The sequence below is a fragment of the Haemaphysalis longicornis genome, unplaced genomic scaffold (genome assembly GCF_048455015.1).
Source record: "Haemaphysalis longicornis isolate Haplotype H1 unplaced genomic scaffold, Haemaphysalis longicornis Haplotype H1 scaffold_3, whole genome shotgun sequence".
Classification (NCBI taxonomy): domain Eukaryota; kingdom Metazoa; phylum Arthropoda; class Arachnida; order Ixodida; family Ixodidae; genus Haemaphysalis; species Haemaphysalis longicornis.
The window spans coordinates 65,368,499-65,440,022 of record NW_027526335.1 but is presented as its reverse complement, the minus strand read 5'-3'; the positions used below and the strand labels follow the sequence as shown (position 1 = coordinate 65,440,022).

The window sequence follows — 71,524 nt, the reverse complement described above, 5'->3', positions numbered from 1 at the left end:
GTGTTTTGTCAGTTCAAAAAGGCAACAGCCAGAAACTTTAAAAAGCCTTAACAATGCTATAAAGTTATGGTGGTTCTATAAAACAGGTCGTCTGCCCGCACAGTTATTATGAACCGCCTGAATACCGGAAAGGAATTTCTTGTCCGTATGCAGTTACCGGCTTCTAATGTCCACGCACGGAGGCCGCGTTGGCCGTGCAAATCACCGCAATACCAGCGTCGCGACTCCCCATTTCTTGCCCAAAAATGGCGTGTCTATATGGTTTTCCCCGGCTGTATATGAGTTTTTACTAGTTTATAAAACTCTTATAACTCTAAACACGTTTCTGTCTGTGGAAGCTATTGTTTTTCGAGTGAAAACAGCTGTAACAGAAGAATACCAGTGACACACACAACCTAAGTGAGGTCTCACGTTTCCCAAAGCTTCATGGGGAACGTTCATTCATGGCGAACGCACCGTTCCTCTTCGCCATGAATGAACGCGTCTCCGGTCAAAAGGCCATTTGCGCATCCTCCGCGAAATCGCTGGACGAAAGTAGTAAAGCTTCGCTTTAAAAGGCGAAATGGCGAATGTAAGCCATGTGTAGGGTCAAACAGCATGGGGTACACCTTTTGAAAAAAAAGGACTAGCTGCCCGGAACTAAATATGCGCAAACCTACTGTCTCGTCCAGTGAGCGAAGTCAGTGAGGCCGAAAGCGCAACATACCTTTTTTTTCTGGCTTCGCCCCATGTAGGTAGCGCTGATTCAGACGCTGTTCGGGGTTACCTAAATGTTCCAGAGCGCGTACCAGTCCGTTGTATCGGGTTCACTCTGACCGGGAACCCGAACCCAACCACCTCACTGGGGTGAACGCGGAATACTTACGCCATTACTAAAGCCGGAAAAGCGAATCTATTAAGCAGCGTTATGCAGTCTTTAAGCAGTAGGTGTAAGCAAAGGAGCCGAAAGGATTTCAGGTGGACGCGTGTTTGCCTTGCTATGACTTACTGACTGCGCGGATAAGCTTAACTGAAACGGCACAGAATTTCGGTTATTTTTGTATTATTGAATATTTGTTATCTAAAAAGAAACAAAAGGACATAAAAAAATTGACCACATCTTTCCGCGGGGGGAAACCATGGGGTGATGCGACGCATCTGGGCGGTGCTTGTTACGGTTGCGCCGACCATCGCGGTAGCAGACCTGTTAGTCTCCATTCAAATCATCGGTGGTCATCGGATGTCATTGGAGCGGCGGCGGTGGAGCGACTGAGCGGAGCGGCGCAGTTATCACGTTTATATGTACCGCGCGTTAACGGTGAGGGGAATGAGAGAGAGCAGCGCATGCGCATGTGTTAACCGAGCGCTAACGCGCGCTGACGCACAGCTGGCACGGCGACGGGAGCGAGTGCTAACGCACAGATGGCGTTGCGGTGAGAGCGGCGGAGCGCGCAGCTGGCGCAGCGAGGAGAATGGGGGAGAGGCGTGCGGACTACGGACGGACGCCGGAGAGACAAGGCGAGTTAAAGAGATGCGTTGCATCTAATAAATTATTGGTGTGCCCTTGCTGCCATTGCTGAAAAGCCATTGCTGAAACTTGCTGATCACACGTTAACTGTGTCAAGAAGACGGCGACAGGTTGGATAAAGTTGAAAACAGTGCATATTGAAAAAAAAAATCATGAGTCATTCTCGCTTGGGAAGGTAGATGACCAGCGAATTTTTTTAGATCATGACACGAAGGTGACAAAGAATTTTGAACATTAGTATGAACACATTTTATGAGCTAATTTGGACAAATGAATGAAATACAGCGCATTAATCGACTCATCCGCCGCGGTGGCTCGCGGTGGCTCAGTGGCTAAGGCGTTGCGCTGCTGAGCACAAGGTCGCGGGTTCGATTCCCGGCCGCGGCGGCAGCTTTTCTGATGGAGGCGAAAAGCAAAAACGCCCGTGTGTACGAGATTTCGGCGCACGTTAAAGATCCCCAGGTGGTCAAAATTAATCCGGAGCCCTCCACTACGGCGCGCCTCATCGCCGCGTTGCGTCGGCGCGTTAAACCCTACAATCAATCAAATCAATCGCCGCGGTGGCTCAGTGGCTAAGGCGCTGGGCGCTGCTGAGCACGAGGTCGCGGGTTCGATTCCCGGCCGCGGCGGCCGCTTTTCTGATGGAGGCGAAAAGCAAAAACGCCCATGTGTACGAGATTTCGGCGCACGATAAAGATCCCCAGGTGGTCAAAATTAATCCGGAGCCCTCCACTACGGCGCGCCTCATCGCCTTTGTTGCGTCGGCGCGTTAAACCCTACAATCAATCAATCAATTAATCGACTCACATTAATGGTCAAGTTTCACAAATTTTTTTCAAGAGTTCCGGTAAAAAAATTGGATAACCTTGCAGTAGTGGTGTGAGGCTCCAGATTCAGGAGAGCAGGCGGCTTCTCTCTCTTCGTCGGAGACCCGGCTGTTGCACCTCACATAGATTTCCCGAATTGCCACTGGAAGTTATCCATGACAAGCAGGCCCAGATCGTTTTATCCACAGGATTCCACATCTCTTCCAAAGCGGACGACCGTAGCACGCGTAAGAACCCGCGGCAACCGGCTTCGGGGAGTCAGCGACTGTAGCAGAAACTCCGCCTCTGTGCTGCCCTCTTCAGGCGCGAAAGCACATGGACTGGCGGAGATTGGCTTAGTATTTTTTCATGGTAATTTTAACACTAAAGTGTTTTATTCCGGGGTCCACCAGGATCTCACTGACGTCACGTCTGTCACGGAAAGGACATCGCCAGAAAAACTTCGGTTGACGCGGCTGCGCCAGGATTCGAGCCACGAACTCTTTCGCCGCAACGGGAAGTATACGAAACGCGCTCCCAAGTGCGCTATGAACAGACGCGTGAATACGACGATGAACGTGCCTTATATCCTTTCCTTCAGTTGGTGCTGCCGTCTAGTATAGGCGATGCGAAGTAGTGCATCATGACGCTATTGAGCGCCGACAGTTGGCGCCTGGCCCATAAAATGTCCGGTGGACGCGCAGCGCAAGCTGCGGCTGTTGCGGAGGCAACGACGTCGGCTTGCGAAAGTCGCCCTCGTGGCACGGCCCGCTACTCCTTTCGCTGTAGCGGACCGTGTGTTCACCAAACGTTTCGCTGATAACCCGTTTGGTTTCGTTCGCACGGACGGTTTGCGAGCGCTTGTGGTTTCAGTCGGATTTACGCAATGCTCTGGCGCGTGCAATCCAGTGTCTAATGTTTATGCGTCTAATGGTGCCATACCGACGAAATATAAATAGCGGCGTGCAAGTTCGTATCGATGTACAATAAACATTGAACTGATCCTGTGAAGGCACATTTCGCTTTCGTGTTTTACCGGTTCCTATGGGAGCGGGATCAACCGCATTTTTTTTGTGAGCTCCTCGTCTGGCTCAAAGCCACGCGCAAGCCTGAACGACGCCGGGCGCTCCTCACGAGGCGCACGCTTACGGGCGCTCGGCTGGGCTGAATTTTCTGGCAACGCTCCTCGGCGGAACTAAAAGCTTAAGCACTTCTGCTGTTAAAAGAGAATTGACCTCTCGTATACGCTCATGCACTGACAGCAGACGGGAACGCTGTAACGTTTAGAACGTTACAGTGAACTATTTATGTAGCACAAGTAAATAAAACTAGGCGTGATAAAAGTCGTTTCAGCAGCCAACTGTCTTGTAACTTTTTTTCATAAAACTTCTGTTAAACGAAGAGTTACTGGCGTTTTATGCTAAACATTATTCATCCCTCATGGGATTGGCTGTATGAATAAATAAATAAATAAACAAATTCTCGATTAAGTTGGCTTTGCCGCAAAACTCTTTTCCTCTTATATATAGGAAACACGCCCGGAACCCTAACCGTGTGAAAGTTCTCCTACACGTAAAAATACGTTCAGTTTTCAAGTGTTATCATTTTCTCGACTAGAATGGAGGAGTCACAAGCATAAAAAATTAAAGCCCTCCACTCAATGGGACAGCTGTCGGAAGTGCAGAGCAATGATTCGCCATAATTGGCTGTGGCGCCCTTATCTGCTCACTCTTACCGCCCATCACGCTCTTCGCCGCCTTGTCTCATTCCTCTCCCGATGAATTCAACGGAGGTTTGTCCAACGCATTTCAAATTTCCGGCCGTCGAAGTGCTCGCCCCGCCTTAAACAGTCTTAAACTGTTAAGCTCGAGTGATGTTCTTTTTGTGATTTCTTTTCCTCCCGCACGTGCCGGCATTGCACTGTCACTTTTTTTCGCTTACTATCGTAAAAACCAACCCAGCCAGCTTTCCTAACTAAATGAACACGGGCACTGGCGGTTAATTACATATATTTTGCCTCAAGTGTACCTGCAGTTTTCTTTGTGCTAAACAACGGGGAAAGGTATGATAAACGACAGTGGTTCACGACTTTCGAACGCTTATGACTATATAAACCGCTTGGCTTTCGAAGCTTCTGTGGGACGCAGCGACGACAGTACGCCGTGTGGCTCTACTTGGGTCCAGCGACCGAGCTACGACGACAAGCCGAGCTCCTAGAGTGATCTGCATTTAACAGAAATCATGCCCCTTTATTAAAAGAAAAATGGCTAATGGCTAAAACGAATTTTGGCCTGCCTGCCTGCCTGCCAGCCTGCCTGCAGGCTGCCTGCCTGAACAAGGACAAAACCTTACGCAAGTGTAAGGCAGAAAATCAATACATAAGTGGTATTTGCAGTGTTCCTTTATTTAAAAATGATGGATGCTTGGTTTTTGCGATAGCTAATGAAATACTACACCAACGGCACAAACCCGCCGTCTGCTGTTGCCCGCGATACTGTAGCTCCGGACGGCATTTAAGAAATCAAACGGCAAAAGCAACGAAAGGCTCCACTAGACAGGATCCGCGTTCCGCTTGGAACGCTCGTGGAGTAGGGCAACGTGGTTCTATAAACGTTGTAATAGTGTGCCTCAATTCACGCGCGTCTCCGCCGTACGGCAACGGTGGCATCGAGACACCCGGCTTGGAGCAGTGGAATGGGATAAATTTAAATTGTCTTGAGCAAACCTCTAGCGTGTTATCTTGGGAGGAACGAAACGGGAGTAGAATAGCATGAGAGGTGAGCGGGAAAGAGAAGGCAGGCATTTACTTGTCAGGGGCATCAACCGACTATCGTCTTTCGTCGACATTTGCAACGAAATGAGCAGATACGCGGTCATTTTTTTGTAGCGTGAGCTACACTGGCCGAGGTTGAGCAGTTTCGCGTTCCTCCTAGAGAGCCGTGCTGCGCATGCGCGATGAGTAGTGACGTCACACGTCGCACAGAACGTTTCTCGCTGCCGGGCGTCTCTCACACACCCCACGCGCCCAGCATCTTCGCCGACCTCCGTTCCGCACGTGGCGGCGCGGTCCACTTGATGATCATGGGGGAGGGGTGGCCGGGTGTGGAACCGATGGCTCGTGCGTCGCAGCAACACCGGAGTGCGTCTGTGGAACCAGCTTAGCTCTGGGGCGATTGGTGACGCTGCGCCGGGGCCCCTTGATAAATATACATGTATAACATAATGCGTATACCGTGTGTGTGACATTGAAGCAGCAGTAAGAATGATAATCAAGCTAATCCTAGACAACCAGGAAAGCTGAGAATAACCACCTGAACCTTAGCTCACGCTACGTATGTCCTGGCATAGCCGAGCTGAGCCACTGCTAATTTTTTTTTGTCTTGAGGCGCTTGATGTGCCTCCGATTATCAATACCATCGCTTTGTGAAACCCCCTGTTGGCTTTCCTACAGTGCGTTTTACTCAGACGAATAACGCTATCAGTAAGGCAAAAAGTTTATCTTTAATAAATTGGGCATCCCTTTAATAATTAGACTGTTTCATGCTATCATGCGTGGTGAGGGCAATTGAAACGTTCCTGAATCACGGGTGAACTCTTCCCTCTATTGAAGGAAGCACCAATTTTATAGGGACTCCCACGTGCTCTTACTGCATCACTAAATGGCATAAACGCGGTATTTTCGTCAATGTGCGATGAACTATGGAAACTTCCTCGTTCCCGCTGTCTGGGAAGTTTTTGTGCAAGGCCATTTGCTGTTAATTTGTTTCTCTAACCTTTAGATGTACCTACAGAGAAGGGAATGACCCTACCCTTAGTTTCAAAGAAGCAGATTCACCACTTCCGTAGTAGAACGGATAGTATGTTCGCTTGACGATCAAGTCAAAGTCAATCCAGTTCCGTTCAAGCTCATTATTTCGTAATCCTCAAACATGCAGCGCCCCGGAGCAACCGCTGCGTTCGCAGCAACGCCCGTTGCTCAAACATCGCCCAGCAATACTGGCAATCGCAATAGCCTTTACAAGTCGGCCACAAACCTCAATCATATTTTATTATTCGAAAACGGCCATTAGAAATTATGCCGCGGGTACCATGTCACCCCAGGCCCTAAAATGTCTCATTCAAACCCCACCTACAGCCCACGCTGGGCTGATTTTGACTCCTGCCCACACTGGGCTTGGGGGTAAGGATGTCGCACTCACGACAGCCCGAGCACCCACCTCTCGGGCGTGCCCAATCTCTCTAGCCTCTCACGGAGCCAGATCAGCCCGAGATAGCCTCTGAGCTACAATGAAATCACTGCACATTATCCCCTCTCTCGCCTCAAATACCCATCGGCCTACCCCTCACTGACTTACACGGAAGAGCGACTATGGAGGCTCGCACAGACCGAATCCCTTCCCAGTAGAACCCTCCTCCATTACATACATCCCCCAGTTTATCCCTGTCCCTTTGACCCACGATGCGGAGGCAAGGCCATGGTGCAACATCACATATGGGCCTGTCCATATGATCCCCTCCCTCGAATCGATTCCTCGGAGCTCTGGGAGGCAGCGTTGAGGTGCTTCGACCCAGAGAAATAGAGGAGCATCATAACCCGGGCTACGAAGGTTGCCGCACAGCTCCGGCTGCCGGCTACCTCCCTCGTTTAGAGGTCTTCTTTAATAAAGTGCTTCTCTCTCTCTCTCACCTAGCAACAACGGGCCCGCAGCAGCGCCACACCCATTTATTCGAAAAGATTTCAAATTAATGGCCCATGCACAAACAAGCCTGCGGGTCATCCTCAAAACCGTGGGGTACCCAGGAATGCGCGACACAAAACGTCACGTCCAACACTGAATGCAGAAAACATTCCAGTTATCATGACAGTCGTTCGGCTTTCGCTGCCGAACGACTAGCATGATAACTGGAAGATGAAGAAATTCATTGTTCCGAACCAGCCAGGCGAAAAAATATCCTTAAGCGAAGCTTTTTTTGCCCTTCTCTCGACTTTTCGGGGGTGCTGCTGCTGCTGCTGCTGCTGCTGCTGCTTTCTTGCAGGGTGCGCCAATGGGTTCTATCTTTCACGAGGTAACGCTGGCGCCCGCGTATGCGCCTAGGGAGCTCGGAAAGCGAGTCGCCCGGGGGGAGGGGGCAAGGGTGCTGCCGGGGAGGTTACTCCACGTACCTCACCGGAGGGTCCGGCCAAAGAAGCAACTTCCGGTGGGGCTCCTGTGGAAGCGCCACCTCATGCGTGTATCACGATCTCTGCGGTTCGAGCTGATGGCGCCTTCGTCCGGGACACTGACACGTTCAACGTTTCTCGTTACGTTTTTTTGTTTCCCATGCACTCGCAGCTGCTTGCCGTTCTGAAAAAATCTGCAGCTACGCCAAACAGGATAATACCCTAAAAAAATGCAACACGTAAGTTCATTCCAACCCAGGTATTCCCCGATGAAAGCTGGCGTTACATCGGTTCCTATTCATACGAAGAACCTATTTTTTGTCGCACTGTCGACCACCGGTACCCGGGCTACCGATTTTGTACTGCTCATGGCTGATTGCAAGCATCAAGACTAAATGCCTTTATAGACGATTTTCGACGCAATCGTTCAGGCGAATGTTACTGCAGTGCTCCCTTCTAGAGTGGGTTATAGCGATTTCTTTGGTACGAATGCAAAGGTGCGCGTACTCCCACTTTGTGTACGTGAGGCGCAAGTTTATGTCATTGTGCCACAACCAAACCAACGCTCGAAAAAAGTGGAATGGGGAGCACTTTGTAGATCAACTTCATACATGCACGGAGCAAGGTTAGCTTATTTTTTGCACCATATTCGCACTACTGAATTCCCTCTACGGGTTTGGGCAAATATGAGAGAAAAAAGAAAACGCAATGGACAATTCAGTACACTGCCGGTGACGGCTATTCCAATAAGATAATAGGTAGATAGTGCGTCAAGCAGGCGTCCACGCAAAAACCGGTTCCCAGGCCCACCGACAGACGGTGCAGTGGTCTTGCATGGGTGGATTCCCCTTCCTCTCGCCGTGGGAGGGCGTGAGGGCGGAGTCTCCCACCGCTGACGTTTACCGGCCCATTTTTTTGCGCGAGCCGAAGAATTTGCGGGGCAACGTCACTGCCGTTCTTGGGTGAGCAGCCGTTGACGTTTGAGTGGACACAAGAGAACTCCAGATACGCTGTTGCAGCAAATTTCTCACTGGGTGGAACTGGGTTAAATTTTTTCTACGCTGTAAATTAACCACTCTGCCACGCAGTTCCTGATCCAGGGCTATAACCAATGTTTTAAAGCGCACGTTTCCTATTTATATCCAATGAAATGGGGAATTCACAGATGCATACACTGCATGAACTATGAACAATCTTCAACTCTCGAACAGAGTAGAACCCGTTGCACACATCGAAATGTAGGTCTCACAGGCAGTAGAGGAAACTAAAGCGCGTATATATGCTTCTCTCCAAATATTTTACTTTTAAACCGCAGTAAGAACTTCTAGTTCGCGACTTTCTACGTGAACGAGTTTTACAAACAGTGACAAAAATTTAATTTTTACTATACACCTGGTTGAGCGGGCACAGAACTTGACTAGACATGCGTCCGCATAACTTTCCTGTCCCAGACACTTTCACTATAAGGGCTCACGCAAGCAGCAATCAATCTTTTTTGGAGGCACCCGGCTGAGAGCACTTCTCTTCTAAGTAATTTTGCACTTCAGACACCCGGACGGCGAAGATGGTGTCGGCACTCGGGTTTTGCTTCCGTTATTTTTTGCTATATTTTTTAACCTTGCCAGATTGTGCCTGCATGCAAATTTTTCAAGTGCAGCCACGAAAGAAAAATTCACCATAGAAGCCCACAAGTGGACGCATGAACGGACGTCAAGATTGCCGACACTAATTTGCTCAGCGAAAAAGCCCACCCTGTGCGCTTATTTATCTCAGTTTTCCATGCCAACTTCGCAAGGAAGGTAAAGGAGAAAAACCAGTTTGCAGAAATTCAGAGAATTTTCTACTAATGCCTAGCATTCTTATTCCACCTGTCAAGATTGTGATTTCGTTACAGCCAAATTTTTTGGTTTTCCAAAATTCTGTTTGCCCCCTTTTCTCCATCTACGCTATTATAACGATTAAAGGTGGAACAACTTCAAAATCAGCATTTTTTGTTTAAATGAAAGGAGAGATACGGTGCTGGCTGTGGCGTTACACACTACTCGGAAACAAATGCTACGCATTAAAAATAGTACAGAAAAGGTAGGAAGGTTACCTACAGTAGCGTGCGTATAGCCTACTCATGGAGGCGAGTAAAGGGCTACTGAAAGAGAACAAAGGGTAGCTAAAAGAGAACAAGGAGACAAAATAAGGGGGAAGTGTGAGTACTAAGAAAATCCACAAGCAAAAGAAAAAATTAAACAACGTCCAGGTAAATGGAAAAATGGATTAAAGAAAGACGCTGAACGCTGGTAATGTTCCTTCACGTGTTTATAGAAGCCTCTGTAACACACTAAGTAAACCGACAAAATGGGTTAATGAACGAGAGAGAGAGAGAGAGAGAGAGAGAGAGAGAGAGAGAGAGAGAGAGAGAGAGAGAGAGAGAGAGAGAGAGAGAGAGAGAGAGGATAAATATATTTTTTTTATTGAGCAGAGGCTGATGTATGGGCTTCGAACCGTGAAAGGCCTCTCTATTTCGGTATGCATTGGCTTGGGCTGGCTGTCCTTGTTCGGGTCACCAGTTTGAGCTGGGTATCCCGGGTCTGGGCTGGCCGGGGAAGCCCTCCACTGCTCGAAGGTGGGGTTGGGAAGTGGGGGCAAATGTTGAGTACGTTTGCTCTCCCATACTATATGGTAGAGGGTGCCAGGCTGGGACAGTAAGCCAAGAGGGGAGGTTGTTCGCTGGGGAAGATGAGGTGGAGGAAGGTGCGATGGGGTAATCGTCTGGAGGTGCCGCCAGGTTGTAGCTTCGTCTCGGGAGAGGTGCCAGTGGGGCAGCGGGAGGCTGCGGCGAGTTCGCCTGTAATGGGCGAGAATCTCTGTGTAGCCATTCAGTGGGTGGGATTGATCTTGAGGGGGTAGACATTGGTCACCGTCGGTAATGGCTCGATGTATCAGAGCGGGCGATTGTCCAGTTTGTTGAGTGTGGTTAAGAGGTGCTGGTTGAGCGTTGGACACCAGGCACAGTGGCACATGAGGGGTTCAGTAATCTCTTCGCTGGCACGCACGTCACAAGCAGAGCTGCTAGCCATAAAGAAGTAAGCGTTTGTGAACGCAACGCCTAACGAGAGATGATCCAGTAGCGTGACATCCGAGCGCAGCAGGTTTGCAGGCAGACGGCGCTGCAGGTCGGGATCGAGTTAGTACAGGCGACAGTCCAAGAATTCTGGTACCCACTTTCTTAAAGGCCAACTGCACTCGAATTTCACCTCGACCAAATTTATTTTTAATGTATAGTACGTACAACCAAATCAGCTGGAACACGGATGGTAGCCCCGTGAAACGCCTCGTTAATCAGTCAGAAGCGTTTAAAAAAATTGGCGCCAATCCACGCTGTCAAGGTAGTTGGACAACAAAGCTACCCACAACAATAGCCCATGTGACGTCACTTGAACCTACACATGTGGCTCTACAAAGAGTGAAACCAGAGATTCTGGCAGCCGTTACTTGGAATTCGCGGGGGCGGCGTCCCGAACGCAGCTGCAGCGTTGGCCATGGCCGGGCTAGAGCGGCGGACGCCACTGGTGAAGCCCGTCCGTGAGTCGGGAGATAGACAACGGAGAGGAGCGTCTTTCGAAGGGTGGGACAGCGGAACCTAGCCATTCTGATGTGCTAGCTTGGGGCTACACCGCCGCGCGACACAAGGGCAGACACCGAAACAATGCTGCATGTGAGCTTAGTGATTTCCATTTATACCGATTTAAACTAGTTAGCTAAGTAATTTTTGGAATTGCGACAGAGCTGCAGGAACTTTTATAATTCCTATTTATCAGAACCTGTTGCTACTTTCGCCTTTTGTAATACTCTTAAAACACAACCGAATTTGTAATCGCTAATGTAGAAAACATAGTACCATTCGTGGCAGGCAGTGCGCAAAAGGTAGCGTTTCTCTAGCAGCCAGATGTTTTTCGCTATGGAAACCAATACTTAACGTATGTTTGCCGTACGACCACTCAATCCCGTCGGGTGCGGGTTACCCTGGAGGTGCTGTCGAACAAGTTAATCAAGCCGTGCGAAGGCACCACGCCATGGACGCGAAGCTGCACCGAAACAGGGCCAAAACAACCGCCGCTGAAGCAGACAACAAAGTCGTACCGCGGGCTCCGCCGCCTGCGAGCAGGCACTCCCGCGCGGGGAACGCTAGGTAAATTCGCGGCGCCATCTCTAGTGTGCTCCGTAAGTGAAACCCTCCGCCGCCGCTCCCCCCTCCCCCCCTCCGCCCTCCATCCCCCCGGCACCGCCTCCGACGCTTAAAGAGTTTGTTGTACCGCACGCCACGAAAGAACCGTTGGCTGGTAGAGCTAGAAAGCTTTGCTTTAAAACTTCCGCCGCAGACCACGCTGCACCTGCCGGCGGATCGCGTAAACAGCCATGGCGTGTCTGTGACGCTCCGGCCGACCGGGGCTTCTTCCTCTGATGATGATGATGATGTTTGGAGTTTAATGGCGCAAGGCCGAGGCTTCTTCCTCTGGCCAGCCGCTCAGCTGGAAAACTGGTCGAGCTGTGCTGCGCACGTTTGACCCATCTGCTGCCCCGTACGTGCGTACAGCTTGTGCGCAGGCTTGCTCCCGAGCTGCTGGCCGTCCAGTTGCTCGCTGGACGGCTGCAACGTCACTTCAATGGCCGCGCTCTCCTCGATTTAGGTTTAAATATCGCCCGTTTTTGCTGATCGCTTGCGGCGTCCGAGTGCGTATTTCGGTTGTTGTATTTTGCATCGTGCTTTTTTTTTCAGCAGACAATACGGAAACAGCGTTTTCAACAGGTCCAAATTTAAAGTGCAGTTGGCCTTTAAGCCAGGTGTAAGAATCTCCGTGCTTATGCTGTAAGCGGAAAGGTAGATGAACTCCTTACATACAGAGTAAGATCACTGTGCTATGACCATAGCATTTCACATCGCTGTAACGCATGCAAGCAGCTGGGTATACAAGCTTCTCCAGGAATACTTTTATGGTATGAGGACGGGGATGCCATACGGGAATCGTACCCACACCTTAGCTGTCCATCAAAACAATTCCTGCACACCAGGTTGTCCTAAAAAAAGCGAAAAGTAGAAAAAATAGATGCAAGCTCCCCCACCCCCCTCCAAATACGACCAAGTGGTAGTTTGCGTCTTTAATGTATTCGTGCCTCTTTCACTAAGCTAATTGACCTAGTCTATATGATATCTCTTAGGCAGTTACTTACATGTGTGAATCTATTATGTGTGACAGGGCACTGCCGCTGCGTCGCAAATCCATTTTCGCATGACGATGAAGAAGTATACACTGCCATTTGTAGAGCAGGTTTTTTTTTGCGCTCCTTTCTTCCCGTTCAATGGGTGCAATAAACGTTTTTTTTCCTTCAACGGAGCCGACTGGGTCATTTGTGTCCCTTCATGCGATTGGGCTATGCCATTGAAAAGTAAATACAAAGACAAAATAAAATGCGGCGACAGTTCCTGCCTGAGACGGCTACGCTTGCACATTATTTGTCGGAGTATTCTTTTGATGCTGAAGTTAGCCCAAGAAGCTTTTTTCACTCTGTAAAGAGAATTCTACAATTTAGGAGAGGTTGGCGGAAGAACTAAAATAAGCAGCTTTTTTTTTTCTAGCCTGGGGCAAACTGTGAAGTGGATGTTTAAGATTGAGCGGTGCCTCTACCCACTGCAACAGCTCAGAAAGAACGCCAAGTTTCCACAAATAATGCAGAGGGTTAGGTCGAAGGGGTCAGAAAGACACTTTTTTTATTACTGCGATAAAACAAAGGCGGCTCTTACTCTGCGAAGGAGTAGGAGCCGCCCAATGGGAGTTTTCAATGGTGGTTCATCAGGATTACTTGACTACTTCTAACATTAACACCGGGTATTGCCAATTTGCCACCCTTATTATCAATTTGAGGCTTCCGACCTCTTCTCCTTTTTCAATAAACATTTACTCTCTCTCTCTCTCTCTCAAGTTGAAAGACTGAAATTCAAGGCATCAAATAGAGAGAGAGAGAGAGAGAGAGAGAGAGAGAGAGAGAGAGAGAGAGAGAGAGAGAGAGAGAGAGAGAGAGAGAGAGAGAATATTTTTATTTATCCAGCGAAGGTTGATGTGTGGGCCTCACCCCGTGGGAGGGATTTCTTGTCCGGGATGCCTTTACTTCGTCTGGCCGTCCGTGCTGGGGTCACGAGTTTGATATCCGGGTAAAAAAAATCTGCACAATATACTGTGTTGCCAAGCTTGTCACCAAGCGTACCGTTGCATTTTTTGCGGTGATATGCTGTCACTTATCAACACCACTTCTAGAAACGTTAGCTTTCGAGTGCAAGTTGAGCGGCCAGAATACAATATAAGTAGCGTTACATATTGTGTCTCATATAAGGACGTTTTGCTTTTACTTTAATTTAACCTGCTTTCCGTCGGTCATCAGCCCCCTATGATCAGCAGAAAGGTGTGGCATGCTGCTATCTTAGTTCATCTGTCAGCGACCCATAGTGTATTGCACGTCATCATTATTTGAGGCGTTTTTTCCCGAACTGAACCAGATCCAGAAACCGAAACTGACTCGGATAAAACTGCCTTGGCAAGAAAAACTCGCAATGTCCCCTAAAAAAGGGGTGGCTGGAAAATAGTTGAGATAACGCCCTAAAAAAATGTCCGCAGATCATAGTTCGTATCGAAAAAAATGAGCTAGATCCTGCTGTTTCAGAGACTAAAATGAGCCAAATACATTTGCCCAATGGGAGATTGCTTTTGGCTTGAGTGTTCAGACCATTTCGTGGGTGTTCTCGGAAGTTTTTTTTTTTTCCTTTCGGATGTGGCTTAATATGAATTTGGGCGGTAATTAGGAGATCGGCGAAAGATCTATCCCCAGATGTCAACGACGAAGTGAACGGAAGACGTGGACGAAAAGAAACCGAGATGTGAACCGATTTCATTTCGTCTCCTCCGTTCCCTACGAAATAAGTCTGATTATGTTTATTATTACTCCCATATTTACCATTTCAGTACTTCACTGGAACTATCCCGTTTTGGAACTAGCCCTGGAACTCTCCCGTTTTGAGACTACCAACACTTCATCAAAGTGAAGAATAAGATAGGAGTCGCCTTCTTGTGAAGCATTTTGGAAATGTATGGCAAAGAAATGAATAGCTTGCTTACTTCGTTAGTGCCTTGAGGCGTGCAAAAGATAATTATCCTAGGGAAGAATTCGAAAAGAGCCGCAAATGGTGCCAAGGGGAGTCACGTGCTCTCCGTGAATAGTTCTGCTGTTCTTGAGGCCCTGTTATTAATACCTTTTACACCAAAACTCAGTCGCACAATGCTTCAATTTAAACAAAGTTTTCATAAGGATGTAGCATCAACTTGAGTGTTTCCATACAATATGGGCCAAATCGAAACTTGGCACCCCAATATTGCTCAAATTCACGGCATAATTTTTAATTACTTATGGCCATAAACGTCCCTTCGTTCACGTGTAAAATTTATCATATAATAGTTTTGACGGCGCTGCATTTAGGTCCGGTAACAAACTTCCGCTCGTTTCTCAAATTCTCGTTAGGTGGATCTGACTCATTTCTAAAAAAAACGCCTTATTTGGAGGAGTTTGAAAAAGAAGCTTTGATGCTTTTTTTTTTCTCATACTCGTAAAGCTAAAAATGCACTTTCTTTCTCCAGTACTAAGAAAGGCCACCGAATGGTGTAACTGAGTTACTGTTGTGCATTCAGGTTCTCGCTCTCTCGCTGGGCCAAAGCAATAACGATGCTCTCCAATCTCACCATTGCTGGTCTTTTCTTTCATGTGTATAGTACACATCGATGGTGTTTTCTGGCAATAAAGAAATAAGAAACGAAGGATCTAAGTCGTGCCACAAGTCTCACTCAACTTGCTGCCTGCGGGTTTTCTCGCAAGACTCCTCTCAATTTTGCTGGTCATTGGAGTGCAAAGAAGGTAAACAATTCGGCCAGAAACCTCCGCTTTTCGCGACCCTCGGTCTTTATGCATCGTTAGTTCTTCCGCTTTGCGGGAAATATCCGACCAAGCGATTAATTTTAACGAGGAACACTCCTACATGGCGCTGGCAACACGCTCTTCGGCGCCTTACTGCTACCCGAAGCCTCTTGTGTTCTGGGTTATACTATAGGTAAACGTAATATTTGGGATTCATTTCCTTGCACGCCGAAAGTTCTTACACAAGTTTTTGATGTAAGAAGCGAAGCACTATCATTTGGCTCCATTACACACAGGTAATTCGCCCCAAACGGCGTGGCTTTGCCGTGAAAATGATATTTTTTTTTTTTTTGCAGCAGCGAAGTAGTACAAAGGTTTTGAATTTTTCCCAAGATGGCACCTAGACGTTTTGGTATACCAGAAGTATTTAAGAATGACACCTTAAACGTGAAATACCCGCGCTTTCTATGGTGTATTAGACGAGTACTTACTAACAGATGTGTGTTAACGTTTGCTTCCATGGCTCATGATATTCCTCAATACCCGCCGCGGTGGCTCAGTGGCTTAAGCGATCTGCCGCTGAGCCCACGGGCGCTGGCTCATTCTTGGCGGCCGCGGAAGTTTTGCTGATGGGGCCCCAAAATCGAAAGCACCCTTATGTCGCGATTCCAGCGCCCGCTACAGATCCCCAGGTGTCGCTAAAATTAATCCGGAGCTCTCCCTCACGGCGCGCCTCATAGCCCACATGTTCGGCGAATAAGGCTCCTTCCCGACTATTAAATCCTTCAGGCAGCTGATTTTTGTGGTTTTAGGACAGGGTTTTATAAACGGTTTACTACCCAATCTCTGCGACCAGTGCGACGTGATATTCTGTTCTCAGATGGGTACAAGCCCGGAACTCCCGGTTAGCATCAGAACACGAATTAGTGGTATAATATGCCGCGCACTATACACAAACTGACCAAAAAAATGCCAATCAGCCTTATTAAGAGGGAATTTTCGGGTCTTCGGAAACAAACTTGTAGTACTGGGGCTCGAACCCAGGCCGCTCGCCCTAAAACTCATGGTTTCCCCCGAGGCTACGTAGGCCGAAAACCAGAGTGGGTTTAGTGGTCACTCAAGAGAATTTATATGGGTATGCCTTTGGTTCATTTTTAAGTTAGCAAGCAGAGAGCGAGAAACTGGGACAATTTCTTTTATAAACCTTGCAAATCGCCTACTTTATCAGCCGCGGAAAGCGAGCTGAAAGATAAGCTCAGTAACCAAGTAGTATACAAAATAAACATGAATAAATAAAGGTTCGTGATTCATATCGCTGGTATTTCATCATCCATAGCGGGGCACCATGTGATTGTGCTTCATACACGCTTCATAAGGCGACGCCGCTCGCAAGCCGCTAGCCTCATCGTGTATAAACGATAAAGCAGAAAGAAAACACAAGAAATACGCGCAAGTGTTTATCAGGACGCGAGGAGCACTTGTGCCAAAGGCGGCGCAGTCGCCATATTAGGCCGCAAATGCGCAATGGGGATGAAAGGAATGCTACAAAGGCGTCGCACTGCGCCGCTTCCGTGACCGTCGTAGCACCGCTGCTGGAAGCGAAAAAAATCAGCGTGGCTGCGAGTAAAAAAGGACGCGCACGCACGCCGCGCTGGTCTCAACAACAGGCGCAAAGCCTCCAGAGTGCGCATCGGTGGCTTTTGCCAATATTAAGTACCCGCCTGTACAGTAAACTGAAATATTAAGACTTTCAATGAAGATCTGCAAATTAAGTAACAAGCTTCAGATAAAGGTTTTCAACATTGTTTCTCTTAATCGTCGCAATACGGGAAGGAAATTTGGGGTTGCGAACAGTGCGCCGTTTTTTAATAAAGGTTCCGTACTGTAGGTGCAAAATTAAAGGGATACCCGGGAGTCAATCGTCCGTGCCACCTGGACTACCGTTCCAGCTGTGTAATCCTTCGTTACGAATGTGTCGGGAGGGAAGGAGCTTATGCTGAACACGCGGCCAATTTCCGCCCAGGCGAGCCTATGGTGGCCTCTCCAGCTGACACGGAACCTTTCGTCGCCGCTTCCCCGGTAGGTAAATTTTCTTCATTGTCCGAGGGAGCTCTCCCTGTCAGGGACGAGATGGCGTTGCCACTGGACGAAGCGGGGGCCGTAGTCGCACTTTCATGAGGGGCGCCTGAAGTGGGTGCGTCTGGCTCTGGGTGCAGCCTGGTTGGAAATCGTACACCATCACCAAGGCTCGTGTGAACGGGGAGGGTCCACATCGCTGCATTGGTGCCGAACACCTGGTGGAAGTACAGAAAGGGGAAAGGAACACTGTTGAGCCCTTCCGCTACCGTGACGGTGCAAGAGCAGTGGTGCTGTATAATGGATAACCACGCTTACACATACAACTTACAAAATACATACGCATACATACAACTTACACTTACAACTTACACATGCACATAACATCCTTAGAAATATTTCTAAATAAATGAATCCCATAATTTTCTTCGTGGTACTTCTGATAAAATGAGAGTTAGAACCGCTTTCTGCAACCGTACTCCCTCCTTAGACGGTCGTATATTGACAGCAGATTGGAATTCTGTAGCGTTTACAACTTCACTGAGATAATTTATGACAAGTATACGCATATCACACTGGACGTAATGGTAGAGTCGTCTTCGTGGGCAAGTTCAGTGTGATTTTTCCAAAATACCTATGCTACGACAGGACACAAACAGCAGAGTTCGGGCATGACATCTGTTATGACACGGCTACTTAAATGATGACGCTCATAGTGAAGGCGCAGACACTATCCGAAAATTCAACAGCTATATAAGATTGAGAGTTGGAGAATATTTCACGCTAGCTGTGGAGTAAGCGAGCGCGATTCTTTGTCACCACGACCAGATAATCGCATGCTATGATGGTCATAATGCAGGACAAGGCAGCTTACGTCATCTTGATGACCGCGACATCTGGAGGTGTTTTATAACCAGTTGTGATCTGTCGTGGGAATAATGCATTCCTGAGCTCAGGTCGACCGAAGTAAAGCTGACGTGATTAGATTTGTTCTGATTACGTGAGGAGCGCAAATCGGGACAGGGGAGGACGTTTAACGCAAAACCAATTGAGCTGAAGTATTCATCATTATGTTCCGCACATTTTCCTGGCACAAACCAGACGATAATTTTAAACATGGCAAGTTTAAAATTATCATAATAGTAAAATCAACTTTTAATAGTAAATGGTAGAGTGCGCATTGTCTGCTTGTTTTGGGTTTATCACGCAAGAGTGCTTATAATTTAAAAGCTTTGAGAAACTAAACAGTTTAGCAATTTGGGTATACCGTTGTCCAGGGTATCAAAACCATGATTAGCGAAGCATATGGAAACACCTACGTGCTATCATTCTGGAGCCTGTGGGGTGGTTGCTGTGGTTATTTTAATTTATATACACAAAAAACTGCACTGAATATTACTATACTCCCGAATGCGAAATTTGTGCGCAGCGCGAACTGCAGTCTTCTCGGTCACGGAGCAGATCTGCTGCGTCTCAAGAAGTGATCGCGTTATCAGCGAACGCACGGCGGTGCGCGCTACTCTGCCGTTATGCCACAACGCGTCATCGCCGTCGGCGAGCATGTTTTTGCTTATCGTGTTTGAACCTCCCGCGCGATGTCACGTGGTTCAGATGAGTGGCGAACAAAGCAGCGTCTGGGGAAAATGCGAGGAGGAGGGAGTGAGAGATATGCCATAGCCGCGCGTGCGCCCTCTCCCTAAAAGTCTCGCCAGACGCTCCTCTTCGTTTTCTTTCTGCCTTCAGTGCTTCGTTCGCTCACTTGTTTCCGCGGGCGGCGACGGACGCCTACGTTTCCACCACCGCGAAACCCAGGTACCGGGCGCCAAAGGGCCGCGCCCTAAAGTATACTCATCGCTCCTCACGCGCCCACCTCAGAGAGGAGTGATGGCAAAATTCTATGGGGCTCCCCATCAAACAGAATGGCTGTGGGAGATAATTTCATGAGAGTTCACTTGCACGACCGCTTTGACGACTGTTTTTATATAAACCGTTACAAGTAACGCTGTTCTAAATGCCGAACGCAGTGACAACGTAGAAAAAAGTGCGCGACAATGGGTACGGATAGCTGCGGCGCGATCGTTTTCTGCGTTTTAGAAATAATGCTGCATCACTGCACGAAAACTTCCCAAATGATCGACACGCTGAACGGGTGGTTACACACAACACCATGCCTCCTATCATGTAATGGCAGACAAAACGCCATAGGGCCTTGTATTACACATCGCATATGGCCCATCTGCGGAGGCGTAGCCGGAAATATTTCTCACAGTGCGTTGTACAATGCCGGTAAAAAAAGAAAAAGAAAGGCAGCATATATACGCTCAAGCAATATCTTAGTAATTTTTCGCACTGTAATAAATACGAAGTGTGAGTTGTTTTTGCCTCTGCGATGTCAACGAAAACATTCGAGTGCACATAGTACCCCGAGGACTTCATTCGTAAACAACCTTTGTTGTCTTACAAAAAAAAAAAAACTCGTATAAAATAACGGTCGAAAGAAGCAAGAAAAAAAAACCCAAGCACAAAAAAAAAATCATGGGATATTCTGACACCGAAACATCCCCCTGGCTTCGCCCCTGCCCATCCGTACCTGTCGAGGCATGCGTTAGGCACGGGCGGACAGATTAATGGGGGTGTGGGAGGAAGGGGATGGAATGCATCAGAATGCTTGACGTTGAAACTCATTTCGCTGCACAAAGCTCTACTGATTAGCGCACCCTGGGGTGAGTCGGCGGCGACCCATTTGAACCCATCAAAATTGGCGCCTTATTTTTTGGCTTGCCTGCAAATGTGGTCGCTTTCCCCTCCGACACCTCCCACTGATTGCCTTCACTCCACCTCCCCCCGTCAAGAATACAAATAGAAGTTTGCTGAATTGAATTTGATTTTCCCGCGTTCGCCCTGCTCGCACACCCTCTGTTGAGGCCTTCGTTTAGTGTTTAGTGTCGCCTCTCTGTGACAGTGTTTTTAAGGCGTTTTTTATCCGATACCGCGAAAACCAGTTGCACGTCTATTTTCAAGTAAAAGATCGGTGCTACAGTGAGTTGTGTACTCTTATTTTTCTTAAAGTATGCATAATGTTGGCGTTCTGCCGAATAGTCTTGACATTGACAACGCATGGCAGCAGTTTTGGTGGTTTCGGAAGGCCTTGCCTATAGAAACTTCTGTGATCACGCGTTCTGTGAACGCTTAGTCGGGCAGTTGAATCAAGAGACAGACCGAGATTTTCGCCTCTACGTAGGTGTATGGCTGCTGACGTTTTTCGCCCCTCGGGCACTGGAGAGTTGCGAGCTGAAAGACGCCCGCGGACGGGGGCCACGACCCCCCCCTCTATTTACAGATATTGCCATATAATGACATTTCTTGGGGCACGGTTCCTCTCTTTGACGTCTCCCCAGTGCCCACCGATGCAAGAGTAACACAAAAGTTAAAGCAGTTCCACTCAATGTGAAAGCTGTCGCAAGGAAGTTCGGAGCGGTGATTCGCTAGTGTTATTCTTGTGAGTACCTTGAATGTGTGTTGTTTTTTGCAACACCGCCTGTAAAACGTTGCCTAGTGCAGGCGGCGTTGCTCCTACTCTCCCGCTAAGAGATGCTGTGGCGCTTGCATTGACTAGTTTTAGTATCAGCCTGGCATTATTACCTAAAGTAGTCATGAGAGGCCACGGCAGCCCCTGAAATGATCGATAAAGAGACACTAGATTGAGTTTTCATTATTTTTGTTGTAATTAATGCAGTGATTGAATATTTTTATTTTTATTACTGTGTGCTTATTTGCGGTCTAGCAACGGCAGCGTCAGTGACAACGGCGCAGCGCAAACATCCTACGGAGCCCTTTGCACATGAATAACGTGTGCCTCTGGCGCAGTGGGATAGATATTAGCTTCATAACGAGAGCGACCCAGGTTCGATTCTGGCCAGGTGAAACGGTATTTAACCCTGTGTTTGGTAAGTGACGCCGTGATGCCGGACGAGCTACGACGGCAAGCCGCGCGCCCAAGGTGCTCCACACTTAAAATAGACGGGGCTATTACATTGGGTCGTAGTTCGTGAGTCACCTTAATTCCCGCATACTTGAGACACCAACATCCTCACTGCGTTGCGTTGGCAGAGGGTACGACATTTGCGACAGAAATGGCGCCTGGGTCCTTCGCGGGCTGTGAAAAACATTCCCCGGCGGCGTGCTTCCTTTCTCGTTTGACCACTGAATATGATAGAGGAGGTAATCTTGGGGAAAGTGGTAGGGCAGCGCTTGATCCCGCCATTGGTTGATTTAAGAGGTCGGTTCTAGCTGACCAATCAAACCAGCAGCCCTGCACACAATAGGCACAAAAATTTGCGCGCAAGGCGGTAGGCGCCCGACTTGACTGCAGATGTTCCAACCAGCGAGCCTCCGCGCAAACTGCACGTTAATATTTATTTGTGTGTATAGGGCGTACCTGCGTGGTGGTCAATCGCCAAGAAAGAACATCTAAGGCGTGACTGAGTTCACGGGATCGCTAAGACAGAAATGTTCTATCCCTCATTTTGCAAATAGCATTCTGTATGTTGCTGAAAATACATTTTACTGTGGTATTTTATCCGTAGTCGCCATTTTCTGGTCTCCTGCTTCTTTATCATCACCACCGAGTTGTAAGAGAAAAGTGTTGCTTCACCGATAAACGAACCCCAAACCGCAGAGGAGGTCTTACTCTAGGCCAAGGTAGACTTTCGCTTTTAAAGGTAAATTGGAAGCATTCTACCTCCCCTCGTTTTTCGCTTTACTCTTCTGCATACAGGAAACCGCGCCGGTGAGCCACCCTTGACAGAAGCCGTCTTTAGGGCTCGGGGAGGAGATCAACGACTCCCGCTTGGCGTGTGAGTTACATTTGCAGGCATACTGACCTCCATGAAATTGCGGCGAATGCCGAGGTTGAACGAATCCCCGTTCTCCCTGAATTTTGGCCTTTGTATGTTCTCGATCGTGCTGCGGTTGCGGGCGACGAACACGAGGTGCATGCAGAGGAAGCCGCCCATCACGAAAACCACAGTGGCGCCAACGAGGACGAGGAAGCTGATGTGGATCGAGTGCTTCAGAAGGTGGCGACGGGGATTCGAGTGCCAGAAGTACAGGGACGTGCTGGCCGACGCATACGCGCCCAGAAGGATGATGTAGAACAGCGTCAACAGGAAGAACTTGTACGTGCTGAAGGAGACGCAGTTGTTGAACCACGGGCAGTGGTGATCCATCTTGGTGATGCACCTGCACGTGCGCGAGGAAGGCATTGCTTAAACGACTTACCGCGGAACTTCACTACAGTACTCATATTTTTAGACTAAGATTTTACTATCTCCGGTAGGGTTTCTGAGGGCTTTTCGGGTTGCAAACATTGCTCAGGATGACTCAAATTGCCACTGTGAGATTTGGTATGAGGCTGAAACCCATTGTTCTGTTAAAGCAACTTAAAAGTGGCGCCTGCTCTCTTTTTATCCTTCAATTGCCGGGTGTTGAAGTGACCAGGACTGGGATGCGAACTGAGGTGGCGCTTGGCGTAAGGAGAAAAGTACCAGGGATATTAGTTAAAGTATTTTAGTGCATGGTAATGTAAAGCACTAAGGGGCTCAGCAACTACACAGTGTCTGAGCGAGCAGTGATGGAATCCTCATTATTGACGTTGTCCTAACGTCACCACAGACGTCACCATTGGACACGCCAATATGTGTAACGTCAATGAAGCCCGAGTGACTACAGAACTAGTCGACTCTGTCTGACGCAGAAAAAAACCACCAGGGAACAGCCGTGAACGGCGCGCAGCCGGCACGCTAAAGAGAGTGGAAATGGATAGACATCATGGTTGCAGGGCTAGCTGCGAGCCTCGCGAAGCGCCTCATAAATCTATGTTACAGGGTCTATCCCTTGATCTTTTTACCTTTAATGGACCAGATTGATGAACAAAAGTTTGACGCATTTACGCGGCGAGTTCAAGGTAGAAAACCACGCTAAGCTTTATGCAGAAAGTAACAACTAGACCAGTTGAGAGGCTTCTCATTGGCAACAAGAAATTCGATATGCAGAATGAGATAAAAAAAAATTTAACTGAATAAGATCGAGGCTGATACAGCTGATATACGTACTATCTGATGGGCAATTTGTTGCAACACAATGTACCCCAACCGCCTTTTCTGAGAAACAGAAGACGGGCAAAGTAAACTCGATGTAACCGGGTTTGGAATAGTTGGTGGCACCATCTGGAGCAGTCAAATTTAAAACGCAGTAGAAAAGATACCGATCGTGAAATAATTTTAAACTTTTGCCCTGTCCTCATGGAACAATGATATTGCACTCATTTACTCTAACCTTGAACAAGTCGTTTACTTTGATTTGCATTATGAACACTGTGCTTCCCTAATCAGGGTTCAATCTTCCTAAGGCAGTGCCGCTAACCAAATGCCGCGAACCCTGCATTGGGTTTGTTTGTTTATGTTTTGTTTTTGCCGCCCGGCTGCGCCGGTCTGTGTAACCTGTGTTCCAAGTGAAGCACTTGTTCCATTCTTTATTTTTATTCCGCACGTGTTATCTGCTTTATTAGGGAGAGCGTTTTGAGGCAACGTCAACAGCCTAGAATAATCTTCTTTGATCTACAGTGTTCTGGATGTAATTAGACGGTTCGTGAAACACTCGTGCCCAAAAATAAATTCCCGCAGAGTAGACGCCGCGGTATTCGACTCGCCGACGCTCGCTCGCGCACGTCACTTTGTTGACTGCTGCTTCGCCGCCTGTGCATTTTTTGAGTTGTTAGGGGAGCACAAGTTCGCTCGAATAAACTTGTCTTCCTTGAAGACAACTGCGTCGTCTTTGGTTTCGTGACAATATTCGTTCCCTTTAAATAGCAAGAGGCCACTTTCGCTATCCGCTTCTCTCCATTTCTTAGGGAAGCTCACAACGCGTCCATCTCTTCCTGCTACGTAACACCAGGAACACACATCCTAAACTATTTCTTACCTTCCACAGTGGGAGCAGTGGTGGCAGCGGTCGGGCTTGATGCACTGGCAACGGTCGCAGTACTTAACAAAGCCGCGTGCAGAACGCGTGAGCACGCCGCGCTTGCCCGCCATGGCCTCGAGAACCGCTTTCTTACGAGTCGGGCTTTTGGCGCACGACTCCAGGTCCCGGAGCTCTTCCGGGCTGAAGTGGAAGCTCTCTGGCACTGGGGCTGGTGACGTGAAGGTGGTCAAGGCGTACGGCCAAAGGGAGAAGAAGAGAAGGAGGTGGTACATCATGGTGAAGACGAAACGTAGTGCCTGCTCCTTGACGTACTTGCCGCAGAAGCCGAACACGTACGCGTAATAGCTCCAGCCAAACGTGGCCATCGCGGCGACGGCTGGAATCCAGTATATTACCCGTAACAGGAAACTGCAGACCGCTTTGACGACGCCACACATCATTCTCTTCTCGTTGTCTTTTGCGTTGGCAGTTCGCGATCACGCACTGACTGCGATCTTCTTTGTCGTTTCCTTACGCTGGCTCCGGGAGACAAAATTTGCCTTGAAGCAGGGGTTGTGCAGAATTAAAGCTATTTCTTGGAAAAGGACTGAATTACTCTTAGGCCTTGGTGCCTAAAGGTGCAGAACAGTTCCCTAAAAATTATAGCGAGCCTCCGCTTTTTCCTTCTGCGAAAGCTATGGCGTTGTTACTTTCGCTGCAACGTTTTACCTAACCGCATTTTCTAATTACGCAGTTGCTTTGCAAAAAAAAAAAAAAAAAGAAGTCGGTAAACAATGATAAAGCAAGATATATTGTGAGTACCTGAGAATGCCTTCATGCACCCCGGCCTAAAGCGTCCCTGCGGTAAATCCCCTCGTAGTTTCCGACACGCGCTTCATAAGGAGCCGGTATACGGCTTGTGTGTTGTGGCAATGTTGTTGTTAATGATTTTAAGTGCGAATGCACTTCTTAAGCGAGCCTGAAGCGTCCGCCGCCGTCCGCATAGCAACAGCTGCGGGTGCGCGCTTCTCGTCTTCCTTGGCAACGGGGGGAGATGGGCGCGCGCTGCCTGGCCGCTGACATGGCACATACCCACGTGGGGGATTGGCCAGGAATCTCCTCGTCTTCCTTGGCAACGAGGGGAGATGGGCGCGCGCTGCCTGGCCGCTGACAAGACACATACCCACGCGGGGGATTGGCCAGGAATCGGGCGTGAGAAGGGCTAATGCACCCGCTTAAAGGAGTACTGACACGAAATTTCAAAGCTGAGATCCGCTCTAGCAATCAAGTACAACGACAACACAAATAGGTGTCTGTGAATAAATGCATCTTTCTTTCTTTGTAGTTGTGTGTGTGTGTGTGTGTCATCTCTCTTTCGCGAACATTACCGAACCGCGCAAATTCAACTCGTGCATTCGCACTTTCACATTCTTCCCCTCGGGGAAATGCGGGGAAATTTTTTTTATTTTGAGCCTGGCGATTCGGTCGTGATGCCTCATTCCAGGAGTCCATGAGGCGGCCGCACTGTCTGAGCCCCGGAGACCAGTAGTTACTGGTCATTCAATCCGGCGCTGGTCGTCAGGTTCTCACACAGTTAAGGGGATAAAGAGGATAGGATAAAGGTGGGAGGCTCGGTTGTGCGCGCACCCAGAGATCATATGAATGAGGGTGCATAGCTGAATCCAGAATTCACATATGGCAGGGTTTTGGGTGGGGTACATGCGATTTAGCCAAGTTGAGTGAGGAGAGGTGTTTGTTTGGAGCCTCCGGAGTATTACTTCCTGTCTTTTAGTAAACTGTGGGTAGAGAGTTGGCAAATGGTATCTTGAAGTTGGGTAATGTTGGGTGATATCTTGAATTGTGATCAGGAAAACGAGACTGGGTGCTTCCACAGAGTCCTGAAAGTTAGTAGGCTTGTCTATGGGCAAATGTATTGCCCGTTAGGGAAAAGTGTCGCAATCCTCGTAACCTGCACAATCAAAGATCTCAGCCGGGTATCTCGTAATCCCTGCTGTCAACTTTTCAGCAATTGGGGAATTTTTTCTTCATTAAAAAAACCCACAAAAAATCTGCGCATCTTATCAAAATATTTGAAGGGCCGGAGAAGACAAACGTCTCCCGCTAAAACTTGCGCTTACTCAAACATCAATTTTGTTTCAGCTGTTTCACTTTGGCACCGGCTATTCTTATCGCTCGTTTCCTTTTTCGGAGTGTGGCTCCCCTGTACACACAGAAGCGCGCGCGCCCACACAGTGAGGGAAAGAAGGATAGACGGAGAGAGAGTAAGTACCAACAAAATATAGATCATTGTATTAGTCCACACCGGCGCGACAGGGTACAAACCATAATTTGGATCCTCAATTGTGATGTTCGCTGTTAGACATTCTGCACCAGGGTCACTTGCTCTTTCTCCCATGCCCAAGCCCCAGTTCTGGTCGGTATATACGGGGGCCGCAATCCCTCCAGCTGTTTTACAGCTTCTCTAAAAATAGTCACATGCGTTCAGACGTTACTTTGCTGGATTTCCGAATGCACGCTTCCCTGCAATGACCCGACGAGTACCTACATGCCAGTCAGAATGAATATTTTATGAGAAATGATCGAGGTGTGCGTGAGTAAGGACCATAAATCACTTTTTTGCTCGGACGTGCACGCTTCAATGCACTGATAAAATTACCTAAGGAAATGTCGCGGTCATTAATTATTCTATTCTTTCTGCGCCACCGGAAGGGACGGAACGTTGCATCAAAAAGTTTTAGTTTAACGAGAGCGCTAACAACCCGTGGTGCATTTACGGGCCTTGTTCAGGGCAGTTTCCAAGCATAGCTTCATACTAACATTGGACATTATTATGAAACCATTTGTTTTAAAGCGAACACATAATGGCACCTTGCAGCAGTGGCGACACTTTCTACCACGGTGAAAATAAAAATGTACAGGTATGTCTTATTGTGCATTTCTTGTAAATCTGAAAATTCAGTGAAAAGGAAGCAATGGGTGTTTTATTAACGCTGTAAATATATTTTTGGAATCTGCCTCATTAAATATTTGAAGATGTTTGTAAATGTTGTACGTTTTCTAATAAAGGCCGATTGCCAAGATTATGGTCGCTGCTTACAACGCCGTACTAACAACGAACATACTACTTGACAAAATATAGCACAGGAGGATGGATGCAGTCGTGTATTTGAATCCTGCTTGGCTGGTGACGGCTGCGGTGAATACCGTTCATGCAATAGAATTACAGTAACGATTGTTGATCCTTTTTGTAGTTTGCAATATACTGAAGCCTTCCTAATAATAATATTACATCTCATTATGCAAGAAGCACATCACTACAGCTGTACAGGTGTTGGTATGTCGGCAATAAATGAATTAATGACTGAATGAACGTAGTTTTTAAGAAGCAACCGATAGTACTGTTAGGTCACCCGCCTGGTGGAGCGTGCCCTAAATGTGTCACTGTTTTCTATTTGGTGCTCGTAGAAGCAGTTTTTACACCATCTCATTCCCGATTTTATCAGCCCAAGAATATTCGTAAGTTCCCTATTTACATCGCACCATTCCTAAGTGGCTCTTCTTTCAAAAGTGATGGTGAATAACGCTTTATCAAGCGTGCAATCCTGGTACGTTGAGGCTCGAATGTTTTTGGCTGAAGGCTGTTTTCTTGATAGCACAATCTCGTGAGCGCTTGGGGTACCTGAATCCAGTGGTGAACTACGCATCTATTCATGTTGTTAGCCCATTGTTAAAGTGAGACGCTTTAGGGATAGTAGTGGGGCCCATCGTGGCCTCCAGTTGCTTGGTAAAACGTACGCTTTCATTGGGTAGTCAGGGAGCTCTACTTCATTTCTTGTCGTTAAAGTTTAGTTCTTTAAAGTCTTAGAATGGCGGAAGGTGGATGGGGTCTGTTATGAGGCGCTGGGAGACCAGTTCTTCAAGTGTGCACGAAGCTGTTGTTCCGAAAGTAGGGAGGATACAAAGACAAGGAAAACAACGTGAATGTTGACCTCATGGACGGACCCGTTCGTCAAACGTCAAGCTGCGACAGTTCAGGGGCAGTATAGGAGGGACATGTGTCACCGCCGGCCCCACTTGTGGAGTGGGCAATCAAGGAGCAGGTAAGCTGTATTGCCTGGTACCCTGAATAGACAACACAATGCCTAGCAAGGGAGTGTACCAGTGTGTACGCAGTTTGGGCGGACTAGGACAAGTCATGGGATGCCCGTTGCAGGCGTCTGTCAGTTTGCAAAATTGTTTGTTGGCGATATCAAAAGTTTATCGCTCGCTTCAATAGCTGAGTCAAGACTTGCAGAGAGAGAGAGAGAGAAAAAAAAGAGAGATAAAGAGAGAGAGAAACATTTATTGACAACACCGAGAGGGCATTTAAGCAGTAAGTTTCTCTGGCTAGCCCGTACGGCAATGAAAAATAGTGAATCACGGGAGCGCTTAGGTACACACAAAAGACGCTTGGGAGTATGATTATTTACAGAAGTTCATCCAAAGCGCAGCCATGTACAAAATACACAAAGCCTATTGTAATTTCGTGTGGCAGCGGCCACGAGCTGTCATGGCTTGCAGACATCACTCAGTTTGAGGCACGCGTGAAAGCACGGACGGAAGATCGTCCTCACGGGGTGCGATGGTGTAAGGGAAAAGAACACATGCGCGCAGTGCGTGTTCTGTCCTAATGAACCTTGCAAGTCGGATATAGAGGAGAGGGCCCTCGGGGCGCCTTGTACTGGTAGGCATTCACTTGTTCCCTTCGTTTACAATCACAATCCCAGCCGCTAATTTCGTGGCTTTCTGCGCCGTTCGTTATCGCTATAAGATGAGTCGTCATAATGATGTCACTGGGAAAGCATCGTTTAAGGTCCCGAGGAGACGCTAGTAGCAGCCGTTGAAGTTCTTAGTATTCGCGGTGCGGGCTCTTCGGCGATCACCCGTCCCTGCGATGGAAAAAGGGAGCTTCCTGCATGTCCCTATAGGGTTTGTTTTGCCTTCTCTATTGTTTTTCCGGAAGTGGCTTGTCTAGGTGGGTTAGATGGTTCACGGCTCCGGAAAGCTTGCGGTGATAAAAAGCTCCAGTGAGCACCTCAGTGTAGCTGAAAAGAAAGAGACGCGGCACACATTGTGCTTGCATGAACAGCGACAATGCCCACACTTGCTGGACACGTGTTGCCAACGGTTCCAACAGCATCCACGAGCGGAGTCGCCGGTGCTAAACGCCCCCCCCCCCCCCCCCCCCCGCCCTTCCCCCCATACCACTTTACTGAATATATAAAATGCAGTAGATAACGTAATAGCAGTATTATTTTTAATTTAGGTGGATAAATGTTTTATTTTCTTCCTCGGAATTCTCTTGATAATGCCGGAGTGCGCCGGATAAGGGAGGCGACCATGGATCGAAAACAGTGGCGGAGCGACGCCGACGATGCACCACACGCATGCGCCGGAGCATGTTTCTCAAGGTCACGCGTACGGCTAGTGACGGCAGCTGTAGTTAGGACCAATCGTGCATCGCATCAGACCGCTCCATGTAACCGCGAGACACATGAGCCGAAGCAGCACGCGACTGGCATACGATTGGTACTGACGACGGTCGCAAAGGAGGGGTTTTCGCGTCGTGAGCTACTTGTACACGCATCACGACGTACGAATGGCGAGCCAGTTACGCCATGGCAGCGCGTCGTGTTTCCCACGAAGCGAAATGCGTGCAAATTGCTGCACGGTAAAGTTGCGTCTGCAAAACAGACACCAAAGTGAATATTTTAGACAGCTCTTTCCAGTTCCACCATGCCTTTAATGTTATGCACTTACTTTCTATATTTCGGTATAGTCTACAAGTTTAATGTTTTCTCTACATGTGACGAGAAGTGAGGACACCAGGCGCATTTGTGGCTGCATTACGAACAGCTGCAATTATGATAGAGATACTTCCAATGCTGCTTAGGCTTTCATATTTTATTTTCACTTATTGCATGGTTACTATAAGGTGCATTGTTGTTGAAGGGAACATATAACACAAGTCCAAACAAGCGTTATTTATTTATATTATTTGACCTGACTGCCTTCTGTTGTCGAAACATTTAGTAGCTGTTTAATGTAAATTTTAAGGGCAGAACCATTCTCCAATTCCTCGGGGGCAGTCACCATCGAATCGCCGTCGCTGAAACTGGCATTGACATGTATGTGCAGGGTGCTTCCAGTTGTAGAAGCATTTCGTAAGTCGTGAACACGTGCTTCAAGGGCCGAATACGGAGCCAGTTCCTCGGTGCTATGGATCGCCAGCATCAAATCCCCGTCGTGGAAACTGGCATTGGCATGTATGTGCAGATCGCTTTCAGTTGTAGAAACATTTTGTAAATCGTGAATATTTGCTCCGAGGGCCGAATATGGCGCCAGTTCCTCGGTGCTATTGCTTGCCAGCATCAAATCCCCGTTGCTGAAACTGACATTGGCTGCTGACGAAATGGCCAGTGGCGCAGAGTCATGGCTGGGGATCTGATCCTCCTCATCTGGTTCGAACGCCTGCAAGTTCTCTTTGGGGACGTCATGGCCCCCTTTCTTCCAAACTAACGGCTGGAAAAGGTCGCGCGGGTCGCCGATCGATGCGTACCAAATGACAAAGGTGACCCCGGAGACGACCACGATGGCGCAGCTCATGCACGTAACGAACAGCAGCTTGTGGCAGGCGCTCCACTCTGCCCCAGCCTGCTCGGCGTCGGCTCTGGCCCTGTCCCAGACCACGGCGGCTTCGGGATCCCGGGGTGGCTGCAACGGTGTCGGTGGGCGAACTGCGTCCACATTGCGGGAAGTAGTCGAGTTATCGGGCTGGCTGCCTCCGCTAAGGTTTGCCTGGGAATCCATGAACCAACCCAGGGCTGGTTTGGTCTTTTTCGGGAGCAAAATGTTTCTGTGGCGTACAGTAGGTGTGGGTACTGATGATGATGGTGGTTCTTTGCGATTTGCACGGGCTATTACAATTGTTCTTCTTCCTTGTCCACATATCAAAGCATCCTCAAACGGGTAATTAGCCATGACAGCACTAGTTGTGACGGGGAGATTACCCACACTGCTACTTTTCCTTCCAAGAATAAGCGCGTGCACCCATGGAGAATATTCAGCTCCATGGAATGGGCACTTCAAGGTGGACCAGCTGGCAGACAGCGAAGCCGGAACTGTTAGTACTCTTCCCCTTCCCGGAAAACTGCAAACCACTACGCTGCCTATAGTCGAAGCTGGGAGATTCTCGTAGTCAGTCCTCGTTTCCGCTTGCCGTCAGTGTTACACTAAGCCCTGAAATTCACGAGCCGACAGCTTTGGTTACTGGTGAGGGACTTTTTCCCGCGAGCTAGCCTTCTTCTGGTATGTTTAAAACACTGTCAACAGACAAAAAGAACACTTTTCCTGGTATTACTACTTAAGAGTGAGGTATTGACAAAATTCGACAGGGCCCCCTATCAGATGAGCCGGTTCGACAATTTATCGATGATTTGGCCCTGATCAGACAAGGAGATGTTTTGTGGGTACCCTAAAGCGATGGGTTTAGGAAAAGGGCTTCGAGTCACGGCTATCCAAATGACGAGTGCAGCGCCAGACCATCAGTTAAAATGTCCTCGCGTTATTACTCTCTGCTGTCTTCCAACAAGGACACATCGCTACGCAATCCCTTTCCAAGCGAGTGGCGCGTTCGCGGGGTGTTTCAACAGCCCGACGCCTCTGCGTTAATTGGCTTGGTCACGACTTGAGTCCACTTGTGTAGTTGCAGCCTGTTGCCATGCACTTCCTAAGGGTTGCGCTCGCCGAGTTCTGCGGCGTCGTCAATTATTTGCCGCAGCCGTAACAGTGTGTGGATACTTTCCCGAAACTGCCGAAGCGTTTCAACTTCGAATTCAACTGCGCTCGTGCCACCTACGGTGCATGCGGAGCTCGTATCACAATTTCCCTTGTCCTCCTCGACCGCACTAGGCTGGGCAGACGAGGTATCACCAATAGACCAGATGTTTCAAGCCCTCTAATGGGGACACTCATAACGGCACCTCTAAAGTCAAGCCCTCTAACAGTGGCAAATTGGAGGTAGAATTTCAGAAACGCAGTGTCCAGAGTGCCGGTCCGACGTAGTTCCAGCTCAGAAGCGCTTCCATGACTAAAGTGACGTCCGGCCATATTCCAATATTTCAGGCTAGGCTGGCAAACGGCAGGTCGTCTGCCGTTGTGGTGTAGAGGTTCCGTCTCAGCAGACCATTTCTAAGGGCAGTGATTTGAATCCAGATTTTGCCTGTTATTGTTTTATTATTAGTCAAGTATAACTTTCGTGGCTTAGATTAGTTTTTGGAGTTCAAATGATTTCTTTTTGCTAGTTGTTGGGTTAAGTTAGGTTAGACTGGGTTATGCTAGGATTCGTTACGTTACATTATGGTGGGCGAAGTGTTTCCATACGCGGTATTTTTCGCGGATTTTTTACCAAACGCCGTTGTACATCACTTAAGTTGTGAGGTTATTTTGCCGTCGGACGGCACTTCAGGCACAGCCTCGGATAAAATATTGGTGTAAAGCTCATTATATATACCCTTAGAATAGGTGATCTTAACCTCAACATTTTTGCAGAGCCTGACTTCCATGTTTGCAGCAGGGCTTTGAGGTTGAATAAAGTCGAATTCCGTGACTTCAGCAGCCCATCCACGCTGTCAATGCTTTTCCCTCCGTCCCGCTTGCGGTCAATTTTTAAACCAAGGTATTCCTGGCAGTATGGGGAAAGGGATTTGTTTTGTACAAAATGATTTACACTACAGGCTGCCTCGCATCTGAGGAAAATCTTAATGTTTTTTTGTTTTTCTTCCACCATGCAGAAATCAAAGGACACGTTTTGATTTTATCGTTGATTTTGTTGGGAGGAAAAAAAAATTCAGGGGAGCTTGCACTCAAGCGCATGCCTTGAATGGCGAAGCTGTTGGAGGTGAGCATTGCCGGACACATAGTTAAGTTTCAGTCACATTGTTTATTTGCATAGTTGCGGTGCTAGTAGTCGTCGTCTTACGCATCGAAAAGGTCATCGTCTTCTTCGCGGCAAGCGATGGATGCAAAGTCATCTTCAAGATTGTAGACTTGCACTAGCTTATCGTCATCCACTTGAGGCAGCGGTGGCGGGATCTGGAAGGCGTCCCGGGAAGGATTGGCATACTCGTAGCCATGTCTCTCATTGAAATTTCAGCTTGAACAAAAAACGATAGGACTTAGGAAGGAAACACGGACACATCAGCACGTCCGTGTTTCCTTCCTAAGTCCTATGGTTTTTATTCAAGCTGAAATTTCAAGTCGATATGGAAAACCAACTCGCCCAAACCCAAGCAATTCTACTCTCATTACATATCCATAATGGCTTCTAGAGAATGCGGCGGCCGCGGTGACCTCTCTCAAGCAGGGAGTCTTTTAATATTTAGCATTAGCGCTCTTGTTTTATTTTATTTTATATGAGCGGTAGCGGTTGACGACAGCGCTGTAGTTTTTTTTTTTTGTTTGCCGAGCCACCGCGTCAACTGGGCACTCGACGGCCACCGCGAGGCACGCGTTCACCAGCGCTTGGCATTTTCTAGCTCCTCAAAGTTTTTTCCAAAATTTTTTTTTTGCTAAAGCCACTACGCGTTCCCGGGACGCTCAGCGGTCAGTATTTTCTTGGTATTTTTTCCTGCAACACTGAATTTACAGTTTGTACAACGGCTCCACTGTTAAAATCTGCGGCTTCAAAGACACTTTATTCCGACTTTTTCCATGTGCGTAGGTCAATGCAGCGACCTCGCATTTCAAAACTCTCAATCTTGAGAGTGCATGTAATATGCTCCTTTATATTTCAGTAGCCACCTTTTTTGAGCATACTATTCAGGATGTCGTAGATCCATGCCAAGAAGACGACTCAGGTCGTTTTTACGCGTTATGGAATTCCAAGAGGGCTTTTCAGATGGCGTTAAGTCCATCAACAAAAGAAAGAAACCGAGATTTTTTTCTTTATTTTGTCTGTTTTTTTTAGTGAGGTGAACATGATGATCATTTCTTACTTGGCAATTCCACTATTCTAATTTCTTTCTTTTTTATTTTTGTATTTTGCGGATTGAAATTTCGTTGTACCAATGATTGATTGTAGGGTTTAACGCGCCGACGCAACGCAGGCGATGAGGCACGCCGTAGTGGAGGGCTCCGGATTAATTTTGACCACCTGGGGATCTTTAACGTGCGCCGAAATCTCGCACACACGGGCGTTTTTGCTTTTCGCCACCATCAGAAAAGCGGCCACCGCGGCCGGGAATCGAACTCGCGACCTCGTGCTCAGCAGCGCAACGCCTTAGCCACTGAGCCACCGCGGCGGGTTGTTTGAGAAGAGAATTCACGGAACATGACTATAAGATGGAATGCGGTCTGAATTTTCTTGCACATCTCCGAATAATTGACAAGGGAATTGTATTCATAATATTTTAATGCAGCCATAGTTAATTAAGTGAACTTTTTGACGTCAATACAAGAACAGAAGTCACCGTCATGTCCGCTGTTTCTCAGCGTATTTGCAGGTGCAACATGTCAAAGCACTTAGAGATATTTACGAACCTACCAATTCGCTGTGCTACCTGAGACATTCATCTACGAAAAATGCTACCAAATCACCCTTTTTTCTCATTAACTATTTGTCTTTTCTTACGGGCTCCCACTTCTACTGTAACGATCTTTCCGCAAATTATTTATCATTATTTTTTTTTGAAATTCAAGTTTTTTACTCCTTTATACACAAGAAAAGACGAAGCTTGAATGTAGCAAGGAAAACGTAAATCAGTAACAGATGGTATTCTTTTTGCTTCAGGGTAAAAATAATATTGAGCGCAAGAAATCTTTTTCCATCGGTTGATGCAGACTTCTGCAATACGAGTGCGAATTATCACTAATGAATTATGATTTTGGGGCAGAAAAAGGAAAGAGCAGAAGGGGTTTTTAACTTGGTATCTTCTATCATTAACAAAAGAAGACAAAACAGATTTAATAACAACAGGAGACGATGCTCGTAACTGTCTCAGCAAAGAAAAACATATAAAATAGATGACTAGAAGGAGGGGATCAATCAATGAATCAATTAATCAATCAATCAAAAATACTTATTTCAGAAATGAGCTGGAAAAGCTTTTAGGACTAAAAGCTCGTTACGCATCTTGACGGGGCCCCAGAGGCCTCGTCCCCGAGGCCAGAGACCATTTACGTGTGGGCATGAGAAAGCATTACATTTTATTTCGAGCTATGTGATAATGCTTGTGATTGTTATCTTCTGATGCTATAATCCCTTCGTAATCAGCGGGAACTACGTCTGGCGTGAAGTATTAGGGTCGTGATCGCTGGAGTTTCAGTGCATCGAATGTTCGCTTTTTAGCATGCTTTGAGGCATTTTTGTGTACTCTTGCATCTCTTTCTGAGGCGCGCTTCCATGGATGTCCACGTTTTACAGCTGCAAATGAGGCAGGGTTCGCACAGGTCCTTGAAAACCTTGAAAACCCTTGAATTTAGAAGTGTCCATTTCAAGGCCTGGAAAGTCCTGGAATTTTTAAAGGGTCCTTGAAAACCCTTGATTTTTCCGGAGAGAATCAATGACCCTGTCTTTTCACAAGAATTTAAAGTGTTTCTCGTGGATTTTAGGTGCTAACAAATGTAAAGAAACATTTTAACAATCGAGTTTCAATGTATTGCGTGAGTTTGGTGGATTTTCATTATTACACGGCAACATTGGGAGTAGGCACTTGTCAATCCAATCCATGTCGCGATACAATCCAGTGAAAGCCAGCTTCTGTTCTCTATCTTGCATCTTCCATCTAGGCTGTGACCGCTCGCTCCTTGCATGTTTGCTGTGCCTCATACGCTCCATCGGCGTTTGCTTTTACGTGCAAATGGTGGACATATGCATTGTTCATCCTGCCTTGCAGCAACACTTGGGGATTTAATTTCAGCTGATACTCTTGCTGACAAAGCAGGAGATGCAGGCAACATTAACTAAGTTTTGAAATCAAACAGCGTCACCAAACACAAAGGAAAAAGAAAAACCTCTAAATACCAGTCATGAAATAAAAAATAAATCTGGGGGAGCATTTTACGAACCCGTTAGCACCTATCTAAATGTGCACTAATGTGCTTAGGTATTGTGCAATAAAAAACTTTTGCATTGTGTTGGAAAAGTTATAAATAATCCCAGATAAAATATTAGATGGGGACCTTGAAAATGTGTTTACTGGTCCTTGAAAGTCCTTGAAAACCCTTGAATTTTTGCTTCTCAATCCTGTACGAACCCTGTGAGGTAGACAATTTGGAGACGACCGCAGTAGACACAGCGCTAGCTAAGTATTTCCAAGCGCCTCGCTGTGCAGCGCCCCATGAGACATGCGAGCTCCCGTGATTCCGAACGTTAATTAAACGTGGTCATAGGCCGCGCCTCGAACCTAAAGCGACCTAAAACATACCAAATCTCTATATAAAACAGGAACACCATGCAAGAAGTGAGTTCTGTAGCTATGAAAAACGATTGAGGACAGATAGAAAATTTTGCAGTAAAATAACTAAAGTAAACATGCAGAAGCTCGAACCCAGGCCATCAGTGAGAGTACCGAGAACTCTACCTCGAGGCCACAGAGTCATGCCACGTGGGCCCCGGCGCAGCGAAGCGCTTGTAAACCCGCGCACCGGAAGCAGAAGCATGTCGAGCGGTGCGATCGTGACCTCTCATCACCATAGTTGACTTTTTTCTGCTTCATTACAGACTTCATTATAGACTTCCTTATAGACTTATCAACCTTATAGACTTCCTCATTATATCCCGAGACGTACCGAAAAGCTTAAAAGTGCGTCGTTACCTGTGTAAATTGACGCACTCAAATTACAAATACAGTGCTCATACAATGCCGACAGCACGCGTTAATAGATAGAAGACCGCAACGCGTTCACTAGGTCCACCTTTAGTTACTTGGAGCCAAGGAGCGGTCGGGTGCAGGGGTTGCGGGTTAGAGATAGATAGATAGAACTTTATTTGAGCCCTTGAGGTCACCGTTGAGGCGGCCTCCGACGGGGTGGTCCCTTATTCACAGGGCCCATAAACGGCCAGCACCTCCAGGCCCCGGGCCACAAGGGCCGCGTGGGTCGTTGCGGTGGGGCTGGACCGTAGGATCTCCCATCGCTCTTTGGGGGAAAGGGGTAGGGGGGTGGTGGTTGGGGATGGGATTTGTGGGATGGGGGCTTTGAGTGACGTACACTCTGCGATGACGTGTCGCAAGGTGCCTTTTTCTTGGCGACAGAAGGGGCATGTGTCTTCATATTGTTGTGGGAACATGGTGTGTAGTAATTTTGGGTGGGCCAGCGAGTCCGCTTGAATTCTTCTTAATATTGTCTGTTCTTTCCGTGTAAGTGTACAATGGTGTGCCGGCAGTGTGCGCCTGTCCTCCCTGTACATCTCTGTTATCTCTTTGAAGCTAGTGACGGGAGTCGGGTCGTCTTCTCCTCCACTCGCCTCCTCTTGTGCCCGGCGTGCCATCTCTCGGGCGTAGCAGTCGGCAATTGTGTTGCCGATTAATGAGGAGTGAGCGGGTGTCCATACGATCTCGACTACCCTGTCTGGTGGCTCTCTCTTATTCATAATGTGTGCTGCCAAGGAGGAGATCGTGCCCTTCCGGTAGCTGCTGTAGGCCTTCTTGCTGTCAGTGACAACGACCTCGACGCCGGGTTGAAGCAGCGCTAGTGCCATGGCCACTTCTTCCGCTGTGGTTGGGTCTCGTGTCCTCGTAGATGCCGTGTTAATTAGTCTGTTTCGAGACGTTACGGCCACTGCTGCTCTGTCGCTTCCCTGTAGTAGGGATGCGTCCGTGTACAAGACGTGAGGGTTGTCGCCGAATCTCCTCTCCAGAGCTGCTGTTCGCGCCTTTCTTCTTCCCTCGTCCTCTCCCGGCGTCATATTACGTGGAAGGGGCTTCGACGTGATTTTTGCTCGCCAGTGTTCTGGTATGAGGCCCGGTGTTGGCATCAGATCGATCTTCCATCCGATCTTCTGGAGGACCCTTCTGCCGTGTTCGGTGCAGCTGAGTCGCATCCTCCGGTTGGACAGGTGGGCTTCCACAAGCTCGCCCACGATCTACACGTCCACCAAACGGGTTGCGGGTTGGACACGCATTCATTAGGCCTAGGTTGGAACCGTACTCCTAATTTGCTCCTTTATACTTCCTTCCTCTTTATTATCTGTCTTCCGTCGGCCAATTTCGAAATTATCGCGGGGTCACATCCACGCCGGATTTTTCGGCCCCCACACAGACGCCGGGACCAGTGGTGTCGTAGCCAGAAATATATTTTGGGGATTTTATACTCCACAAAAAATAATAATAAAAATAGATACGGTGCCGCACGCCCAAGCAATATGTGTTATTTTTATGCATGTATACATTTCGGGGGTTGCTCTGACGCTAAAACACCCCTCTGACGCTCATGAGTGCGACAACCCAAATCGCCCCCGCATTAGCATTCGCTTGGTGTTTGCGCCCTTGCGCACCGCATGGCGGCACTGTATGCAATGTTGTCTCGTGTAGGGATGTGTTCCTTCTGATGATAGCGTCGACGCCGGGCAATAAAAAAAGAAGCACATTTGATATAGCACTGGGCTGCTACTGTCCAGAGTGGGGTTTAAATCCCCTTTGATCACACGTGTGTTTGCAAGATCGAAGCTCTTTAGCAAATCGTTATTTTTCGTGTCAGCAGTTACAAATACCAAGAAATTGCCGAGGGCGCGCACGTGAGCGCGTGCCTCTCTGCGACCACTCGGCAGTTAACAAAACCAAGAAAATGCCTAGCGCTAGTGTGTGCGCGACTCGCTGCGACCGCCGAGCGTCCCCTGCGCACGTTTGCCAAGCCAAGCATACCCAGTTAGGGGGATAGGCCAATAATGCGGCGAACGGCCGACAGTTAAAAAAACAAGAAAATGCCGAGCGCTCGTGTGTGCGTGCCTCGAGGCAACCGCCCAGCGCCACCGGTGGTGGTGGTGGTGGTAAACTTTATTCACAAAGGTAGGAGAGGAGGGGGTGGAGTCAAGGGTGGAATCCTATTTCCAGGACTCCAGTGGCGAAAGCCCCTAGCTTGGCTCTTTCCAGCAGTTCTCGCTGACTGGAGAGGTCCGAGCTGGACAGTGCCGCTTCCCAGGACTCTATTGATGTCCTGTAGTTGTTCTGTTGCCATATGGTCGGGCAGTTCCATATAGTGTGGAAGAGGTCTGCCTTCTGATGGCATTTCTGGCATTCTTCGTTATACTTATCCGGAAACATGAGCGCTAATCTAGACTTATGTGGGTAGGTATTTGTCTGAATTTTCCTAAGATTTCTGGCCTCCTCTGCGCCTAGTAGAAGATGAGGTGTCGGCATTGTTTTTCTACTTAGTCGGCATAACCGGAGTCGGTCGGTAGCCGCACTGTATGGAGGAAGGGCCACCGGCGCACTTTTGCAAGCCAAGCATACCCAGTTGGGAGATTGGCCAAGATGGCCAAGAATAAAAGAAAAAAACTCCAGCGTACGATGTTTTCGTGGCAACACTTGCTCGGAACGAGAAAACAGGTCGTAGCGTACGCCCCTCGAAAGTGCTGTTCAATGATTATCACGTCCAAAAAACAAAACAAAAAATGAAGCAAGCTCACACTTATAGCAACAATGATAGAGTAAAGGTCGTTGTGGCAGCTGCGAAGTACCAAATCGGCTGCAATCGTAGACTTAAAGCATCGTGATGGTCGTGAAGATTGCGTACATCCTCGCTACCTCCAAGTCTTGCGCGTTAATGTGAGCTTCCTTAATTTTTTATTCTTTATTTACAGAGGCGAAATTTTCTTGACAGTACAACTAAAACAAAAACAACCTCGAGGGTTAATTTACCGCAGAATGGGGCACTTAAGCCTTTCGGTTTAAATGCAGATTTTCAAAACCTAAATTGCGCTCATTCGCAAATGTGTGGTCAAGAAAAAGAAGAAAACTGTAGGCAGCTGTGCTCCGCCGTGGGCTGCAAACGAAGAATACAAAAATCCGGTATCGGAATATTTTCCCTTTCCCTTAACTGGTCCTTTTCGGTTCGTCTGCGTGATTTTATCCCCATATTCTTTGCGGAATTCCTGGCAATAGTCCTGGCGCTACGAAAGCTGGATGTGTCAATTACATCTCCAATGATAATTTCCGACTCTTTTTCTGTATGCCTAGCCCTTTCTTCCCCTAAAGACACTCCCCTTCTGCGGACGTTTCGGTCACTCCTGCCACCTCACTTCACTGAAATTCACCTTCTTTGGGTTCCTGGTCATGCAGGGATCACATTCAACGAGACTGCCGACTCTCTAGCAAGGGTAGCACTTTCTGGGCCTGTAGTAGACGTCGTAGAGCCGACACCTTTAATAACAGCAGCTAGGTACCGTAGGATGCTGAAACTCCAAGTACAGCAAGAATCGGTTTTATTATCATTAAGGGATTTTAATCATCTTAAATTTTCATGGAAACCTGAATGGTGCCCTTCACGCAACTTGGAGGTGATTATTACAGCCTTACGTTGTAGAGTACCCAAGTTAAATAGGTATTTGCACAGGTCTCGTCTGGCGCCAACAGCTCTGTGCAGCTATTGCAACGAAGACGAGTCAGTCGATCACTACCTTTTGACATGCCGACGTTTTTCCCGACTCAGACGTCAGTCCCTGGAGGTGCCGCTTAACAGTTTGGGGATATCCCTAACAGTGCCGGCTATTCTATCGTTCGGGGCATCCGAAACGGGGTTCTGCCGCCGGGATGTGCGCTCTGCCCTCCTGCGCTACATTGAAAATTCAAAACGATTCTCTTTATGATTGCGATTGGTCACCCTCGCTTTGATTTTTCAGGATATTTTTTTTCCTTTTTTCTCAAAAATTTTTCAAACCGGTCTAAATTATCTTTCCTAAACGTCACGTGATTAGAAAAGAATTCCATTCATTTTAACCATCCTCTGTTGATTGGCCGATCCCCTGATTGGGTATGTGCCATGCCTAAAGGCGCAACAACAACAACAACAACAACAACAACAAAGATAGCAGAATGCTGTGTTGCATCTCTGTGTTGGGCTCCTTCTTACGGATGCTTCACTGGATTCCAGCTGTGACCGCGATGGCTACGTTCGGCTGGAGCTACTACGCCTACGTGTTCGTGTTCTGCGGCAAGTACGTCAAAGAACAGGCACTGTATGTCGTCTTCATCATGGTGTACCACCTCCTCCTCTTTTTCTGCCTCTGGCCGTACGCCATGACCACCTTCACGTCACCTGCGCCAGTGCCACAGAGCTTCCACTTCAGCACGGACGAGCGCCGGGCCCTAGAGTCATGCGCCAATAGCCCGACTCGAAAGACAGCGGTACTTGAGGCTATGGCGGACAAGCGTGGTGTGCTCACGCGTTCATCGGGTGGCCTTGTTGCGCACTGCGACCGTTGCCAGTGCATCAAGCCGGACCGCTGCCACCACTGTTCCAAATGCCAAAGGTAGGAAGATTATAAGCGCTTTTCTTTGTTAACGCCACGCAAGCAGGAGAAGTTTCAGATGCTCCTCTTTGTAGTCCCTCTCCGATGAGGGCACTGAGATTTTTATAGGTCTGTTCTTTACTCTAAAGGGCGCGGTGATTAGGAAATCTTTTCCTCCTTGCTCCGAAGAATTTTTAAGGCTCAGTGGACTACATAAAAGCTAGAATAAACCACTTGTGACTAGACCCGAATCAACGACCGCTTAGCTCTAGCAACGCGGGCGGCTATGTTTTTCTAAGGAGATAAGGGCAACCAACAGCCAATAATTTTATGACTGGGTTTTTACTAGTACACCGAATTAGCTCTGTGTATTGTTTTTGAAGGGAAATCGAAGATGTGCTTGCATATTTTATGCACCATTCGAAGCTGACACGAGATGACGACTGGGATAAGACGTGGTCTGTACTCGTAGGGAAGGGCTGCGAACTGATTGATTTACTTGGAATATGAAACGAGACCTGAAATGTCGATGCACAGTCATTTAGCGTTTTAGGACAGGCGTTCCGGCGTACGTTTAGGCCTTTTGAAGTAAATTAAAACACTCGGGTTCTCGGTATCACTGAAATTCAAGATTGGTATTTTAAATTAGGTGACCACTGTCTGATACTGTGATTCAGAATTTTTAAGGGACAAAGAGAGAGAGAGAGAGAGAGAGAGAGAGAGAGAGAGAGAGAGAGAGAGAGAGAGAGAGAGAGAGAGAGAGAGAGAGAGAGAGAGAGAGAGAGAGAGAGAGAGAGAGAGAGAGAGAGAGAATAACTTTATTTCTGGTGAGGCTCAGTCCTAGCGAGTGTCCCTCAGGTGAGGGTTGAGCGCCAGGTAATCCTGAGCCCTAGTGGCGGTCAGAAGCTGTAGCTCGGGCGAGGAGCTCCCGGTCACCTCCAGCCAGGTGGTGGCAGGGTGGGGTAAATGGAACGGGGTTAAAGAGGGGCATTCCCTAATGGCGTGTGGCGTGGTATCTCGAGCGCCACATGCCGGGAAGTTTGGGCGGGGATATAATGTGGGATAGATGTGGTGGAGGACGTGTCTGGTGGGGAAGGAATGGGTCTGTAATTGTCGCCATAATCTGTCCAAGGGTGAAAGAAGAGACGTGTGAGGGGGCAGTAGTTCTAGCCGCTGTAGGCGGTAATGTGTGGTAGTGTCGCTAAAAGTAAGCAGGGCTCGCGAGCGTTTAGTGCGCCGTGCTGTTAGACGTCCACGTCTGGTGCTCGGTAAATGAGTCCTCGAGCGGCCAGGTGGGCCGTTTCCGCAGCGCCAAGCCCACTGGCCCGGGGGTACAGTGCAGGATTATGATTTTGTTGGGCTGAGGGCGTGATAGGAGAATTTAGCGAGCAGGGAAGGGGATGTGTACCCGCGCAAAATTTCATACGGCCATCTTAGAATCGGAGAATATGTGAGATGTGGGTGGTTGGTGTGTTATGGCCAGCGCTATTGCTTCTTTCTCGGCCTCGTGGGGGAGGGCTGTGCTGATGGTGGCTGCCGCTGCTGGGATCGGTCTGTCTTCTGTAATAATAGCTTCAGCGAACGCTGGTCGGTGTCTCTATTCTGCGGCGTCTACGTCAATGGAGTCAGGAGATGGGGAATAGGCGTAAGTGTGCCAAGGCGCGGGCCCTTCGTCGGGCTGCGTGGTTGGTAGGATGCATGTGACAGGGAAGGGGGAGGAGTTCGAGGTTTTCGCGGTGAGATAGGGGTAGTGGGTGAAGGTGGGCGGAGGGGGGGGGGAGGGGGAGCTGGAGCAGTGAGGTTGAGTTGGTGCACTACGATCGAACCTGTGGAAGTTGTGGATAGACGAGCAAGTTGGCTAAGGCGTTGGGCTTCGTGGAGCTCGGGGATCGTGTTAATGTTCCAGTTGAAAGGAGGGGGATGGTAAAGGTTTTGGATGGAAGGTGAATTCTTGCTCTGTATACTCTGCGCTGCAAGGCTTCCAATTTGTCGAGTTCCGCTTTTTTAAGCGCTAAGTAAGGAAAGGAGTATTTGAGTCGTGAGGTGAAGAGAGCTGTAACAGGTTGTAATCTCTCTTTTTCGGAAGGGCCATGGCCGCAGGCGGTGATTCGACGGATAAGTCCTACTATTTGTGTCGCGTGTCGGCTGAGTGTTTGTATTGTGGTGGAGTTTGCTGTAGGGTCAGTCCAAGTATGGTGAGGGATGGCGTAGGTGTTATTGGCTGGTCATTGATGTGGATTTGTATGGGGGGAGGCCAGGGGGTGGGCCGGCGGCGCGGAGTTAGGAGAAGCATGTGGGACTTTTCAGGGGTGCATGATAGGCCTGCTGAGTGGGCGAACTTGTTTATGGTTTCCGTCGCGATTTGAAGGGTGAATTAAATGTGGGCGTCACTGCCATGAGTTACCCACACTGTTATATCATCGGCGTATAGACTGCTGTAAAGTGAGGGAATGTTGGTGAGCGCGGTAGCGAGAGGGATGATACCTATGTTAAACAGTCTGGAAGATAAGATTGTACCCTGGGGTGTGCCACGGTTGGAGAGGTGGAGGGTTGGGTCTGTTGCCGAGTTTAAGGGTGGCTGTCCGTTCAGACAAAAAGGATTGAACAAGATTTAAGAGACATGCGCCTACTTTTAAGTTATTTAACGATGACAGGACAGCTGAGTGGGAGATTCATGTGGACGAAGTTGCGCGCGTATGCTGGTGAAAGTCGATCCCCCTTCAAGGTCTGTGGGTCTGTGAGCTGTCCAATGACAACAACAACATAAATATTCTTGCCGGGAATTGTGCTGTCCGGAAGCGAAACTCAAGTGATTTGTTCAAAGGACGCTGGTGATCTGCCAGCGCTTGTGCCGACTGCACAGAGCAAGCAGGGCACTTCTCGGTAGACAGCCTCTCATGCACTAGCTTCTACGTTACCAGCATATCTAAATCGGCGTACCATTATTTGATTTTTGCATTCAACCACGCATTATAGGGCACCTGTATTGACACCCGTGGTCGCAGGCGACTGCAGTGTCGGCCTCTTGCTTGTCGTATCGATTTCGTTCGCAGCCGGGGTTTCATTATCCGGTGACGCGAAGTTCTCGTTCTCGAGTTCGATTAATCATATAACTGTTGACACTACCGGCGAGACGCACGTCGTTTCTTTTTTCTGCGAGGTGCGGGCGCAATATCACAAACCGCGCCATGTCTGGCCGAAGCGGCACAGACTGTCCATTTACAGAGTTGCCAAGCGAAGAAATTGACTGGTAAAATTTTCAGTGAATACTATAAATACTTAAGGGGAGGCTTTGTAAATTTCTTTAACATTACTTTTAATTTCTCCATATTTACATTTCAACACGACTAAGCTTTCAGTAGAGCTCCTGAAGCATCGTCTGCAGCTTCCTCAACTCTCGTTTTAGACATGCTGTAAATACGTTTGGTGAGATAGTGCCTCTTAATCCGGCCCCTTGTAGAAAGCGTCTCAGGCCAACGTATATGTGGCCCAAGTCTTTTTTTTTTTGGGGGGGGGGGGGGGGCGGAGGGAAAGGAGGGTGAAAATTATAACACGAACTGGCCACCCGAGAGAAAGCATACCAAACGCGATCTTAGAGCACTTAAAGTTCCCTTTTTTGTTTTGCTTAGAAAAAGCCTTGAATAATTAGCCTTTTGTTCCAGATATATAGTTACAAACTTGCAGTTCACCTATATGTTGCTTAATCACAGTAATTCGGGGGTTTGATCTTTATCGTTCGTTAGCGATTGCTCGTATTTTTTTTCTTGGGCTGTCGTATCACTGCTGTTCAGTCGTCCAGAAATGAAGTTTGTAACTGACGCACATAAGGAGGTTAGGCAATATGTACAGCCCCATATTCAGTTCCATAATCATGCTCATTTATCCGCCTTACCAATCGGTTCTGTTACCCCTCATGCATATTTCTACAGCCCACCGGCGAAAACGAAATATACAGCACGTTTATGTGTCCAAGAAATAGTAAAGCTCTAGACATTGATAACCTGCAAGTTACACCTGTTAAATACGTTTTGTCAGTAATTACCCCAATACTAGTATATATTTTTAACCAGGTATTGGTGTTGGGCATTTTTCCCGACAAAATGAAAAAATGCCAGGGTTTCCTTTATCTATAAAGGTGGCGATAGGAACTTACCAAATAATTACCACCCTATCTCAGTCCTTCCAGTTTTCTCCGAAGGGCTCGAAAAAGTAATTTTTACTCGGATATCAAACTTGTTTGAGAAATATAACATTATTACTGACGCACAATTTGGCATTAGGAAAGGCAAATCAACGAAAACAGTACATACAGCATTAACAAAAAAAATCTTGCAAAATTTTGAGGACAATAAATACCGCGTTGCCAACTTTGTGGATTTTAGTAAGGAATTCGACTGCCTCGACCATGCCATTTTAACCAGAAAGCTAGAAAATTGCGGGATAAGAGGCAAGTGCTTAGATGTACTTAAATCCTATATGAGTGCCAGAACTCACTGTGTGCAAATTATAAACATAAGTCGTCCCACTTGGTGATACGCCGAGGTGTTCCTCAAGGCAGTGTACATAGACCAGTTTTATTTAACACTTACGCAAATGACATATTAGACATTGACACTGAGGCAAAATTTTTATATGCGCTGATGATAGCACACTGCTGTTATCTGATCCTAACGTTAACAACTTGATTCAACACTGCAACAATGTTCTAAAATAGCTATCTAACTGGTCAAAAATGAACCGCATCGGTATTCATTCTACAAAAACCAAAGCAATTATATTTCGCGCAAAAAACAAACCTTGGTCGGTTGAACACACCATTTACATAGACGATAAAAAATAGACTTTGTTGACAGCCATAAAATCTTCGGTGTGCACGTCTCCTCCGATCTCACGTGGGATACTCATATAAACTACCTGTGCAAAAACGTGTATGCTACAACTGGAATAATCTCGCGTTGTCGTAGTTTCCTCCCGGCTGAAGTAAAACTTCAAATTTATTATGCCTTATTTCACTCTTACGTAAATTATTGTACACAGATATGGGGAACCGCATCTAAAACCAACTTACCTAGACTTTTCATTCTGCAGAAAAAAAGTAATTCGCCTTATAGCAAATATTGAGCCCTTGACCACTACTGCAGGCTTATTTTAAAATTTTAATATTATTCCTATAAATAGTGTGTACCGCTTTCGTCTACTTCAAATGTTCTGCTTCTCCACTACCTACACTCCAAACTACTTATAATCTGCAGCCAAACTACAACGACGGACTGCTAATATAAACAAACGAAATGTAGACACTTGGGCCATCCCTCACTTTCGTACATTCTACAAATACCAGACACTGAAATATAACCTACCTGTTTCACTGAACGAATTCTCTCAAAATGCTTGTTGCAAAGGCAGGAAAGAATTGCGCTCGTTTTTTGCGCAAAATTGAAGTGATCGCTGGTTTCCTTTCTGCACCTTAAAAATTTTGCTTATTCGCACGTTTGAGACTGTATTTGGGAGTTATTGTTTTATACACGTTTTCTTTGGAAAAGCAACATCCAGTAATGCGGACGTATTTTTGGTTATATCCCTATACAAGAATAATTGTCTAAATCGTGGGGAAATGTCTTTACCTGCAACTGTACCTGTACGTGCATTTTATGTATATATTTTTATTTTATTTTACTTTTATATTTTATGTAGATATTACCTGTGTATATTTTCTGTACCTGTAGGCATATTTATAAGAACTGTATAGAATTTTTTTGTGTTTATCAGGTGTTTTGCACAGTTCTTAGTTTTTGTATCTACTTGCCTTAAAATGGTCTCATGGGCCCTGTCAAGCTTGACGCGTAGCTTTTAGCCCAAGAGACCATCCAGTTCTGTAGTTTCTGGAAAATAAACTTGTATGTATGTATGTATGTATGTATGCATGTATGTATGTATGCATGTATGTATGTATGCGTGTATGTATGTATGTATGTATGTATGTATGTATGTATGTATGTATGTATGTATGTATGTATGTATGTATGTATGTATGTATGTATGTATATATGTGTGTATGTATGTATGTATGCATGTATGTATGTATGTATGCATGCATGTATGCAGGTATGTTTGTATGTATGTATGTATGTATGTATGTATGTATGTATGTATGTATGTATGTATGTATGTATGTATGTATGTATGTATGTATGTATGTATGTATGTATGAATCTGTCTTTCATTGCTTTGAATGTTACTGTAGAGTGGTTTCGCACTCCCTTCGGCTGCAGGAACCCTTAGTTCTTCACCCATTCATGCTTCGCACTATTCCGCTGACGTCACAGAAGGGCCGTTACTGAAAGTGACGTCACTTGTGATGTTGCATTCGGGGATGCCTTCACTTATAACGTGATACCTCGTTCTATTTGCACTTGTTCAATTATGTTGCGTGCGTCGGGTCAATTCTTCACATTAATACGTACACGCTGGGTGGTTTTAGCTACAAACGTTAGAGGTTCCCTTCTGTCTGCCCTGGGGTCTTCATCATGCCTCGCCCTTCACCACAGGTTCGTTTACTCCCTCAACACCCGTACAATTACAGGTGTAAGAAGAAGGCAAGGTCAGCTTTTATTGGGCATTTACCGAATCTATGTGTTTGAAGATGGTTTGAACTTCGTGAATTTTTGGCGTATAGCTTCATAATGAACAAATGCCCCGCAAATGTCCCTACAGGACACGCGATCTCCAGGGAACTCTGAGAGAGCTTCACGGATGTCTTTCTGCATTAAAACGTGGAAGCAGTAGTTTTCTTCTCCTCATGCAATCGCAGGTGCATCACCAAGATGGATCACCATTGCCCATGGTTCAACAACTGCGTCTCCTTCCGCACGTACAAGTACTTCCTCCTGACGCTGTTCTACATCGTCCTGTTGGGCGCTTACGCCTCGCTCAGCACGTCGTTCTATCTGTGGCACTCAAACCCCCGTCGCAGCCTTCTGGAACTGTCCCTCCACATCCCCTTCCTGGTCATCGTAGGTGCAGCGGTGGCGATTGCGATGGGTCGCTTCCTCGGCACCCACCTCGTGTTCGTCGCCCGCAATCGCAGCACGATCGAGTCTATGCAGGCCCCCGAATTCAGGGAGGATGGAGATTCTTTCGATCTGGGTGTTCGTCGGAACTTCGTGGAGGTCAGTATGCGTGCAAAATTCAGCGCCGGGCCAAGAGCGTCCTGTGGACGTACTCTCCAGGAATAAAATAGGAGTGCTAGGTCCTACGTTGAAACTAATTCATGAAAGCACACTGTAAACTCATAAGAAGCGATGTATAGTTTTTTATCAGCAAAAAATTCATGAAGTGGAAATCATGCGCATGGTTGGCTATAAGTAGCCCTCAACAAACAACCTATTTTAAATAAAAATTATGACATCCGCAGCATGGTAGCCAAAAATAAAAGCTGTGAATTAAAGGTGATCTACTCACAGGAGCCGCCATTATCATCGGCATTCACGTGAGTGGGTACACGGGAGAACTGGGGAGTGGTAAGTTGACGTCACAACCAAATAAAAATTGGCAAATCAGCCGTGAGCTTCTTACAGCTGCGTTCAATGCCCCTGATTATCCGTCACAGTGGGCGTGTTGTTAGGCGTATAATCAGCCCTGAACAACCCCACTTTTTTATTCTGGGGTCTTGGGTTAAAATTAATGCTGGGATAACCGATTTTACTTGAGGTTGAAGTATTTTATGTTTCTGCATGCCTACCAGGTTTTCGGCACGAATACGGCACTGTGGCCACTTCCTGTGAAGACAAGCCTTGGCGACGGTGTACGATTCCCAACCAGGTTACACCCGGACAAGCCCGTCTCAAGCTCCACGCCTGAACGTGCGATGACTCCCGAAGACGAGGGGACCGCTCGTGCACACGCCGCTTCAACTACGAGCAATGACATCTCGTACCGGACGCACGGCACTACCACGAACGATAACAAAAATGTGTCAATAGTGGAAATGGTTGCTATAGATTCTGCATCAGCCGGTGAAGGCGTTACCGGATCACATGGTTCAAATTTAGCGATATCCTTAGCACCCGCAACTTACCGTGCTATTCGCTCCGAATCGAAGATGACGGCAGGCACCCCAGACTTGCTTGCATGAGCAGTGGACTCTCAATCCATCTTTCCGAATCTGAGCCTTAAAACGGCACACGTACGTACGTTAATGTACGTTAATGGCACACGTCTTTATGACTGAAGCTGTTTTCTTAAAATGTGCTTTTTGACGGAACATGGCGATCATTGTTAACTGAATTATGACTCAATGGCTGATTTCCAGAGCATATGTACCTTTTACAAAATTTTCACTGATGAAACACAGGGTTATTGAGTGTAGTCCTTCAGACTGGAGAGGTTAGGGAAATTAGCTTTCCCAGTGCACGAAAGTTCAGCACTGGAGTCGGCATGCGTGTTTGTTGACATGCTGGTGTACCCTGGTAATATAAATCACTCCGCACACATTCGGGACGCCTTCACGCTTGACCGTAGGAGGGACCACACATGCCGAAGGCCAACACATTAGTTCTGCTTGTGCATCGCGTGCCTCCAATCAGTAGTGGGACGTAAAGTAATCTCGATACTCCCTCTGTGGGTGGCGTAAAAGGAAATTAATAGTCTACCTAAAGTTCACAGCGCAAAAAAGGGACTGCAAACAAGATAGGGCACAAGAAAGTGCCTGTCCTGTGCCCTCTGTTGTGCGTTGTCCTTTTTTGCACTGTGAATTTTAGTGGATAATGAACCCCCCAACAAGTCCAAGCTTCCCTTCTACAACGCAAAAGGGTAGACTTAAGCGCTTCACCACAATCCATGGGATCTCTCAATCGAACCTGAATTGCAACCCATGCTGTTATGAACAAAGAAAATGCTGACGTTGACATATCAAGCAAGCTAAAGACAAAAACGCACGCTTACAGCTTGGAGGCCTAGCAATTGCCGTGCCTCAATGACACTCGACACCTCATCAGATAGAAAAAAAGAGCAGCTAAAAATTCCTCGGTGCACTTGTCTGCTTGCGTGCTCTGTGGGCGAAAGCTTGGTGATAGCAGTGGGAAAAGAAGCGTAAGCACTTGTGTGGTTTCAAATACAGCCAGGCTGGTATTTCGTTTTTAACTTTTTATCTTGTATCTCTGCTCTTATTGTGACATACCCGACACCTTGCCGCACATGATCCTGGAGTGCCCTTGCGAAGACCGCCGCGCAGACGCACCTGTGGATAGCCAAGCATCATCAACAACCCTGACGGCCGCACCACAAGATATTGCAAACCCGACACTGCTGAAAAGTGGGAGGCACTGCTCGTCTACGAGGATCAGGAGAACCAGAAGAATCTGGTTAACCGGGCGATGACGGCAGCCACCGCCAGTGGTTTCCAGGACTGAGGAGACCTACCACCTCGGACCGGCAAGAACACATTCCTAGCTAGTCTTTTCAGACAATAAACGTTTATTTCCCGGAGCTAAAGCTGCGGGGCGACGACCTCCCTTACGGGGCAGCGGCGTCCAACCCCGTAGTGAGTTGCGAAGGGGTGGTCCGAGTAGGGGTGACGTCGGGATCGACGAGTGGCTACGTCCGGGCGCAGTGTACACACTGCGTCTGTTGCACGCATTCAACAAAGTCTTTCTTCCTTCCTTCCTTCTCTCTCTCTCCATAAAAACTTGACCAAAAATATTGTTTGCCACAAGTTTGACAGAAGTTTGAAACCCTTTTGATTTTACTCTCAGTACGAACGAACTAGTCAAGAAGAACAAAAAACCTAATTTCTTTCCCCAAGTGAGCCATAACCAGCAGGCGAGAAGGTCCTTTGCGTTATATGAGCGGACGGCTAAAATATAGACAAGAAAAAAATATTTTCTATTAACTTCCGGTTTCAAGCGGAAACGTGTTGAGGGTATAGCGATTAAGAATGTATCTCTAATAACGGAAAAACAAGGTAAAATAAGGCGCACGGAAACCATGCGGCAGCGAAGAGTGTGCCGAAAGCTGTAACAAAAATAACCTCGTTAAAATTATTCGCTTAGGTGGGATGTTTTACGGAAAGAGGAATAACCGCGAAGGCACAGAAACGGAGCAGCGAAGAAACGTGGAGTTCCTAGCGACAGATTTTAGTTCCTTTGTACTCCTATGACCTGGAAAAATTGGAGCGCTCTCTTACAAGCAAAGCCTTTTCAGACAAGCGCGGTAGAAGCTGTGATGCAACCTAGCTTCTTTTTTTATGTTTATTTTGTCTCCCAAAATACCTCGAAGATCGAATGGTGCGGCAAAAACAATGGTGGATCTGCAAGGCATCATTATATTGGTTCACAGCGAATAGCTCAAACATGAATACGCTGCAGATGTTAAAATTTACGCCTTCTGATTACGTGTCATGACTTCACCAGGGGACTACGCAATTTTATTTTTAAAGACGATATCCTTTCTTGGGCTACTTAAATGCAGAAATTGTGATCTTTCTCTCTGTCTGTCTGTCTGTCTGTCTGTCTGTGTCTGTCTTGAACTCGATTCAGCCATCCTGCCAAAATAACTCAAACTGCACAATAGCCTTATATGCCCACTGCCAAATCGAAACGTCAAAAGTCCGGTGTTAATGTTCATACTTGTCAACATTGTTGAACAAGAACAAGACATTACGCAAATATAAGGCAACAAATTAATACATGAGTGATATTTGCAGTGTTCCTTAATTAAAAATTCATGGAGGCTTTCTTTTTGCGATAGCAAATGAAATATTGCATCAACTGCAGAAAAACGTCGCCTGCTGTTGCCCGCGCTACCTAGCGGCATTTAAAAAATCAAACGGGAAGAGCAACGAATAGTTCCACTAGATAGGTTCCACGTTCCGTTTGGAACGCTCGTGGAGTAGCGCAACGTTTTTCTATAAACGTTTTGGTAGGGTGCATCTATTCACGCGCGTCTGTGCCGTACGTCAGCGCTGCCATCGGGGCACCCGAAAAAGACAGCGGTAAATTTAAATTGACTTGAGTAAACCTCTACCTTGTTATCTTGTTAGGAACGAGACGAGAGAGGAACAGCATGAGAGGTGAGCGGGAAAGAGAAGGGAGGCATTTACTTGCAAGGGGCGCCAGTTCACTATCGTCTTTCGTCTTCATTTGCAACGAAAGGAGCAGATACGCGGCCATTTTTTTTTGTCGGGGCTGCAGAAGACAACTGTCAGAAGGCTTGCGTAGCGGTGTAACGTCTGCCGCCATGGTGGCTTAGTGGCTAAGGTGTTGTGCTGCTAACCCCAAGGACGCGGATTGTATTCCCAGCCGCGGCGGCCCATTTTCAGGCTGAGGCGAACCGGGAACTACCATGTGTTTGAGATTTTGGCGCACGTTAAAGATTACCAGATGGTCAAAATTAATCCGAAGCCATCCACTACGGCGCGCCTAATCGCCTGTGTACAGTTGGTGCGTTAAACCTTATAATCAGTCAGAAGTGTATATGCAGGATAGAAGAAGCTCTTGGATTCGTTATTTTGGACTACCCATGACTGCACCAGGGCAGCTTTGTGTGTTTTTTTTTCTTCTTGTCCATTTAATTTTTATTGTGAAAGCTGTAATCTGCTGCCTACCAGCTACCTAGAACGGGCATGGACTCGCAAATGAGAGGTACCATCCATGAACAACCCAGGCCAATGCGCTACGTGCTTTGAATTTGCCGCGAATTTCAGAGATGCATGTGTAATGCTTTCTCGTAAATTATAGTGGCGATGGGAGGCCTAAAAAACGAGAAACTGGCCGTCATTGCATATTTCCGCGGTATCACATTATTGCAAGAACAACCAGAACAACCTCAATCGTTTGATTAGGTGCTTTTCCACGCTTATTGCTGGAAATTAGAGCTTCGTTTGCGCGTAATATTACGTTTGAAAGTTTTTTTAGGTAATCATACGGGGTCCCGCAGAAATGGAAGGCGTGGGGTGCGTGCTGAACCACAGCGCGACTCTATGTGTACCAGATTTTGACAATAACTGAACCACGTTATAGAGTACTCTGCAAATTATTGTTGCAGAGGTACTATTATGAGCAATATGAAAGGGAACACAGGAACGCGTAAGAAACAACCTCAGATCAAGCTATGACTGATATGCAGCGGCCGCCGCCGGAAACAGAGGGGAAAGGGGGACGCTGTTCTTGCAACTGGTCCCATTCCCGCCGTGCGCCTTATCGAATGCCTGATGATACATATTATCGGTGAAAGGACGTAAGCTGCTGCTTTGTAGAAATGCCAGCGTGGTGGGAGTGCCAACAGTAAGTGGAAGAGCGCCCTCCTTTCCCCCTTGGTTTACACAGCGCCATCCCCGTATCACTCCGGGTCTGTTTCGAGGCTGTTTGCCACGCGTTCCCGTGTTCTCTTTCATATTGCTCATAATAGTACAGTACTGACAGGAAAAGCTTGCTATACGCAAAATTACACGTTCGAGTAATATCGTCCCCAGGGAGCAGAGAAATATATCATTTGTGCAACGTTCCTGGGTTAAAGGAGCGCACGCTCATTCGCCGTCAAATGAGCTGTATTACGCAGCTTGTGTTAATTCGATGCTGCCTCGTAATAAAGAAGGGCGAAAAGTTCTTTAAGTAAACGAAAGATATTCTCTCGAACTTGTTTTCCGCAGTCTATTAGAATGAAGAAACAAGCGACGAAAGAGCAGTCATACGAGCCGGGGTGAATCGAATTTCGTAGCGTTTGCTAACCCCGCGTTTATCTGGAGGGCTTGAATATCTGGAAACATCGGATCATTTCGAGAACACTGTAGATCAGACAGGAACATCTAGGACAGCGACCGAAAACCTACTCCTTTTTCTTTTCAAACAAGGTTGTCGATACGCCATGCGAAAGCAGGAGGAAACGAGCGTGCTCCGCATGACACGCAGCATAAGGTAGGCGAGCGTGCTGACGCGCTGGTAACAAACATACATAAACAAACGAGAAGGTATGACTTGCGGCTATACTCTGACTGCCCCGACAAAAAACAAGGAACCCTTGCTTCCCGGGCGCTGTTCAGTGAATACGACAGCTTTAACGATTAAACAACTATGCGTTCATCCTCAGCCATTTCCATAACGCTACGCTTGACCGTGACATTCACTCGTTGAGTACCTTACGGATCATAGCTGAGTGGAACCTAAATAAAACAGAGTGATTTCATTTTCTCTCACAGCAATTTAGTACCGAAGTAATGCGGAATTTCTCTACTGCTTCGGTGTTATAAACGCCTGAACATCGACTTAGCCGCTGTCTATTCCTTGATTGATTGATTGTAGGGTTTAACGCGCCGACGCAACGCAGGCGATGAGGCGCGCCGTAGTGGTGGGCTCCGGCTTAATTTTGACCACCTGGGGATCTTTAACGTGCGCCGAAATCTCGTACACACGGGCGTTTTTGCTTTTCGCCTCCATCAGAAAAGCGGCCGCCGCGGCCGGGAATCGAACCCGCGACCTCGTGCTCAGCAGCGCAACGCCTTAGCCACTGAGCCACCGCGGCGGGTCAGCCGCTGTCTATTCCATGTTCCTACACTCTCCTAAAGGTTTCTAAATAAAACGCAATGGGAATTCCATGTTTTTACGTGGTATGTTAAATTTCGAACAACCGTTTGTGACCTTGGAAGCTGCAGACAGTTGTTGGCTGTTATGGCGGCTTCTTCACGGAGTACAAGCCGGCTGTATCTCAGGGCATTAGAGTCCTACCCCTCACTCACCTGCCCCCCCCCCCCTTCCGCCTCTCCGACCTGCCTACGTCAGTCCCTGTGCCTTGGTCGATAAAATTCGGTATTCTCTCTGCGCTCCTCCTGCTATTAGGGTTTACCAGTGCACGTGCCCATTTTGCGTTTTGTCACCGAGCTGCAATGTGCAAAAATTGGGCAATAAGAACCATGCTTTCATCCTTCGTACAACTTTTCCCGGAAAAAATCTACTTGTAAACAGGCTGGCAGGCAGAAAGACATGTGCCACCTTGGTCTTTTAATGTGTACTGCTGTATGAATTTCTAGTTCTCCTTGACTCGCATAAGAATCACACCATTGTACATTTTATTTGACATACAATTTCAAATGCTGCAAGCAAACGGGTGGTTTGAAAGTACACGAATGATAGACTGCTGCATTGTAAAGCCCCAAACTTTATAAATTGCTGCGAATACCGCTTCTTGCGGAGCAGTCATCCACGACGCTGTAGTGTTGTGGAAGGAGCCACTCAAATGTGACGGAAACCCGACGAAGAGCACCCACCGGGCAGGTGTCGATGGGTAGCGTCACCAGATTAACAAAAGAGTGTGAGCTGCCAAAAATGGCATCTTGTACGAGTCCGTGTCTATTGTGTCGTACACTGTGTTTTTTTTTCGCATTCACGTATTAGTGATCTGTTACTTCTAAGCACTTCTACGTCTACTTCTAACCACTTCTGATTCGATTCGGGTCACAATATGTTCGAAATTCATGCTCACAGCTCCGAAAAAAGAATATATGGACGTCTTGCTGCTGAAAAAAGAAGTATTAGAATTGGGACCTCAGGGCGTGTATTGTCGTCCTAATAAAACATTCGAAGTCGTTGTAAACGTTTACTTTTGCCATGTTTATCCTCAGAGTGTAGAACGTTTGCTGTGAGATGTGTCTGGCCATTCTTCTTCCGCTATTTCATTTCAAAAGAATGTCTAAAGGGGCTGTTTTCGTGTTGTTGATGTTGTTGTTGTTTGTTTGTTTGTTTTTCTTTCTTTGTTTTCCTCTTCCTTCTAGTGTTTCGGGGATCTGACGCGGGGCGATCAACTTCACAGGATAGTAGTAAACCAGGCACGCACAGCTGTCAGACTCTTGCTATTTAGCTAAATGCTCATGTGTTGAAGTTCGCACATTAGTAGCCGTTGTTTTAGATTGAGCTATAAGACACCAGGAGCACTTTAAGATTGATTATTAATAATAGAGAGATGCCTCTTTGTAGGTTTATTCGCGTTATTGTCACTCGCTGAAACCACTTCTCTCGTACACGCCCCCACACACGTACGTATTGTATTTAGCGTGTTTACTTTCATTCTCATGCGCCTGGATTCCGTCCGCACTAGCAGCACTCACTGTGAAGTCACGTTCTGGACTAGCGCACCCTTACAAATGACGAATGAATTACGTTGCACAATTCCTTCCGAAATTGCGGCGGAACTACTGCAGCAGCTCTGAATCATTCAAGCGGCCTGCAATTAGAGATCAGTTCGAATACCCCTTTCTTTCTTTCTTTCTTTCTTTCTTTCTTTCTTTCTTTCTTTCTTTCATTTATTTATTTATGTATTTGTTTTTATTTATTTATTTATTTATTTATTTATTTATTTATTTATTTATTTATTTATTTATTTATTTATTTATTTATTTATTTATTTATTTATTTGCCTTCACAAAAGCGGGAGTTGACCAGGGCAACGACTGGCACCAATCAAAAACAAACACACATAGCCAGCGGAAACAATTTCAGAAATTATTCAGGAGTACGCGCGAACAATGATCAAAACCCTTAAACGGTTTAGACAGTGCGGCGGAGACGAGTGCTAAAAATGATGATCCTCCGTCAGCCAGGTATCAATTCTCATTCATAAGTGACTTCCCAGGTGTTCTTGCGGCAAGCGCAGATACGTTTCTGATGGGAGCATCGAATTGCGGGCGTTTTTTGCCTGCCTGATATTGTTGGGCCGAGACCGCCGAATTTGGCTCAGAACTGCGCAACGGGTTTAGGGCACCTGCTTGAGCCTTGTAGTGCCACCGCAGCCTAGACCACCTACGACTTCTGAGAGAGCGAGCACACACAAGACTAGACAAAATCTGCTGCCACCGGTGAAAACAGTAAAATTAGGATTGCTACAGCCCAAGCCTGTTCCGCCAAAGCAAGATATTTGGCTACATACCGGTACAACGAATGAGAATTCACTCAAGTTTGTGCAGGCTGAAAACGAATAAACTGCCGTCCCAAGCGTAATGTTGGGGGGGAAGTAACAACAGGCAACATGTGACAGATTCGAAAAAATTAGCGATAGTCGACTTTATGACTTGGGAAACTGAAGGTCATCGCCTCACATTCGCTTAATGGAGCGCGTATCAACAACTAACAGTGAGAGGCATCTACCACTTCGGACTGCTGTTGACTGCCTTTAGATTACAAAAGGTGACGTTTTATTAGCGACGGCCATACTGAAATTAAGTATTGTCTGAAAATTCCACCTGGCGCAACAAACACTGGAAGGATCCCAGCGGACAAACCACATGTAGGTTATTTCAAAAAATTACCTTTACTTTTGTTTCTGGAGTGAGAATATATGGCTATAGTTTAAAACAATAAACAAAACTTCAAATTTTGAAAAAGAATCTAAGTAAATTATTTCAATGTGTTCCCTTCTAAGGTCAGTTGACCAGCGATGCTCCAGACGTAGTACTCCACGATGACGATTGATGAATGAAAAAATTCTGCGGTGCTCGGAACCAGGAATTGCACTATAGCCGAATGTAAATACTCAAAATAAAAGCCACAGCGCAGTTTGCCAAGCCTTTAATCACTCTATACTTTCTAACGCGGGCCGACGAGAATCATACGGAGGTGGCAGCATAATTATTGCGTGTTTGTGGCCCATAGCAGCACAAACACGCGCACAGTTCACAAAGGCGCCGGCAGAGGCACGTCTTCAGAGGAGCTCGGTACTCCCGGGCTGGTGTTCCAGCTGCCTGATGCGGGCAGTACAGTGTCTGCATTGATGGTGGGGATGTGGTTGCCTCCTCCGCTGCTGCCAGGGGAAGCCGAACCCGTCGCAGACGGAATGGGCACTGTGGTGGGCTCCGTCACGATGAGGCCGCGCTTTGGCTCCTCCGAGTCTGTTGTCTTGGGAGGCACGAAGAGTAAGCTTGGACGTAACACGTAGCGGTACCTGTTGGGTTTTTGTAGCAGTAAGGAGCCAGGAAAATGAACGAAACAATGAGATACTAAAAGCAGTTTTCGTCCGTAACCATGCAGCTGCGCTCGGTTTTCATGAGAAGATGAAAAAATTAGAGCCCCGCCCCCTTCCTACTTTCCTACATTGCTATTGCCGAAAGAATTTGTTTCGAGAACAAGATGAGCATGTATTGCATGATATACAGCACTGATAAAAAATTAATGTTCTTCCACTCTGTGAAGGAGAATGATTTGCTAAGCTCGACGCGATTTAGTCCACGAAGTGCAAGAAACAAAACGTTTACTTTTAATTTGCGATTGAACGTACTTCCTAACCAATTAGCTGAAGGAAAATTGGAATGACCCGAGCTTTATTCTAGCGGGCAAACATGGGGCCGCCTTTTTACCTCCCGTGTCGTAGACATCTACTGTTTGCGTAACACATCAACCAATCCGCTCGCTCAACCGCTGAGGACACCAGGCAGTTCGCATTGGAACGTTTGATGTGCACGTATGAGCATTCGACCATTTGACCAGCCGCCTGCACAAGGGACATGCCACCAGTAAAGTCATGAAACCCATAGCTGCGCGCGCACGCCGCTTCCCACCTCCCTTCACTCACAACCCGTGCACGCATACACCGGCAACCAGTTATGTGCGCGTGCCTAGAAGGAAAGACGCCATCGACAATTTGCTATTTAAAAGCAATGTACGCTAACAAGTAACATTGGCTCACGTCGGCTTTCCAAGTGGGTACGTTGCTGTTGATCCGGAGGGATTAGCAGCAACTCGACGAGGTGGGTCTTGAGGCGGCAATGGCGATGGCAAATGCTTTCCATTGTTTTCGAGCCCATTCGCGCTGTGTTCCCGCCGACGCTTCCTCAATTCCCGCTCTTTTTCCTCTAAGCGCATGAAATGCGTCCGTCCCATAGAGAGTTAAAGCCTGGAAGGCTTCATGTTGCTTCGCAGTAAAATGGATGACGCCGTGCTGACTTACCGCTGTTACCAGCCGCCTTTTCGCGCAGCTGCAAACGACGTCACATTGAATACCTTTGTGCGATTTGCGGCCGCCGACAAAATTTACACTCAATAAACACGAATGGGCGATGGCCGGGACACCTGTTGGTGCGCTCGATTGCAACAATAAACAGTAGCATGGAGGCGACACTGATTATTTCGTTGTTGCCAGGGTGTCGCTGCACGTTGTGTAGCGCCGAATCTGGACGTTTGCCAATATTCCTGGTCTATCTTTGGGGCCGACGTTGTCGATTGCAGCTAAAACACATAAATAGAATTGAGCGAGCTATGAAGTGCTAGTTATTTTAAACAACACGAGCATTTATACGTTTTCATGGTTCATTTACAGCTTTCAGCGTTTTATACATTTCTGTGCTAATTCTAACCCAAAATCGCTGCTATTTTGTTGTCCGTACTAAAAGTGACTTCGTGTGGTAGTGTTTAATATGCTTACTGAAGTTGAACTGCCAATTTCAATAAGCACAGCAGTATATTGAGCATGCTTAAATAGGACGTGCGATGCACGTATTGTATCCTCTTTCGAATAACTGATGCACAATTAGGCTTGAAGAAACCACTTTGGCAACTAGAGATACCTCCAAGAAATAAATGGAGCGGGATATATACGCGTCAGATACGTTGAATATGTTGTGTCTATAGATTACGTTGAGGGGTAAAAGAAACTAGTGTCACTACACCTTATCTAGTCACACTAGAAGGAACTTTCCAGGTCGCTCTATCAGGACAAAGCGCAGAATGAATTCATGCAAAGAGCGCACCCTACCCCCTAAAGCTTTCTCGCATTACAGACGCAAAGCATCGTCTCGAGAAACACAAACGTCACGCATTCGCTGGCGTACCATAAAACGCCTGTGATTGCCAAGATCACGATGACGACGACAGCTGTGACGGCGGCGCAGCCCAGCGTGAAGCGTGTTGTGACTGCAGGGCTTGGGACTCTGCGCAGCCAGCTGTCATGACTGATGCTCAGTTGAGCCGGGTCCATGGTTGGCACGTTGGAATCCACGACACTAGTAGCTGCGCTTGCGGTATACCCAGCCTCGACATTCCACGATGCCTCCTCCAGTATGGGCTCCATTGTAGCTGCTTCTTCTCTATCGCCTTTCTTCTTCAGGCACGATGATGGTGATGACCACAATGACGAGGACGACGACGATGATGATGCTAAAGACGACGATGATTATGAACTACTTGAGGGTGTTCAGGAGGGAAGAACTTTAAACTTCAATCCCTTTCTTACAGATCGAGTGCCTTGCTTTCGTGAATAAAAGGTTTACAACAGCGGCACTACTTTGTGAAAGTGAGCTGACGACGGCGATGACGATGATGATCGTCATCTTGGCATACATGCTCATTCAAGGGATTGCAAAGAAGCGGTTCATCGTATGGTGCAAAATCAAGGGATGTTGATGGTCGTGGTGGTTAGATGCTCTCCTGTTGCACCCGGGCGTGGGTTGTCCACAACCCACTGGCCTAGTGTTTATTCAAATTATATGCTCCACCCCTAATACATTTTATCGACTTGCTTCTTCCCACCCCTTACTCCCTCCCCAGCGGTTTTAATTTTCACCCCTCTCTCGCACCTTTTTTTTGCCCTTGTACACGCCCCGCCGCCCTCCTTCGCAGTTCTAAATCCTCATCTTTTCTAAGCGCCCGTGGTAGGGCGTCACCCTCTACCGGGAATAGAAATCCACTCCGGCACCACATCCCTATGCGTTCCATGGTATCCACGGTGGCCCCGTAGGCTTTGGACGGCACAGCGCTGCCCCCACATTTTTTAACTGACGAAGCTGCGCCTGTGCGTAGTGCCCCTGTTCGGGCCTCGAACAGAAGTACGCTCCCAGAACTTTTATCGTAGATTCGCACCCCTCCGATGGCAGAATTGTGTTCGCAGTATTGGCAATTAAGCGTCGATTTGACCGCACTTCTTGGCCACTCTGCCTCGCCTCCGTCCTTGATCTGTAAACATGCCAGCTTTCTTTACGTCCTCTCAGAATCTGCGCATATGGAGGTGCGAAAAAAGCCGTACATCTCGAGGCTGTACAGGTGCTTGGTCCTTTTGGTCCGGAGACATCCCGTCTTCAGGTGATCGAGCCCACGCCTGGCCCACCTTTTCCACATCACAAATTCGGAACGATAATGTCGTCTAGATAGATGTTTCTTGTTCGTGATGTTCGGGAGGTTCAGTTCTCGATGTTCAGTTATTCAGGCATTCAGGGACAGCCAAGAAAACTAGCAGGTGCATGCCGGTCTGGGACGTGAACCGGCACCCGGCCATATGTGCAAAAAACCGGCCCTGCCGGTAGGAAAACCCAGGTGGCAACCGAAGCGTGCATACGTCACTGATTGCTAACGCTTCACCATTTAAAAGCATGGCAAATTCACGAAGAACTCCCAAAGAAGTCGAGGAGAGAGCCTCATCATAAAAAGCTGAATAATTCATTAGCAAAGAACGAATGCAGACAGCGCGTGATTAGAAGTCTGTAGGCGAGGGTTTTATCTTGCAGGATAAAACACTCGACGATGATGATGACCATGATGATGACCACGACGACGACGATGACGACGACGATGATGATGACCATGATCACCGTGAATGAATTCACGATCACGCTGAAAACGCACTCCAAATGGTGGCTATTTGGTATTATTAGGAATTGTGAAAAAAAGAGGAAAAATGTATTCAGGAAAAGTTAAGCCGACCATAAACAAAAACCTCGGCATTTATAAAAAGAGAAATATGCTTGCAGGCTCTAGATTTTAGGAATTTATAAAGATATATAAAAAATATTCTTGAAGCGTCTTTTCGCTTTCGGAAAGCAAGGCCGAAGATCCCCGGAGACAGACAGATAGAACAACTTTATTTGGCCATAGCTGGGGCGACTAGGCCGGCGACGTCTTCTCCGTCGTCCGTCTGGCAGCAGGGCCCCATTTGGGCAGGGGTCCGGTGCCGTCGGAGAAAACATCAAGGTGCGAATCGGCTGCCCTAATACCTTCGGGACGGGCGCTTAGGGTATTTTTCTGGCCTCTAACGTGTACGGCCCATACGGCGTAGAAGATCGGCTGCTTGGAAACGTCGTAGAAGGTTGTGTCCAAGGAATACATTTTATTCGCACAAATGACACTGGAGGTAATCAGCATGCTGATTGATTTTCTGCTACCGACACCCAAAAAACCCAGGGTGCCCATAAATTATCAAGCGGGAAGCATGTGCAAGAAGGCAGCACAGTACAGAGTGGCAGCCGGACTTACACTTGGGACTTTTGTGAAGCAGATATCCACAATGTCCCATTTCAGAAGCTTGGAACAGGGCAGGTGATAAGGGTATAGTGATTTTGTGCCGGGTGGCATAGTCAGCATCGCCATGCGGTCTCCATCTCTGTGTTTGCGAGTGCGTGCTCTCACCTCTATTCTTCCTGCGTTGGGAGTGGGGTCCATGTTGCGGGAAATGGGAGTGGCGTCAACGATCACACTTTTCCGAGCACTTTGGATGGTAATGAGCCACAATTTGGTAGTGCACGCGTAAGAACAGCGAATACAAATACAGGTTGTATTGGGTAAGTGCGTAGTTGAGTACTCCCGAGGAGACAATGATGACGGGTGGCACGAGACCCATACTTTTTCTTTAGCGTAGCTACACATCATCCGGGTGGAAGTGATAGAATCTATGCGAAACAAAAGGAACAAATCTCAGTTACTGGAGCTGTTTGCAGCATGTGCAGAAACGTTTTGTGGAGCTATCTGCGTTTTTTCTAGAGTTTCTTGTCTGGCTTTGATTTGTTGGTGTAAAAAAGCAACCCTGTCTGCACTTTTCATTAAAATAAAGAAAATATTGCCGGTGGGTACTTAGTGGCCACACTTGTTTGACAATATATAGATAGTGCTCATACACGTTGTTCCGCAAGTAGCGTTTTTGCTGCAGAAGGGTGCCCGTGAAAGCAGGTCCAAAAAAGCGACGCCCGAATACCAACGCCAAAAAAATTTGCTGGAATTTGCCGTTATATGTTTGAAAATGATAACCCCACTTTAACCCTCAAACTATGCTGCGACATTTCATATAAAACGGGGCTGGTATTTCAACAGAAAAAGAAACCCAACATAGAAAAAAAAAACATGCCATCGAACCAGGTCTGATATCCCGTGTCAGGCATTTGAGTAAGCTAATGAAGGGGGCAACTATGACTCAAGAAAAGTAAATTTGGGGAAGGGAGCAACGTACTGGGGTGCTATTCCAGAAGGCCCGAGTTTGAGCGAAACTCGGGCAAGGCGGAGCTGAGGTGATAATGTTAAGCTCATGATAATATTTCGGGGCAGGGTTAAAACGCTTTCAAAATGCGATTTATGCTATTTTCTGATTATTGAGGTGACGTAATCGGTCCTACGCAGCGCGCTCGAGGGATGCCCCACTAGGGCGTGGCACATCTTTGAGTGCGTTCTCTCGTTCCACTGTTGCACTGATGGCTACTGGGGGCAAGCAAATCCAACCACTTTATTTTATTGTACTTTTAGTTTATTAATCTGTATTTCACTACAACGTTCATTTTATTTTTTATTCCAGGGGTTCATATGAGCTGTTTGTTTGAAATTTTTCGTCATAAGAAGTACTTTCGGCCGTCGGTGGCAGACAGTGCAATCACGTGACTATGGCCGACTGGCAAAAAAAGAAAGCGGGTGATAAAAGCGCGCCACATTTAAAACAGCTGCTGCTCGTATTACGTTATCGAAACCCTCCACTTTTCCACACAAAATTTTCTCGGCACGGTCCGGTCTGCCTATGTGCTTTTAAGGCGAAAGCCCGGCGATACGTATTAGCAACTTCTTTTCCAATGAATTGTACTTGCGCCTTTTTACTGGCTTTTGTTTCTTTGTCTTTCGGCACGGATTAATTTAAACGGCTTCTTTTCCGCCATTACGTGTTTACGTCAGTTTCTTCAATTTCATTTGCTCGAACATGTCACAGCCTCCCTATAATGGGGGTTCTGCGAGGATGGCGTGCACCTGTCCTGCTTCAGTGACATCACGTTCATGTTTCACTCTGCACACACTATTCTACAACTGTTACTTTTCAAATTCACAGTGTTACGATTTTTGCGAACCGGGAACGTTAGTTCCTCAAAGCTCTCAATTGCGGGCCAATCCCCCAAGTGGCCATGTATCGAAGGAAGGAATAGCAATAAGCACAACAACTTTGCAGATTTGTTTGATTTATTTTATTTTGAACTTCACCGCTTTTATTCGAAGAAGCTCTCCACAGTCGTTTTTTTTTTTTTTTAGAGTTCAATCCCCTCACAACCATATCTTCTTTCGCGCCCTTCCTACTCCCGCTTACCCTCCCTCTGGCATGACGCGGTTACTTTATTCTTAGCTCCCCCCTCTTACTCGCTTTCCATGCTCTGCTTCCTACCGTACGTCGGTGACGCTGAACAAAACCGGTTGAAATGTGTAAAGGTCGCCTCTGACGATGGCACCCGCCATGGATCGTATTGTAGCGACGATAATGAACAGGTGCAACAGGCCATCAAGCTTTCGGGGTATGCGTCATACCATCATCAACCATGCGGACGAGGAAGGTAGGATTACGTCCTATCAGAGTCCTTCAATGAAAAGCATTGAAGGACTCTGGTCCTATCCAGACACGAGGATATGCGCTGAAGACGTGTGAGGGAAAGAAGATGAACCACATAAGGTGCATGCACGAGAAACGAGCTGGTGTATCTCAACGATCTAGCCTGCGTTCCTATCGGCTTCACTTCTGCGAATATACGACCTCAACCGGCCATCGGTGTGTCGACTGTCTCCTTGACAGTATATGTAATACGTATAAGCTGTCCTGCCAGTAACATTTTCACTAGAAATGCTCGTCTTGCAACCCCACGAGGGAGTCTGTCTGCGGCACTGGTGATAAACAAAACCCACAGTCATGCAATGTTTCGTTCAAAACTGCTTTGCGAGATGACGATAACTGAAGCGCGCGCTCCGGCTGCAGGCGGATAGACGCGCTGTAGGGACCTGGGAAAGCCATGTCCGCCAAACCACCTAAAAGAAAGGCGAGGTCTTAAAAACACGTCTCCACTGACCGTATTGCGCACACACCTGTTGATGGTCGACTGGTGGCGGTCGATGGTGCGGTCGCCACCAACGCTTCTGTAGAAGCTGCCCGTAGCGCAAAACCACAGCGCACAGTATGTTGCTAGACGGTCATGGAGCGAAAACCGCCTCTAAGTCGTCGCTAAAGCGGGATTCACACGACGGAGAAACCCTCTCACGGAGGCGGACGGATATGTAACGTCAACAGCACGTGACCGGATTATCCGGCCTGGCGGCGCATCCACACGTGCGGAGCTACCGGGAGCGACTAGCAGACGACAGCGCCGAGGAACAGGTTCCATTCCCCGCCGAGGGCCACCGCCGTCGAGCGAAAACATGCGGAGGCATTTTCTTTCGCGGAGCCACCGCGGGCTATCCCCACCGAGGGGAGGAGCCTAAAACCGGTCACGTGAGCGGGTCCCGCGGGCCAAAAAGAGAGGGTTTCTCCGTCGTGTGAATCCCGCTTAACGGGGGTCTGTCTCCAGACGACTGAACAACCAATGCGCAGCACTTTTCGACAGCTAAAAACAAGCTCGAAATTCCTCCTTCACTTAAAAAACCTGTAGGAGTAGAAATATGCCGGCTGCGGGGACTACAAAAATAAACCACGCCGCAGCAGCGGCCACCACGGGCGTCCCGAGTTCAACTGGGCCGTGGAATAACATGCCCGAGTTTCCTCCGAGTTCAAATCTCAGTCAAACACACCCAACCCATTCATGGGCGCGGCGTAATAACCGAAGCCACACCCACCCATGCCGTCCACTTTGTGTGGGCGGAGCGTCGTAGCCGCGAAGTCGTCATCTGATGCCCGCTAGCAGCGACAAGGACTTAGCCCAAAGCAAAAATGACGACCCCAGGCCGCCGTCAGCCAATGGTGCCCCGGGGGTGTTCGTTCCGAACTGGAGTTCACTATTGTACGAGCCTATAGGGACCGGACGGTCGTTGTATGGCGGTCGTTGTACAGCGTTGTATGGCGTTGTATGGCGGTCGTTGTATGGCGGTCGTTGTACAGCGCCGCCCGTGGCGAACCACTCGTCAGTGGAATCCCGGTGGCGGTCAGCGCAGCGTAGTTGTGCATGGCTTTCTGTCGTTTTTCTGCGGTGCGGCTTGCAAAGCGCACGTAACCCCACGTGCATTTTCCAGATCGGTAAATCTTGAGCGTGGATGTGAAGTTTACGAGGCATGCCATGTGTGTTATTTACACCCATACTCAGTGTTTACAAATAGCAGACGACGCTCAATGCGCCAAGCTAGAAGTCAAGCTGGAAGTGAAAGTCCGTTCCTTCGTGCAATTTTTTCATGCCTGCATGCAGTTTGGTGTATCGAGGAGTATATTGCAGCTAAATGCTCCCACAAAGCTGGTGTGAGCAACCGATCCAGGAATTCTGCGGCGCTGGCCTTTGCCAGTTGATGACGAAACGGCGTCGTGCACAAGCGAAAGACAAGGGGGGGGGGGGGGTGTTTTCTAAGATTTACCTCAAAAACCACATAGTGATGGAAGACGCTTCCGTAACTTCATTAACCATGGTTGAAACGTGTTTAGTTTCACAGAAATGCTCTTACTACACTCATCGGGAATCGTTTCCAGAATAAATACCACATGATAGTAGGACGTTATTGCTTGTCGTGGAAAAGCATTGCTTTACAAGAATTGCAACAGTTGCTGGCTAGTTGGTCAATGGTATTTGAAAAACCAATTCCTGTGTGGCTGAAGGACGCGAGACAGGCGGTTGCCGAAAACCTGCACTCAGTTTCACAACTGAATGCTGCGGCCGGTTTACAAGCTGCCACTTACGTTTGAAAAATCATGCACTCCTCCGTCTAACGACGATGATGGTTTATAGCTACGCTTTCTCGTGTGGGTTTCCTTGGTTGCCTTCTGGATTTAAACTTTGACTAGTTGAGAATGAATCTGACAGTTTGGTCTTTTGATCGCAGAGTCTTTGACTTTGACCATTTCCCATTCGATTTCGCACAAAGAAAGCTCCGCGTTCAGCCATCGCAATTGTTAGAGAGAGGGCTGGATAATTTTCCTGTTTAATTTTGAAGTTCCATGCACCCCTCTTCAAATCCAAACTGCTTCCAGCGTGTCCCATATGGGTCTGTGCTGGGGGGGCTCGGGCTGATGCATCCATATTTGAGGCAACTAATCGCGTGTTTTTGGTGTCTTCACAAGGCATTACACGATTTTTGAAGAATACTCAAGCATTAAAAAACACAGGCTAACGTTAACACTGCCACATTTTTTAACTATCGGTGCCAGATTTTATTCCATGAAAAGGGTAAAACGGGAAGGGGAAGAGGGATGGATTGTAGCTTGGGTGGTTGAATAGCTTTGGCTTCTGATAAAATGACCACTACAAACGTGGGAGTTCCACTTAGGCTCTGATCAGGCTCCCGTGCTGTCACAGTGTCGCTCACCATACCCGAACGCACAAATCTCATGGTTACAGAAAGTGTAAACTACCATACCGCGACATTTCCACGGCTGTACGGCAATCGATCTCATACGCAAGTGCCTTTCTCTTCAAAGCACACGTATCGAGGTATCCCAGCGTTAAGGCTGGCGTGGAAACCGTAGTCATTAGAGCCAGTGAAGAAAATTTAAAGTGGTAGAAATGACTACTATAATAGTTTCGTGCGGAGCCATGCGCAGAACGCTGCAAAAAGCGCTCATGTCAATGTTGCCCATCCCCAAACTTAGAAGCGTCAAATAAGTTTACGTAGCCGTTAGGGCATTTAAGAAGAAATAAATACTAATAATAGTAGTTTTATTCATACTCAGAATGGGTGGAGCCAAGCGTAGATCGCTGCAAAAAGCACTCATGTCATTGTAGCCGATAGAAATTTCTTTAGAAGCGTCCGACACGTTTACGCAGCCGTTGCTGCATCTAAGAACCCAACTCATATGTCTAGACTTCGTTTCACCGCACGTATCCGCTCACAACACTACCAAAACAATCAAAGCACCGAAGCAAACACGACAAAAACAACGGGAGGCTGTGTAGTCCAATGCACCGGCTCATTCCACTAACGAGGGAAGTGCCGAGTGGTGGCGCCACCCATCCAGCTGCCCGGTCCCTATAGGAGAGGCGAAGACGACACGATTTTACCATGGGAGCCTTCTTCATACACCGTGAAAACGCACTCGATGACAAATGACACAGCTTCAACGTCTAACACGCACTCGCCAATGCTCCAACACGCTCTTGACACGGGACGATTTCTGATAAGCGCCCGCCGTGCACAATCAAGCACTCAAGCAAGCCGTAAACAAAAGCCATATTTGATGGTCCGGAGCAGGGCGCGTTCCGTTCGATACAGTGAACCTCTTTGATTACTTACTTTGTGCTTGCGCAGAGCGTCACTGGGATTACCCCCAAGCAAACATAAGCAAACATAACTCAAGCAAACATAATTAAGTGGAAGAACAGAACACCGAGCAATACGGACCGCCCCGCGCCGGGCGTGGCCAACAGTCAGACTGGGGATTTCAAAGTGGCAGTGGGGTTATCTAGTTTATGCTAGGGAATGACTATTGCAGATCCATCTCAGATGGTGCTGCATGCGGAAGATAGCACAAGCCGTAATTTATCAACGTAAGCAGCCCCAATACAGCGCGCGAATATGCCAGGCGTGGCCCGGGCGATTTCGGCGGTTTCGCTCGAAGTGTATCGAATGCACCACTATATTTACTTTCATATCCGAAGCAGCTGGAAACTCGGGAGTAGGCGGAACTCGGGCCTGTTGGAATAACGCCCCTGGAAGCTGGCATCTTCCCTCAGTTGTCTGTTTTTCATCAGAAACTGTGTATCGATCGCGGAATTGAACGTTTGTTCAGCTAGTCCTGCATATGCTCAGATTTGTTACGACGGTTGTCATTAACAAGGCACCGATACAAAGTGGTCAAAACATTACGAACCGTGCATACAATATACAATTGCCTTGAAACAAAGAGGAACGCTTCGCGTCTCGTGATGACTCAAGTAAAACAGCAGATGAATAAAAAAACTAAACTCTGACCAGACCTGCAAATATATTCCAAGGTTTCATGGATTGCCCGGCGGAACATTTGAAACAAAAGGCTGAGCGGATGAATGGAATGCGCCTCGATAGCTGCATTAATGAGCCAGTTACAAACTGTTCAACAGCTCAGTGAAAGCACAGCAATAACGTTCGAACCCGTTCAAGATTGCGTCCCGTGGATTGCCCGGGCGGTAATTTGATTTAGCGACGCCCTTTTCGCGGGAAATCGAGGACCCTGCCGTTGCGTTTCCCCTCTCGAGGCCCTAGACCGGGGACACAAATTCCGCGGCTGTTGTTTCACTGTTTGCTATTTGATTACCCGCTGGCTTGCTTGTTCTGTAACTGCAATATTTACATCCCAATTTTCTTACACTCCTATTTTCTTTTTTTTTTCCCCTTACATCCAAGTGGCTTTGTGAGGGGAAGGAGGCTAAGAAATCATCAGCAATTTTTGCGGCGGCATATTTGACGCAACGCACTTTCCTAATTTTTTTCTCCATATTTCTCCCTGTTTTCTTTTGTTCCCTTAGTCTCATGTAGTGCCGAAGCTTGAGGAGATCTTTGGTGGCATCTCTTATTGGGCGAGCGAAAATCAATTTGAGGCGCTGAAAACGGTTGCGGCAGCGTCGGCGTGGTTTGCACTTGGCGGTGCCACTGAGACCCCCCAAGCAGTATCGATACCCAGGCGTCTTCCGAGAACGAAAGGTGGTCGTGCGTTTACCGTGATGCAACGCACACTTTTTTCTTAACATTCATCACCAGCCAATCTAAGCCCAATGCAGGGCAAAGGCCTCTCCCATTATTCTCCAATTTTCTTAACATTAGCCGCCCTCAAAGTTCTTCAAAATACCTGTGTTAAGCTGGCAAATGTTAATGTTGAGAAGACATCAGCCGGTTGTCGCGGGCGCTAAACCTTAAAGGAGCCATGAAGAGAAAACACAAGTTTGGTTGATTCAAAAGATTGCCTCGTTAGAATCATACTGACACCACTTTTAACGTAAACTTCGGTGGAATAAGCCACATAATTAGGAAAAAAGGAAATGGCCATGCGACCCACTAGCTCATTTCCCGCAACAGAACCTATGATGTCACACGAGACAGCTCGGCGATTGGCGGAGGGCGGCAAAAGCAAACGAAAATTAGGCAGAGTATAAGCCTGCCGAACGAGCTATTTGCCTTAAATTTAGGGCACATTCATTTTAAAGCCGTAAGAATGGTGGTAAGTGTAAGTTACGAAAGCACATGTAAACATAGAAGTACCGCTGTGTACTGCTGCTGTTGGTACTGCGCACACTATTCTTGTTTAGCTGCACAGGACTGCGGGGCTTTGGGGTTGTCTCAGATGACACTGGCCGATAGGTCTCCTGCGCTGGAGTTTTGGCGACAGGCAGCGCCCCTAGCGGCCAACGCCTCTGGGTAGTACAAAAGCAGACGACCCTCGCCGCCCTCCATGTGTTTTCAATTACAAGCCAGAGT

General features: G+C 47.4%; 2 protein-coding genes and 1 pseudogene across 2 annotated transcripts; 1 reads left to right on the top strand and 2 right to left on the bottom strand.

Annotated features, from left to right (window-relative positions):
* Positions 1-17,209: 17,209 nt before the first annotated feature.
* On the bottom strand, positions 17,210-22,729 carry LOC144173278 (palmitoyltransferase ZDHHC20-B-like). Its single transcript, XM_077701765.1, has 2 exons — positions 22,384-22,729; positions 17,210-17,718 (listed from the first exon to the last, which is right to left on the bottom strand). Exons 1-2 carry the CDS (start codon positions 22,726-22,728, stop codon positions 17,416-17,418), a joined length of 648 nt encoding a protein of 215 aa, XP_077557891.1. The 5' UTR covers position 22,729; the 3' UTR covers positions 17,210-17,415.
* Positions 22,730-24,477: 1,748 nt separating this feature from the next.
* Positions 24,478-24,849, bottom strand: LOC144175251 (palmitoyltransferase ZDHHC15 pseudogene; annotated as a pseudogene).
* A 6,236-nt stretch (positions 24,850-31,085) lies between these two features.
* On the top strand, positions 31,086-50,103 carry LOC144175250 (palmitoyltransferase ZDHHC20-B-like). The gene is made up of 4 exons (XM_077704348.1): positions 31,086-31,251; positions 41,612-41,990; positions 48,781-49,138; positions 49,714-50,103. The coding sequence occupies exons 1-4, from the start codon at positions 31,086-31,088 to the stop codon at positions 50,101-50,103; spliced, it is 1,293 nt and encodes a 430-aa protein (XP_077560474.1).
* Positions 50,104-71,524: the final 21,421 nt, after the last annotated feature.

What these genes read in the sequence shown, in the direction of transcription:
- LOC144173278 (XM_077701765.1), bottom strand. Translation starts at nt 22,728, where the DNA reads ATGGATCACCACTGCCCGTGGTTCAACAACTGCGTCTCCTTCAGCACG. An exon ending in TTCGCCGCAATTTCATGGAG is followed by an intron (nt 17,719 to 22,383) that starts GTCAGTATGCCT and finishes TACTTCCACCAG; the next exon opens with GTGTTCGGCACCAATGCAGC.
- LOC144175250 (XM_077704348.1), top strand. Translation starts at nt 31,086, where the DNA reads ATGACAAAGGTGACCCCGGAGACGACCACGATGGCGCAGCTCATGCAC. An exon ending in GGGTGGCTGCAACGGTGTCG is followed by an intron (nt 31,252 to 41,611) that starts GTGGGCGAACTG and finishes ACTGGATTCCAG; the next exon opens with CTGTGACCGCGATGGCTACG. An exon ending in CACTGTTCCAAATGCCAAAG is followed by an intron (nt 41,991 to 48,780) that starts GTAGGAAGATTA and finishes ATGCAATCGCAG; the next exon opens with GTGCATCACCAAGATGGATC.